This window comes from Lotus japonicus, chromosome 3, assembly GCF_012489685.1.
Source record: "Lotus japonicus ecotype B-129 chromosome 3, LjGifu_v1.2".
Taxonomy (NCBI): Eukaryota; Viridiplantae; Streptophyta; class Magnoliopsida; order Fabales; family Fabaceae; genus Lotus; species Lotus japonicus.
In genome coordinates, this window is record NC_080043.1 from 16817109 (window position 1) to 16889197 (window position 72089).

The 72089-nt window shown below is 37.0% G+C and overlaps 3 protein-coding genes across 4 annotated transcripts in view; all 3 read right to left on the bottom strand.

Annotated features, from left to right (window-relative positions):
* Positions 1 to 16199: 16199 nt before the first annotated feature.
* Positions 16200 to 18420, bottom strand: LOC130749239 (zinc transporter 1). The gene is made up of 3 exons (XM_057602561.1): positions 17628 to 18420; positions 17287 to 17436; positions 16200 to 16546 (listed from the first exon to the last, which is right to left on the bottom strand). The coding sequence occupies exons 1-3, from the start codon at positions 18249 to 18251 to the stop codon at positions 16241 to 16243; spliced, it is 1080 nt and encodes a 359-aa protein (XP_057458544.1). The 5' UTR covers positions 18252 to 18420; the 3' UTR covers positions 16200 to 16240.
* A 47987-nt stretch (positions 18421 to 66407) lies between these two features.
* On the bottom strand, positions 66408 to 67885 carry LOC130749242 (uncharacterized). The gene is made up of 2 exons (XM_057602564.1): positions 67323 to 67885; positions 66408 to 67090 (listed from the first exon to the last, which is right to left on the bottom strand). Exons 1-2 carry the CDS (start codon positions 67628 to 67630, stop codon positions 66604 to 66606), a joined length of 795 nt encoding a protein of 264 aa, XP_057458547.1. The 5' UTR covers positions 67631 to 67885; the 3' UTR covers positions 66408 to 66603.
* Positions 67886 to 68732: 847 nt separating this feature from the next.
* The window catches only part of LOC130749241 (cysteine synthase-like), a 4035-nt gene continuing 678 nt past the window's right edge, over positions 68733 to 72089 (bottom strand). The window contains exons 3-11 of one of the 2 annotated variants that reach the window (XM_057602563.1): positions 72035 to 72089; positions 71610 to 71873; positions 71389 to 71526; positions 71241 to 71292; positions 69903 to 69982; positions 69693 to 69752; positions 69440 to 69520; positions 68984 to 69111; positions 68733 to 68862 (exon numbers count right to left, since the gene is read on the bottom strand). The exon at positions 72035 to 72089 is cut by the window's right edge and continues 3 nt beyond it. In XM_057602563.1, the coding sequence (XP_057458546.1) occupies positions 69022 to 69111; positions 69440 to 69520; positions 69693 to 69752; positions 69903 to 69982; positions 71241 to 71292; positions 71389 to 71526; positions 71610 to 71873; positions 72035 to 72089 (820 nt within the window). In that variant the 3' untranslated portion in view covers positions 68733 to 68862; positions 68984 to 69021. Of the gene's footprint in view, positions 69112 to 69439; positions 69521 to 69692; positions 69753 to 69902; positions 69983 to 71240; positions 71293 to 71388; positions 71527 to 71609; positions 71874 to 72034 lie in introns of both variants that reach the window. The other variant, XM_057602562.1, reaches the window with a different exon arrangement.

The following is a 72089-nucleotide window of genomic DNA, read 5'->3' on the forward strand; positions in this document are numbered from 1 at the left end:
CACCAAGGCTTTCAGAGCTCCCACACTCCCCCCAGGGTCCGCTTGGTTCAGAGCAGCCTTCAACACTTCAAATTCCTCCATCTTCTCATCAATTTGGTGTTCAGCAAAGAACACTCGAGCAGTAAGCTCCCGGTGTTCTTCATATAAGGGTACAGCTTCATGCAGGAGGCCCAGAAACTCCAGGAGAGGGGTCTTTACAGAGGCAATAATATTCCTCTGCAGAAGCTGGTTAATGAGCCCGGTAAGCTCTTCAGCCAGAGAAAGAGAGGAATGCAATTCCCAAAACAGGTCTTGGTCAAAGGCCAAGCTCCGGATCTGGTTAAGAACCCGACGGCTAGCCATGGCTGAAAGGGTTTGTAAGAGCAGGAAAGGAATTCTGGAAAAGAAGCAAGGGAGAGTTTGAAAAAGTTACTGAAGAGAAGTAACAAAAAACGCTCTATTTATAGTATAACAACAAAGGAGTGCATTAATTAATGGCAATCAGTTGCCAACTCTTCATCTTATGGTTACAGGCCATGTAGATTACCACTACCATCGTGAATAGCTTTAGCCTTTAATGAACAAAGACTTACATTGAATCAAGAAAACGTGGTATAAGATTGCAATAAATGGGTTTATCCCCCAGAAACCAAGCAACGACTACGTAAGGGGGTGCAAAGGAGTTTGAACGGTGCAACAATAAGTGAATAGCCGTCAGAATAAATGCACAATGGAAACTGAAAAGACATGGCAAATTAAACGTCAAATTATATGGCCCACGTGCCAAAACCATTGTTGAAATATTACATGCAAATTGGCATCGAAAGCCATGGTTAAAATAGTGTCATTATTACATACTGATAAGAGAGAGTCCTAAAGCAGGGATTTAAAAGAGTTCAAACGATCAGCAAAGGTGGCAATCTTGGCATCGAGATCCTTCTTCACGGCCTGGTCAACCTCCAACTCCTTGATAACATCTTTTGTCGAGATGATCAGAGCTTTGGAGTCCTTAGTAAGCACATCCAACTGAGCCTTCACAACAGGGCCTTCCTCGACCAAATCAGCTCTCTTTTTCTCCAACTTGGTAATCTCTCGATGCAGCTCCTCAAGTTTAGTGGACTTCAGAGATTTCATCTGCAATTAAAACCTTCCTAGCAGTGAATTTCTTGAAGTCCTCTTTCATTGCTGCAACTTGAGCTTTACCAGAGGAGACTTTTGCTTCCTTAAGGCTGACAGCTTGACCAACGTCCTTGACTTGATGAAAGGTGGCTGAAGCATCCACTAAGAAAGATTGAAGGTTGGCCAAAGCAGCAGCCTGATGAGAATCAAGTTCTTGGCCAAGAAGGAAGACGAGCAATTCCTTAGCAGCATGGCTCGCTTGAGGGTCAGCTTGGATCTGGTCGAGAAACCCACCGGCGAAAACAATAGCCTTCAGCCGACCCATACTCTCCTCGATTTGCTGAAAGTTGGCCACCCCACTAGATTGAGCAGCCTCAGCAGTGGCACCAGCTTGATGGGGTGGAGAATCCCATTCCAAGGTGCCATCGAGAAAGCCATCCAAAGCTGCCAGCGGGTCCTCCTCAAATAAAGTATCGCGCTTTTCACTAGACACATGAGATGAAGAGCCACCCTTGGCTTGAGGCGAAGGTTGCACAGTGGCAGTCGATTTTGGAGGAGGCATAGGGTCATCATCCTTGCCTGGAAGAGGTTCTGCTTCGCGAATGGGAGAGGTTGCACCTTGAGTTTCCTACAAGAGAAACCTCTTTAATGCCCTTTTCGATAAAGTAAAATGCATATTAGAGGAGCCAACAGAACATGAAAAAATATAAAGATACCTGGCAAGCAGATTCCTTAGAAGGGCTTGAGTTGGTGGAGCTTCTGGAACGGCGGGGAGATTTATGACCATATTTGCTCCTAACCTTCCTCCTTCCCTCAGATGTTGAGGTCTTTTTAGCCGAGGATGCGGCCTTGGGAGGTTTCTCGACACCTTCAGCTTTGGATTTTGCAGGGTTGGGAGCTGGAGAATTCTCACGAGATGGAGGATTGGAAATGGAATGCTCATGAACATCAGCCTGAAAATAAGGACAAACACAATCAGATTAGGAAATCACAGGTTAAAATGTCGCAAGATACCCTCGAGAACGGGGAACATACCTGAATGGAGGCGTCGCCACCACCTTCTTTGCCGTCGACTTCTAGTTGAACATCAGATGCCAACTTAGAAGCCCCACCGGTGGTGGAAACACGAGCCCCCTTGGCCCTCTTCTGACTAGCCGAAATAGCAGGCTTAGGTTTCCTTTTTCGACTCTGTCGAAGAATACGTTAGCCCATAATCCAAAGAAATTGAAAAGAAAAGGGGAAAAGCATGAGGAAAGTACCTTGAGCTTGTCAGCAAGACTGACATTATCATCCTCATCATCATCATCATCATCCTCAATCACGACTGGCTTGTCCTTGGAAGAATGAGCCACTGGAGAAATAACTTGAGGAGCTGGTTGGGTAATGACTTCAGCTGTAAACAAAAAGAGAAATTAAGAAGTAAAACAGGAAAACCTAGGCCAAGTCGAAGTATTACCTTGACCAATACGCATGTTCAGCGATATGTGGTTGAAGATTTCGACGGGCACATGATACGGAAAGTTCCATAAGTGGTACTTAGTCCAAGTCACTCGCTTTCGAGGAGGTAGAGCTTGATTGGCCAACACATTTATATTTACATGGTCAACCCATTTAGGCAAGACCGGTGGAAAGGCCAATGCAAACCTACTCGTAGGCAAAGATGGGAACCTAAAGCCAGTTTTTCGAACAACAAAAGATAGACCCTCCTCACCAGGAGGAACAACTAACTTGGATTTCTTGGCTTTAAATTCCCATTTTTGCCTTAATACCTGAGCTGCTTTCGCAACCGTATCTCGAAGGCGAAGAGTTGGATAATATACCACACCAAAGAACTCTTGAAAGGATCGAATTTCTGTCAGGTGCATACCTTTGGTCTTCTTCGGATCCTGCTTCTGCAAAAGAAAAGCATCTGTCATGCATTGCAGACAATCTACGAGGGGCTTCGAAATTTGAGCCCAATACTCAGACCACCAGGCTTTGAAAGCATTAGTAGCATAATATGAAGGAGCGTAAGTGAAGGGGCTCAGGTTGAGAAGTTTCTTGTTATAAAAATGAACAGTCGTGTCGAAAGCAGAAGCCCTCTTAATAGCTCTGGGGTACAGGACTAGACTCTTGTCAAACAAAGTGTTGGGTAGAACTTGGCTAAGCCCAAACTGTCGAGAAACCAATTGAGGGTTGTAGCCACATAGAGTGTAGTCGCTGCTAGCAAAGCCCACAGTTAAAACCCTAGGAGATAAGAGGGTCCTCCAGAGCGTGACGTGATGTTCTTTGGGCAATGCAGAATCAGAAGCATTAGGGTAAGAATTCCTCAGCCAGAAAGGGCCACGAATAGCCTTGCTATAAGGAGAGAAACTGGAACGATAATGCTTCAGCTCGAGAAACATGGTAAAGTACTTTCTGAAATCAGCTTCAAAACTCGACGCATCATAAGCAGGGGTCAGGGTCTCGAGCCTGTGGGCATCAATCCTGATGTTAGAAACAGTTGGAGGATTATCTTGTACCGGCAGAAGAGATTCGAAGACCGCATTTAACCAAAGTTGAAATAGCCAAAGAGGTCCAGCCGCATTCAGAGAAATGGTCTTGGTATTCCGAATATCCTCGACAGCTTCATTCAACATTTGATAGAGGTTGCCAAGGACAAGCCTAGCCATAGCGAGTTGTCGACCCTCGTGGAGTAAATTGGCTAAGGGCAAAAGCTTAGCAGGTATACGCAAAGACTTAGTGCAAAAGACATAAGCAGACAGCCAATACAGCAAAAACGCGACATGTTCAGCATCAGACACCTCACCACTCTCGACATAATGGTCCTTAATGAATCGACTAAAAGAAATGTTGTCAGTAGGAATCGAGATGGGTTTAACAGTGGCAGGTGCAGAGTGATAATCATCACCAATGGGCCATAATCCGGTGATAGCAGCAACATCCAAGAGGGTGGGAGTAATCATGCCAAAGGGAACATGAAGGCAATTAGTGGACCTCTCCCAGAAATAAAGTGCACTCAACAGCATAGCAGGGTTATACGAGATTGGAGATCTCGACAGCTGAATCAAGTCGAGAATCCCGACATCCTTCCAGTGTTGCCTCTTATCTTCCTCAACCCTATCTAACCATTTCAGGTAAGCTTTGTCGTTAGCAGAGGGGTTAGGAGGAGCTGAACGGAAGGCTCGTTTTGGGTCAGCAAGAAATGGCATACGGTAAGAAGGTTGGAATGCCAAAATAAGCTCCTCTCCCCTAACACTAGGATGAAATGACTCATGTTCTTCAGGGAGACTATTGGGCCTATCATGCTTCACTACTTTCAAAGGACCCAAAATGGCGCGTAAAGTACCATTAACAAAGAAAGGAATGAGTACCTGGGATTTCCAGATAGCTCTCTTCTCTGCTTCGTTGGGAGGTTCCGGGATTGCCACGCGCTTGGATTCATCCAGCTTAAGCTCAGTGGCCAACGGAATGGTCTGCTCAGGATTGGAAGCCATTGAAGGAAACGGTAGATATTCTAGAGAAAACGGAAGAAGATGAAGTGAGAAGTCTTGGGGAAGGAGCTGAAGGTTTGAGAAAAGAGTAAAGCTTGAACGAGGACTACCAAGAGGGTATTTATAAACAGAAGGGCAAACGGAACCCAGGCCGCATTGAGCAGTAATTTATAAAAATTTGGGGTCCAAGCGATTATTTTATTAGTTAACTCATGTCACCTCTCAGCTTTTTGGCATAGGTGAAATCATGGCCCTAAAAAGGCTATAACTGTCAGCTAGTGGAGAAGTCATCAGACGTTATGGCTGCTGATTGGACTTGAAGATCGAATGGTCGAGAGCACAAAGTATTTGAATCGTTAGAAAGCAAGACACCCAACATTCTTGGGGGGCAACTGTTAAGCTAAAAATTACGAGTACTACGATTCTCGACATCATGGTGCAAAGGTATATTCTCGACAGAAAGGGTTACGGCGAGACCGGCGACTCAGCACATGGTGTCCCCCAAAGCCAAGTTAGTAAGAGCTATATCTCGACAAACTCAGCAGATGAAGGAATCTCGATCATCCTAACGGAAGAGGCAGTTACCGAGTAACAAGCAACTACAAGCACGTGCATATACCCACGATGCCACGAATAGCAACGGTTACCCACGACTCAGGACCACCCACGTGGCAATAGAGTCATGTGCGCGAAGACCACCGGCTGAACGTGGGTAAGGCGCCAAAATTCAAACCCACGAAGCCATCATGCATTGAAGAAAAAAAACCGCCAAGAACGTGGAGGCAGAAACAGCACTATAAATAGAAGAAGCAGCAGCAAAAAGAAGGGTTCCCAACTCTAGCTCTGAAAATTCACCAAAAAGCTCCAAATGTCCGCATCAATGAGACTCAAGGAGCAATACGTGATGATGAAGGAGTATGTTGCAGAACAAACACTTTAGTTTTCCTGTATTTAAGCTTGTTAATTCCCAGTCCCTTTATGCATTTTTCTGTCGAGATCCTCATTTCTTGTAGCTTTTGTGTTATTTTGATGTATATGATTTCTTTGTAATCGACCCGTGCTTAATGAAATTCAGTTCTGTTTAAACCAACTCGTCGTTGTCGAAAAAGCACTTACACACGCACAACACTTTGGCAAAACGTTTTCTCAAAAGGACCCTGAATCTAAACTTCCTTTAGTCGAACTAAGAGGATATTTGTTTACCAAAAATCCATGTAAACAAATACCCTGCCCAAAGGGTCTTCTTTGATTGTTCTCGGATGCTATTCGGATGTCCACAACTTCCTTCACGAGATTCAGCTAACACGTACTCAGAATCCTCTTTATTCAAGCACTTCGACAATGGAGAGGAAACTCCTTTTTCTATATAACCTTCGATTATTCACTGTATACAGAGCTGCTTAATTAATTAGTTTCTTAATACTTTTTCTTCCCGCTAATCTTCAGGGTTTCAGTGCACAATTTAATTGGGACCATCCATGAACCAACTTAACAATATTCATTACAAGCAAACTTTTACAATGGTAGAAAATTCAATCAACAAACTGCCGTTAAAATAATAATTGTCTTTGAAAATAAATGTATTTAAACAACAAATGTTGTAGAAAATACAACCTGCCGTTAAAAGAACATAATTTGAATTTGCTTTTATTGGCGGTTAGAAACCATAGTTAAAAATTAAAATATACATCAAAAGTGATATAAATTTTGTAGCGATTATAACACGACATTATATGTAGAATGACACATATTCTAACAGTTGGTCAAAGTCATTGCATATTGATCATACGATTCTCGTATAACAGCGACATTTTCCAATCCAACACAAGATTATTTTTTCTTGTAATGTTGTTCTTCGTCCTATTCCACTATGGATAGGATTTACATACAATGCTATCACCAACGATATTTTAAAAGTCAGTAGTCCATCGAAAAAATGTGATTACCAACAGTTTGGAGTAATTACCAATGACTTATGATTGTCAATAATAATAAAATTTCTTGTACCAATGAGCAAATTATGAGGTATACAACACATCCTCAAGTATTTAGCATGCACATGCTAATAGTATATGTGTATTGTGTGTTGTACACTTGCTTGAATTATATCCTGCCCGTGATGAAAATAAGCGGGAGGCCCACATGACGGGCTATTAGCTCAGTGGTAAAGCGCGCCCTTGACAATTGCATCATTGTGCCTGGATTGTGGGAGTGACAACAGTCGCATAAATGATATAATAGTTTTTTTGAACATAATATAATAGTTCAATCATCATGTAATGAATCATGAATTTAATGACAGTGCACCGTTAGTGTAAACATTTTTACACAGACATTCAATAATGAGTCGATCGCCAAATCAGAAAACAACCTTTAAATTTAATTAATATAAAAAGGAACATTACTGCGTTTAAATACGTGACATTCAATTATTGGACGACTGTATAAAAATATTATATACTGAAAGTGCACAACTATTAAGGAGATCATTGTTTCACATTAACATTAATAAACAAATATCAACTAACTTGTTCATCAATAACTTTGCTGAAAATAATTCTTTGAAAATATTCCAAACATATATATATTTCTCTTCCCACATCGATCACCATATATAATACAGTTCGACTTTTTATCAATAAAATACAATTGTTATAGGTTTAGGATCTCTTACCAATTTTAAAATTGTATTTTGTGAGAATTTTAGACCGAACACTTATTGTCAACTTGACTCATAAAGCAACCAACTAGGATTCAGTGAATTCCCTCAATAGGAATTTTTTTAAAAGAAAATTTGACCGAAGGTGTTAAATATCTAAACCTTTAACAATTACAATTTTAAGTTATTAATAGATTCCAACGATATAACCTTATTGGTTAAACAATCTACATTGTGTTATGATGGTACTATAGCACCAATGTAAGGAACATTCCTCAATCTCTAAACTACCCTAATAATTTGTTTTGACAGTTAAAATACCCTAATAATTAAATATGAAGATTTTGGAATTTATGAGAAAAGGAAAAAGTTAATGATAATTATGAATGTTCTAAAAAATGGAATATTCATCAAAATCGATCGGTGAATGTACTTGTAACTTGTTTACGATTGTAACTATATGATATATAGTATCATATGAGAGGAAGATGTTTTTAGGTGAGAACATGAGAATAAATTATGACCATTAAATTTAATTTTAAACGGTCTAGATTAAAACATGGCATGAAATTTGTATTTTTAAGTGATCATGTGAGCATTAAATTATTTTAATGTTCATTCATGATTAGATCTAACGTTAGTGATTATATTTATATACTCCCTTCGTTCCTGATCTTTTGTTGTTTAAGGTTATGCACATTGTTTAAGAGTGCAATCATTGATATATTTGTTGACATAAACACCCCTATTTAATGTTCTCTTATAGTGAAGAGAGAGAATAATAGTTATTGGTTAAGAAATTTGTTATGATTTTGATTGGTGAAAATAAGAGGTGGTAGGTGAGAGGTATAGTATTAAATGAGGGTATATATGAAATAAATTGAGAAAAAATGCATTGGATTTGTAAAACAACAAAAGTTTTGGAATTTAGGCCAAAAGTTAAAACAACAAAAGATTAGGAACGGAGGGAGTATATACTAGTACTATGACCCGTGCGATGCACGGGGGATAATATTTTTTTTCTTGCGAGTATTTTTTTAAAATCTGTGCTGTTTTTTATGTTCATTAAAAGTAAATTTATGATTTAAAAAGACAAAATTATTTTTAGATATAAGCAAAACATAAATTAGTAAGTTTATTTTCCCGCTTACCTAAAAAAAAGTAAGTTTATTTTCCCCCATGGATGTGTGCTTTTATTTTGTAAAAGTACAATTATTTTGTTTCTTATTTGTTTTTGTCCTTTTTTTATGAGCTTTGATTAAAAATTTACTCACAACTACATTGTATAAGAAGTCTTTGTCTATGTAAAATATCATCACGTAAATACTCTCAAGTTTTCTCCAAGCAAATTCTATCTTTGGAAGATATCAACCAAGTAGCAAAAAGTCTTCTAAAATTGTTTAAAATACCCCAATACAAAGCTTCTATTACTCCATCAATGTATTCTTTATCGTCTTCAAGTAAGCTCATCGCATAGCACACGTCCTTGTAGGTGTCTCATGTGTGTGCTCTTTGAATTCCCTAACTCATAAAAACCAAATAATAATAAAATAAATCATTTTTTTAAATATTTGAGGTAAATAGAAGAAGATATAGCATCATGACATGGGGCTTATAAAAAAAAATTGACATTGATAGGAGGACTGAAACTGTGAAATAAAATTTCAATGGAGAAGAGATAGTGGGAAGGTTATTTTTTGCATTGATATTATATTTAATATTAAAACCACCACCGTCAAGTTTTAAGGATTAATTTTAATTATTATTTAATTAATTATTCTATAAATAAAAGATTAAGAATCCATCTGCTTATCAGAAAAAGAAAAAAAAACGAATTCATCATCTAAAATATGGCCTATCAATTGCTTTTATGATGAAGCCAAATTGCACAACTTTTTTTTATCAATTCCGTTCTTTTTACTTTTAATTAATTTTAAATTACGGGTATACTTTGCACTTTTTTATTATCATATTTTTGAATTCTATTTGCTTAAAATTTTCAGTGCCATTTGCTTGCCCTTCATGGTGCTCTATGGATATGTTAGTGCCTTCACTACCCGTACATTCCCTTCAACCCAAAACTTAACATCATTGAAGTTTGGCATGCAAAACACTATTTCTATAAAGACATATTTTGAAGTTTCATTTCATGGAATGCAAGACAATATCTCAGCATTAAGAATAGCATTTCCATGAAAAAAGACTAAATAGGAAGCAAATGGGTTCCAAAAAAAGACTTCCATGTGCTAAAGAGTATTTAGTTTACTACAATATACTTAACAGGGCAAGAGCTAAATACCATTAAATTGAAAATCATAAATATAAGTAGAAAAGATAGAAACCCTCAGTTCTCATGTACCATCGATCATTTAGGCGTTGTAAGATCCAAATCTGAAAATTAGAGATGCTAGAACAAATAAAAAAAACATAACCCAAACCATCCAAAAGCAAAATCAACTAAATAATAATCAAATAGTTAAATGCATTAAGTGGTTATACATCAAAGAAAGAAGAGAATTGAAGTTCTATATAAGCTAAGAGAAGTAAAAATCCTAAACATACGAAAAATTATAACATATACCACTTTTTAATTTATATAAAATTAAAATTACATATACATTAAAACAATGATTAGAAAGACTGATATTTATGAATATACCATGAAATCCCGCAAGAAACCCTAAAATGACCCCTAAACCCTTCAAACACACAAACAAATAATACCTGTAGATATTTGAGAAGAAACTTGTAGACAAATGGAGTGACATAAGGGGCACCGGTTTCAACCTCTTCTGTCATCTTAGATCAAATTGCTAGAGCTTAGAGCTATCTCAAATCACCCGAACAAATGCATATTGAAAGTAGTGAATAAAAATAGACGAATTGGAGAATTACCCATATAATGCTCTATTTTTCTAAAGATTCCCTCTCACGGAGCAAGGATTGTCATTTCACCTTCAATAGCTTATTAGCAAATAGGTAAATCATTCTAATTACGTTCCAACTAAAATCTTAATCACTTGTATAATAGTGCAGGTTGTGGGATTCAAAATCACGAAATAGAATTCAAAGTTGGAAAAAAAAATTGAGCAATGCAAAAGAGATCAAATGATCTCAACATGCATCCTATGATAAACCAATCATGGTTTGATACCTTGAGGCCATATATGTTGCTAATTAACATGTCCAGACTGTAGAACTTGAAAAATTGGTATGAAAATGATGCGTTTAAATACTGATAGAATAAGAAAATTCAGAAGAAGAAAGGATGACACACAAAAATATTCATAATACAGACAATATCGATGACATTTAGAAGTTTTTATGAGAAAGGGGTAATGGAAATTTATAGAGGTAATGAAGCTAGAATGAAACAACTCACCTCTTGAAATTATTTTCAAAAAGTTGAGAATTTTTAGCAGGTGAAACGACAACTGTGAGACACCCATAATTATAGGATGTGTTACTCATTATTTTAATTTTTTTTATAAAGGAAGACTCAAAGTTTGAGCCTTTGAAAAAATCAAAGTAAATACCTTAACACATACTATGTGAAGTGCACTAAAACTAATTTATATAGTTGTAGAGTAAAAAGTTAGTGATGTGTTTTTTTTTTTAGTGTAATAATATTTAGTGTGCCCTATGGAATTCCATAACATATAATATTTAAGTAATAATAAATCCATTTAAATTAATTGCAAAGTGAATAGTAAATGGATATAGGATGACATTGGTGGGAGGGGAAAGGTTAGTGATTTTTTTAGTGAAATCATAATGTGCCTTATGGAATTTCATAACATATAATATTTAGTATTTAGCTAATAATAAATATATTTAAATTAATTGCAAGGTGAATAGTAAATATAATGGATATAGGATGACATTGGTGGGAGGGGAAAGGTTAGTGGTTTTTTTTTAGTGAAATCATATTTAATATTTAATTCATTCAATAAATGAAAACTAAGTATGTTTTCCTATGGATGGAATTCCATAATTAATAACATCTAAATAATAATAAGTCTATTTAAATAAATTGTAAGGATGGTTAAGATCAAAACTAATCAACGGTCATGATTGATTTCCTAGAAAATATTCTACGAAATTACATAAAAATCCATGGTAACACTACAAAAAAAGTTAATTTTAGTGGCATGCAGTTTGTGGCGGTCTTACTTAGACCGCCACTATTTCCAATTGTTTTTGAATAATTTAAATTTAAATTTATTAGGCTTTTGAATGAGAAATGTTTTCAACGCTGCTACCACGCGATTTTCATCTTCACCATTCGCGATTCTTCTCCTTCTCTGAATCTCCACCTGTGGTCCCTTCATCCATCGATGGCTTCCCTCTCAGTTCCATCGAGCGAGGCGGTGGCGGCGGCGGCAGTGGCGGCGGCGGCGGCGGCGATGGCGGTGCAAGGAGTTCGAAGAGGAAGTTAGGGTTTTCTCAAAATCAGATACCCTAGTTCAATCGTCGTTCGTATTTTGTTTCTTCACTCTCTGTTTCTTTGTTTGCTATGCTAATTAACATATTAGGGTTTTGTTGTTGTTTCTAGATTAACATGTTACCACGTTTCATATCACTGTTAAATTTCGGTTACTATTTAGTTGAATCAATCTGAAGAACACTTTCTTAATCGATAGTTTTCCTTGAATTGTGTAGGAATTGATTTGTTCCTTATTTTGCCTCTGCTACTGACTGAATTTATCAATTGTCACGGTCTATGAAATGTTTGAATTGTGAGTTGATGAAGCACTGAACTTGATGAAGCACTGAACTTGATGAAGCCATGATTTTTAAGCTATTTGGCAGGTTAATTCTTTTTGTATAACATGATTATTTTAGTTGAAGCATTTTTGTGGAATTCTGCAGTGACAATTTGATGGAAGATCAAAGCTCTGGATCCTTCTTGTAAGTTTAGTATATATCAATTGGTTTTGGTGGCAAACTTTCATGTGAGAAGATCCTTAATAATGCAAATATTTGTATATTATCTACTAGATTCTCCTTCAAGAGTTGAATGCCAACAAGGGAAGAAATTGTTATAATATAATAGGAAATTTGCAGTGGGGTGTTCTTTTAGAGAAAACTATAATTAAGCTTGTAGTGGATAGTTATCTCAAATTGGTTATTCTGGTGTTTTTGATAGATGATTTCTTGTCTTTCAGAGTTTTGGGCAGCATGGAAGGGAGTTGATTACCTCAGAACTTGCTTTAAGGATTTTATCTATTCTAAGTGAAGAACAATTTCTACCCAGCATGGATCAATCTTCATTAAACAGTATGCTTGACATGCTTGTCATAAAGATAAGTAGAAATTCCTGCCATAATTAAGTATGTGATAATCATGAAATCCATTGTGGAACTAAGCTATGATTTACAAGATGCTAATAAAATATACCAAGTATGGATGGTGGTGTTATGTGCAAGTAAGCATTGAACTCTAATTTCACTTCTGGACAAATTGAATGTTGTATTCTATCCTTTGGGACTTTTGAGTACTTGTTGTGACTTGTGAGTGCCAAGTCTGCAATGCTACCTGTAAGTTCTAACCAATATTGCTATGTGAGGATCATTCAACATTTTTTTCCATGTCCTATGTGCTTCTGCATCAGACAACAATAGTTGCTTTCACAGACTGGCATAATAGTGCTTGTTTGATTCTATCTTTCTATGTAATAACTAGTTATGAATTCTCATATCTTTCTCTGCCAGTTGAATCTACTTTATCCTTCTCTTATGTCTCTTTATTTTGTCCTGTGCAGCACTACCTGCACAATCTCTCTTTCAATTCTTTTATTTCATGGTGAGCTTAAATAACTACTATGCCTTACAATATACTTTCCATATGATGCATACTCTGGTTTGTGATAGTGTAACATCTTGGAAGTTTCCTGAATATGTGTGGAGGACAACTTAGTTATTTATTTTGACTTTTTGAGCATTTCAAGTTCAATTAAAATTTTTATTTTATTTTATATTTGTAATTAAAGATGAATTGAAAGTGATTGGCAATTGCTTCCTACTGGAACATAAAGTACTCTACAGTTTGATACTTTCAAGGTGCTTTTCCTGTGTAGGTGTCTCCTTGTCCTGACCTCATTCTAGAAAATCCTGGTAATTTGAACCTGTTTTTCTTCCTATTTCAGTTTTTAACTCAATGATTTTGCCTTTCATTTTAATCAATATTAACTGATCATAACTTTCTTATAAAGGTGAAAGCTTTGTGGCCAGCCATCAGCAATATTGAGTTTGTGATCCAGTTAGTATAATGAATCTTTATTAAAACAAGGATGATTGATAAAACTACAAGGGATGTGGAATGAGGTTCAAAGCCTTTCCTCTAGCCAAGATAACACTACTCTGATACCTATTATCATTTTATGATTTTATCTTTTTTTTTTTCTGTAGTCTCTGCCTCTGATTCAAGTTCTTATTCATAGGTGTGTGTTTGTGTCTATAATATCTATATATTGTGTTTTCATATTTGTGGCTTAGATCTGAATTAAACTCCCGGATATCCTCTTTTGGTACTATTTGGTTCAATGATATGCAGATTCTGTTTATACTCTTAGTTAACCTTTTTAACAGAACTGCTTTTTTTTCCTAGTTGTTCTAGTGATTTAAGACTTCTATTAGATGTTATATTGGACAGGAGCTACCCTGTTGACCATCAAGGGAACCAGTTAACTCAGTTTCAGCAGCTACCTAAATGAAGCAGAAGTGGCAGCAGCTGAATAACAGAAAGCAACTAATTTGTTTGATACCATTCTCAGGTAATGCAGGTTGCTTTTAGAAAATTGCAGTGCATTATACCCCATTGTAGAAAGATATTTTGAATGGTGTGTCAGCTAGTTTTATCTGAGATATTGATTGAGAAAAATTGTAATTACAATTATTTTGCATAGTTTGTATGAAAACTACTAGATTTTTGGTTGGTTGCTGGGGGTAGATTATGGTTGGAGAGAGTGTAAGGTGCTGCCTCGAAGATAAATGCACTGTTTATAACTAGTTATAGTCAAAGAGAATATAGGATGAAAAGGAAAGTACTTGAGAAAACCAGAAGAAAGACTAAAAAGAGGGGGTATAGTAAGATATATAGTAATTTCCTGTTGATGTATACCTCAAAGAAAGTGATTGAGGAAATGAGATATAGAAAGTAGGACCTATTTGCCTTAGCTGTGGTACAGGGTCTTTGTTATGGGTATGCAACTAGTACTTAGAAAATTTGGTCCTAGAGAAAGAGAATTGAAGGAAAGAAATAGAAGAGATAGTGTCTGAAATTAATAATGTTGTGATTTAGTAGAGAACTTAATTGTCATATCCCTGCATTCCTTTGATCGTAATATGATTTAGAGAGAATTTAATTGTTGAAGCAAACAAGAACAAGAATTTCAGCCCATAGTATGCGTTTTGTTAAAAGGCTTAATAGCTCTTTTGGTCCCTCACTTATCACAATTTTGGTCCCTCCAGAAAAAAATTAGCAAAACTAGTCCTTACATTTACACACTTTTGCCGTTTTAGTCCCAAAAAGGATCATTTTTGCAAAACATTAAGCAATGTGGAGGACTAAAAGTGCTAATTTTATTATTGGGGACAAAAAGTGCAAAATCGTGATAAGTGAGGGACCAAAGCCTTGTTAAAACAGTTTGTGGCGACTTTTGTGGCGGTCTTAAACCGCCAGGAATTGTTGTGGCATGAAAAACCAGCGGTCGGGTAGAAACCGCCACAAATACGGTTGTGGCATCCGAGAAGGTGGCGGGCACGTTGACCGCCACGTAAGCGTTTAGTGGCGGTCATAAACCGCCACAAACAGCAAAAAAGACCGCCACTAAAAAATACTTTTTTTGTAGTGTAAAATATTCATTCATGAGTCATAGTTATATTGCATGACTATTTTACCCTCCTTGTTGCCAAACTTTGCTTTTATATAATATATAGATATAGATAGATATAGATAGATATAGATAGATAGATATAGATATAGATAGATAGATAGATAGATAGATAGATAGATATATATGTGTGTGTATGTATTTTGAATAAAGTAATAATTATATATTTATAACATTATAAAATATAGTAAATTTTATGACATAAATCTTAATAAATTAAATTAAGTGAAATTAAAATTATTAGTTCATATTAATATTTTATTGATCTTATAAGATAAAATATAAAAAATAATACAAGTATGTGCGGTGGGTCTGACATTAAAAAATAATAGAAAAAATAAAAAAAAAACTTGACATTGTTTTCAAAAAAAAACTTGACATTAGATATTTCTCTAAATAAAATAAAATTTATTATATTTAAAAATAAAGTGTATAATATGAAAATATGAAATATGAGATGTTCACACCAGTGAAATATGGTTTTGTCCAATTTTCATCGATTCTAACCTAGTTCGATATGTTTTTACTAGTTTTCAACAATTCTGAAATCCTGTCATTTTTCCTCCAACTGTATCAATTGTTTGATTGATTTTTTATCGAACCAGTTAAACTAGACCTATTCTGACACAGTTGGTTAAAACTCATATAAGACCCACAAAATTATATTGATTTTCTACTATGACATACATGAGTTTTAACTAACTAATTAATGTGAGAAAATGTTAAAGAGTGCTAGAAAGAGTGTCATCCAGGTCCACGTAGAATAACTCAAATGGTAGGAGTTGAGGACATATGAGTTGGGTAGGGGAGGTCCAGTAATCAATTCCTGGCGGGTGCAATTTATCTTTCCGATGTACCAAAAAAGAAAAAGAGTGTCATCCGCACTCCTCTTAATTTTATTAAAAACGATTTTTGAATATTTAATGGACATATTACGATTCTGTACCCCATCATCAATTATTGTAGATATTTTTTTGGACGACCCCTATTAGGCGGATATTATGGTCATGTAGCATTAGCATAGTGTTACGAAAAGAATATAAAGACAACGAAATACTGATGGAGAAGAAGAAAATAAAGCAAAAGCTCCTAAATAGAATCTGAAACTCTAAAACTTTAGGCCCATTTGGCCAATACAGACATAGAAGCTGCACCTAGAAGAAGAGAGATATTTGCTCCTACATGAAGCTTCAAATTGTTCTGCAACTTGGGATTCATAAAATCTGCTGCTAGAAGGTCCACTAATGCCATGTAAATCAAAATTCCAGCTGAAGAAGAGTTGAAAACCCCTTCAACAATTAAAGCAGTTGGGCTATTCTCTTTGTACACACTTGAAACTCCCATTCCAATTGCTATACCAATTGGTGTTGTTAAGGAGAAAAAAGTTGCCATAATTGCAGTAGCCCTTGATTCGAACTTTGCCTGCTCACAATTTAGTAATATGAGCACATAAAGCACATTAACAAAGTTTTAATTTAATCTATTATCCAACTTTATAACTCATTTGTGTCATGTAGTGTGCCAAAACTTTAGATCAAAGTGACTGATTGGTCTTTCTCTTCACATGTGCTAAACTTTAGCTCATTTGCATTTGCAGTTAATATGAGGATGTTGTCATCATGGCAACATTTTGCAAACAACTAACCTACTTTCCAAACTCCTCAGAATACATCCACACGCAATTCTGTTTTTTCTTCTACTTGAAACTTTTCCCTTAATAGAAAATGAATTCAACTTCCTATTTTCACCATCAACCTAAAACCATATATGGTTTGATGACATAATAAGAGGATCACAAATGTTTAGACTTCAAAAAAAGAACACAAGAGGTAGCTCGGTTGACAACACAGAAGACTGAGTGCATGAGAAAAACTCTTGGTTTCCCCCGTAATCCCCTTGAGGGAACAAATAAAGAGGCTTAACTATAATTAATTCTCAAATCTGAAATAGTCGACATCTGAAAGGTGACCGGATACCAGATGGTTTACATAAGAAAAGACTTGAAAAATCTGAAAAAAAAAAAATTCCTTTTTTCACTATTTTTCTTAAAACCATATATGATTTGATGTCATATTATCGATGAAGACCACAAATTGTTTAGATTAAAAGAATCTGAAAATTGAATCTTGCCGAATAAGCATGAGATTTGCAGATTACAATACCTGAGATATGCAGCCTCCAAGTCCCATCCCCTCAAAAAATTGATGGAAAGACAAGGCCACTAGAAGAGGCTTTATGGTATCAATGCTTTGTGCAGTACCCAAAGATACGCCAATAATCACTGAATGGACCACTATTCCTAGCTCAAGCACCTGACACAGACACAAACCCAAACCGAACATTGATAAGGCACACAATTCAAATCTAAACAAACAGCACCAGTGTGTCTAATTGATTCTAAACTCAGAATCAATTATGAGAAGTTCATGTGACTAGCTTCTGAGTTTCAGAATTGATTCTCAGAAAATAGAAACCGATACAAACATGTGGTCATTGATCTTACTCGAGATATGATGCGTTGCCGAATTAATTCAGATGTTACAGCATCCCCAGAAGGGTTAGTGGATCCATGAGCATGACCATGTGTGGCATGTGTATGAACATGCATGTGACCAGCATGTTTATCTCCCAATTCTTCATCTGCAGGAACTGGCTTTGAAAGATTAAAATGTTGCCTTTGGTAATACCCAGTTGCAAAAGAATCCACCATCAAGGTTCCAATAGAGGATAACATGGCAACAAAACCAGCGAAAGGAAACTTCCCCCATGGATTGTCCTTAAGGCATGGTGATGTCAAGCTTTCAAATGCATCTGGTAGTATGTGGATGAACCCAGTTGCTAAAATCACCCCTGCTGCAAACGCTTTCACCATGAAAAAGATGTCATTTTTGGGATTCAGAGGTGGGATTTTGTTTCCCAACAATGGGAGAATCACACCAAGAGCACCAGCAACTAGCACAGAAGCAATTGACCCAATTTTGTAATGGAAAGCTTCACTGTTATTATTACTCTGTGTGGCTCCTACTGTTTCACATGTAATTTCATCACCTGAGGCCAGAGTTGAGAAGAGTATAGAAAGAAAACAGAACAGCTTTAAGGTAGTGAAAGAAGAAGCTTGAAAGTTCATGATTGTGTTGGAAATTTGAGGTGGCCAATAGAATGATGGAGAGAAAGGATGGTATAAAACTAGGAACCGTTGGTTGGGGCTGTGAGTATATGAGAAGAGGTTCTAGGATTGTTATTTAAAAGAGGGCAAAGTTCATGCATTGACTATGTTCAAAGACAAAAGCAGAGAAAATAAAAAGCCACTCTCAGTGGCTCAAAATGTGAGCATCTTTAACAGCTTATTGCACCAAATCGAATGTAGCAAAAGGATACAAACTCCTCTCAATTTGGAAAATGCTTGGTAAATATCATTTGGGGATATCAATTAGGAAAAATATCTGTAGAAAGACAAAAAAAAATATAAATGATATAATGTGATAAAAAAAGATTAATTAAGAAAAATCAGCTCGAGAGAAGTTTCTAATCTAATGATTGCATGTTTAAACTAAAACTAAATTAAATATGAATTTTACACGCAAGGATCTAACACCATAGTAACATATAGGTTTGTGTTGCTTTTTAGCGCTCACAATCTACATGTGTTTTTAAAAAAACATGAAAAATAATTGTGGCGGTTCTTGTTTGAAACCTTACATATTAGTTTTTATCGAGCCCACATTATGGGGTCAAACAACCGCTACAAACCCACATGTCCCGATGTCGCTAGAGTGTCAAATCTCACTTATGTTATCAATCTGGTGTTTGAATTTTGTTTATAATGATTCATAGATTTTAATATTGAAAAAATTAACTACATATGTAGAATATAAAGTTAATTGAATTAAATGGAATAATAAGTTATTCCTTTATATTCTTTTGTCAATTATCCTCTAATTGATAACAAGTTATCGGGTGGTTCAAGTAATTGAAGTGTATGATCTTTAGGGTCATTGTATTCTCTATTATCTATACTATAAGTAGGAATTTCTTTTTAATTTAAATTATCACAAATTTTATTTAGTTATTATACATAAGGGGTTTATTTGGTCCAACAATAGCGGGAACGGGAATGCCATCTTATAAATTGGGACATAGTGATGAAGGATAAAGGGTATGGAAGTTTGGGTGTGAAGAAGATGTGTGAGTTTAATACTGCGTTAATGGGGAATGCGGTTTGGAATATGTTGCATAACTCTCACAAACTCTGGGACAGGATGTTCGAGCATAAATACCTGCAAGGAGCGTTAGTGTTGAGTGCCTTGCCTCGACATAATACTTCTCTGGTCTAGCGTGGGATCCTCAAAGCGAGGGATCAACTTCATGATAACTTCAAGTTCAGGTTTAGGGACACAAGAAATTCAGTGTGGTATTCAGATTGGACCGGGTCAGGCCAGCTAGAGAATCGACTTCCTTTCGTCCACATTTCTTATACTCCTTTAATGTAAGTTGAATCGACATGGTGTGGCTGGCAGGACGGAGGAGTGGAAGTGGATTTGGAAGCTTCAGGTCCCAGAGAAAATTCGCATGTTTGTGTGGTTGGTGGTGAATGATTCTCTCCCTGTCAATGCAAAGAGGTTTCGTTGTCAGTTGGCTTCCTCTTCATCGTGAACCAGGTGTTCTCATGGTAGCGAAGAGGACGTCCATTGGTTGCGAGACTGCCCTCATTCCAGTGAGTCGTGGGGGAGGTTGGGTGCGTGGTCTTAGACCCATTTCAGGAATGGCGATTTAAAGGAGTGGGTGGTGCAAAAGTCTTGTGGCCAAAATGCATTGAAATTCATACCTGGCCTTTGGGGGTGCTTGGCGGTGGCGCAACAACATGGTTCTTGACGAGCACCCTTGTGAAGGGTAAAAAGACCATGGTTACACCACAAGGGGGTTGGATTGTGTCCATGTAATTCGATCGTGATTGACTAGATTCAACTGGACTACGCAGGTAGAGAACTTTGTTTAAGCTCTTAGACTAGATAGAGTTGTGCAGGTAAGTAAATAAAGAGTTAGGCAGCGGACAATGCACACAAGTCTTTTATCCTTGTTCACCCTATATCAGTAGGCTACATCCAGTCCTTGGCAACTGCCAAGATTTCTACTATTGAGTATAAGGACTTCTCCTTACAAGTATTATTGTACGAGCCTCTTTAGGCACATGGAGTATTCTTTATCCTATACCTCTCCAGGCATTGTTGAGTATTCTTTGAAACATTATCTCTACAGGCAACAAGTATTCTTTCTCCTACCTCTTCAGTCATATGGAGTATTTGTAAGACCTAGAATTTTAGAATTAAATAAATAATTAATTTCCAACTCACGCATAGGATTTTGTGTCAGCGTGAGAGGAACTTGACTCGTGTTTAATGTTTGGATTAACGTTATGAAGACGAAAGTTCGCAGTATGTTTAAGGATGACACTTTAGTCATTTTGATTGATAGCACGAGCCATATTCGCACCCGACTAAGGTCGAGACTGTCCGAAAAAGGCTATATCCGCTCCTAGAGCATTGTTTAAGAGAATTTTAGAATTAAAGAGAGAATAAGAACCTCTGAGTATTTTTCCCATGACTAGCTTTCCGATACGAAACCCTGGACTGTACGCTTGTTAGGTTTCGCTTCCCGGAAGTCCGCCGAAGCCAGACTTTAACGTCTCGGGAACTTTAACTAAGACCTTGAATGAAGGGTTGTTCTATTCGGAGCTTCTAACGAAGTTTCCATCCGCGTTGCCTCATTTCTTTCGACGTTTGTGATTTTTTTCCTGAAGGAAGTTTCCTCATCCGACGTCGACTGCAAAAAGTAGTTTTTCGGCATAAATCGACTCACACCGTCTTTGAGACGTTTTCCTCAATTAAATGAACCTTGATTTGAGTTTCAACATTCTGTCGCCGAATACTCAATTTTTATCAGCAGACGAAAGTACCAAAACGACCGGAACCGCAAAATATCGATTTTTCGGATTTTCCCCTCTACTATAAAAAGGGAAAAAAATGAGAAAATATCTCATTTTCTCCCAAAGTGGCCGAGAGTTAGAGAGAGAAAGAGAGGGGTGCAGAGCTTTTTCCGATTCTTGCCCGATCGTCCTGATTTCAGAAGCTACGCGTAGGCACAGAGGTAAGGATGCTTAATCTTACTTCTATTTCTGCTTTCTGTCGGCTTATTCTAGCTATTTTTGTGCTCAAAGTTTAGAGCTTTTTGTAAAAATGTCTGATTACCTCGATTTTTCTTTCCAACTATCTTCTACTGCAACCCAACATGCTATAATCACTGTTGGATCGTTCGGATTTTCACCGAGTCGCCGTAGATCTGAAAAACTGACTAAAAACCCATTTTATGCTGAGGTTCCTCTTTTTGAGTCAAAAACTCTCGACTGAGCTTAGCGTCAGTAGGATTAGTCGTCATAATCGTCGTTGGTATCGACCCCATCTAATTTGTTTTTCGAAATTCTGATTTTGAGTTTCCGAGCTAAAAATATTTACCAAAATACCCCTGCGACAGTTTTCGACCCGATAATTTTTCTGAGAGTTTCCCTGGCCTAGATATCGCCTAAGAATACCTAGGAATTGATTTAGATCGAAGAAAAAGTTCGGAAACCCTATTTTCTAAAGTGGCCGAAACCTGTTTGTTAGGGTACCGTGTCCAAAAATAATTTTTGGGTCTCTATGACCTGAGCCATTGCGTATCTCTTTCAATTGTCGAAATTTTGGCGTTGGTTTCGTGTCATTCCGAGTTCTGTAGCTCGAGTTATGCGCATTTTAGCGAAAATCTGTCTTATTGTCCATTCGTGCCTAAATGTCGAACTCTAGAGCTTCGAAAGCTTCTTTTCGGGTTTTGATAGTGTTATTAGTTGTTTTGTTTCTTAGCGACTAAGCAATGATACTTTGCTTAAGGTTTGAAACGAGTTGAGCTGAGGAAAGAGATTTTGGAGCAATTGGTGAGGTTTCACAACTGAGGATGACGTCCGGGGAACTTGCTAAGTTCGGGAGCTTTACTTTGGATTGGACTGGGATGTTGAGCTTGGATGGAGAAATTGGCTAAGGTAAGGGTAACTCAGTTTTAGCGCGTCTTTGAGTCTTGCATGCTTTTATCGCACTGCATGCGTTTGAGATGAAGCTGTTTAAACTTGATTGACAATTGATTGAAATGTTGGTATGCTTTCAATGTTGTATGCTTGCTTATGTTGACTGTTTCTGAGGCTTGTGCTAAATGTTTTATGAAGGCTTTGGCCGAGTGATTTTATTGAGACGTGTGTCTCCGTTTTCTGAGAGGCTTCGGCCGTTTACTGGTTTCTGTCATTGAACTGATCTGGTATGCATTGAATTGATTTATGTTTGTCGATAAAATGAATAACATGTGATTATCTTGATTTGATTATGGAATTTGGGATTGTTGTTTGAGTGACTACTGAGTTGGATGAAATGTTTTGGTTTGCTTGAAGTCGCGATGAGGTGGGTTTGTCCCACGGGATTGTCCCGTCTTTCGAGGCGTTATAAAGTGACATTTAGGGGAGTCCGTTCTCCGTCTGTCCCGTCTTTCATGGGCGTTATTAAGTGGCAGTGGAGTGGATATTTTCACATGATTGTCCCGTCTTTCATGGGCGTTATTAAGTGGGCATTCAGGGGAGTTCGTTCTCCGTCTGTCCCGTCTTTCATGGGCGATATTTGGTGATAGTTCAGGGGAGTCCGTTCCTCGCTCTATCCCGTCTTGCGAGACATTATTGATCGATCCATTTTGGTTGCAGCATATAGTTGCATTATAGGGCAATAATATTTGCGTCTGATGTTTTGATTGATATCTGATTTGATGTATATTGTTGAAGTTGTTGATATCTGATTTGATGTATATTTTTAAGGTTGTTGATATCTGATTTGAGGTTATTGTCATATGAGTTGATTCTATGTTGTTGAGGTTGTTTATATCTGGTTTAATTCTATGTTGCTGCTTCTATTGATATCTATCTTTGATTATATTGTTAGCTTATCTGTTTGTGGTATCTATGTTGCTAAGTTGTTGATATCTGAGTTAAATTCATATCGTTGATTTTGCTGTTATATGATTTGATTTCATGTTGTTGGATATATGTTGTCATTTATCTTGAAATAAGTTGCTAGTTTATGTGCCATGATATGCACTTAAATTTGAATAACATGCTTTTCTCTTTTCTACGTGGTAATTGCATGGAGTTAACCCTTTCTGTTGGTTATTTGTTGTTTGGGCGCTTAACGCTATTAGGCGATGGAGAATCTTCGAAGGAGCTTAACCTTTGTGCAAGTAGAGATGAGGACTTGAAGGATAGTGGAGTACTCGACGAGTAGAGTCTGGTTTAAGGCTAGAGCCTTGGGTTAGAGAGATTACCGTTATTGGGTTAAGTTTGCATAAAGATTTTAGGAATTTATATTTGAAGTTTCAGGTAGGTTCCGATGCATTGCTTTCCTGCGGTTCCCCGATGTGGAGATCGTAAGGAGTATGTCGGATTCATGGTGTCATTGCATAATAGTTTTGTTGAGTTGTTTCTATTGGTTAGGCTTTGTAGTTGGGAGTATGCATGACATGTTTTGGAAATACACTTCGAAAAGAAAAAAAAATAATACTCGTGTTTATACATTCGTTTGGAAAATATTGCATATTTACTTTGATAGGTTACTAAAGTGACACCCGAAATTCGGGGCGTTACAGTATTCTTTTTCCTACCTCTCCAAGCATGTGGAGTATTCTTTTTCCTGCCTATCTATGCATTGTTGAGTATTCTTTATCAAGTCTCTTCAGGCTCAACTAGTATTATTGTTCATGCCTCTTCAGGCATATACATAAGAATTGATTACAAAGGGGAGTTTTGTTCATACAAACTTATGAGATGTATAAAGATATACAGTAGAATCAATTTATCTCGAGTTGTATAGGATAGAGCGGAGAAACATTTGATTGCTTTCAATCCTTTTCTAGAATCGACTTGATAACTATGATGAATCGCGTTGGATGCTCTTGATCAAGGTCGATATTCCATATAACATAGGTTGGGATGTCTTTGTTGAATGAGCTCTGCCTTGCTATCTTCAGTAGTTGAGGTTGTTGGGTAGATTGGAGTATAGAGCTGGACCATCAATATCAGTGAGTTTCTTCTTACTAACGTTGTTGTAAGTGAACCATTCACAGGCACCACCAAAGTTGCTATAGAGATACAACAATGGATACAAGTATCCATGTTAAGCAAAGAGCCCCGATCAACATTATCATAAGCCCTTGCAAAATATAATTTCAACAAGAAACCCCCACTCTTCATTCTCGTCATTCAGTCCACCTCCTCATTTACAATAAGAATACAATCTGCACACCTTGAAGTAAAAGCAAACTGATTTTTGAGTCTTCTGCATCCTTGCCGCCAAATGTTTTGCAATCAATTTATACACACTACCTATCAAACTGATGGACGAAAGTCAGACACTTCTGTAACCGTGGCAAGAACCTGTGTTTAGGCCACACATTGGAAAACTGTGGCCTTTCCCTACTTTAGGCCACGATTTTTATCAAGGGCCCAATGTCCGTGGTTTTTTCACCAAAAACACACCAGTTTGGTAAATAAGATTTTTTAACCCTTTTTTGGTAAATAATTTTTTTTTCACATTATTCGTATATTTTTTCAAATTTTAATGCACTTATCTTAATGTGATGGACGATGAATTTTTTAACCCAAACTTTCTCATATGTCATTTAGACGATCCAACATAAAATATTATAAAGGAAACTTTAGATTTTTGTGGGGGCATCCCACCACCCCCCACCCCCATTTTGAAATAATAAATTTTCTCAACTAATTTAAATATTGCTCAATTAATTTCCTGTTCACCAAAAATATTGCTCAATTAAATATATAAAAGTACCATAATTTTTTTTTGAAAACGGTGATTTTAAATTTGATGTAATTTACTTATATTGTGAATTTCACAGTGTATATATAGCACATCAACCAGTTTATGGTCACTCTGAGTATAGTACCACTGCACTTATTAATATTAAATCAATTGAGATTTTTAAATTGATTCACTGTCAATTATCAATAAGATATTTTCAAAAAAAAAATATCAATAATATTAGTTTTTAAAAAAGTTAAAAATTAAAATTTTAAAAGTTTATTATTGCCAATTTGTTAAAAAAAGTAAAAAGTTGAAGTGGAAACTGAGGGATGGATGACATGTGATATGTTGCAATATAATAGGTGGAATGACTCGTAATAGCCCTGCAGTAGTTGTTCGGCTAGATAAGTGTTGGTGGGGTGAATTGGTTTCAGTAGGAATATAACACTAATTGGTTGGCTTAATAAGGAGTATTTCATTTTATAATAGGTTGAGCCAATCTTGTGCCCCCTATTATTAATTAATTTGGCTGATAAAAAAAGTTGGGATGGCTTATAGGCCGTTAGGTATTAGGAAACCATGCCCGAACTTTTGATTAACTAATGTTAAGTCTGTGCAGGGCTGGAAAAAGGGTTTTGTAATATAATTAAATTTAAACCAAACACAAACACAAATCAGATTATGATTTTTTTAAAGAGATTATAACTTTTTTAAATCTTTAAAAAGTAATCTCATTTTTTTAGATAGTAAAAATTCATCATTTTTTAAATTAAAACCAACTCATTCTTAAATGATAAGATTGCTTCGATCCTCATCACCATATATATGCCGCCTTCACACCACTCCCTCCTGCATTCGATCTCTTCTCCAGCAAATAAGATTGCGGTATGAGATTTTGTTATACCGTAAATGATAAGATTGCGACATGTAATTTTCCAATCACTCCCCCTTAACTAAGAATTAAGAACTTAGTTCTTAACCGTTGGAGCAGGGGCTGATATGAAGCTCTTAGTTCTTAAAAATAAGAACTCGTTTTTATATAAGGAGTTTTATTTTTTGAGTTTTTAGCATAAAATTTTTTTTTCTCTCATTCATCAACTATTATTTAATTTAAGTATTGAATTAGCATTTAAATTTAAATCAAAATTATACGAAAATAAAAAATATTAATGTAATTTTTTTTGGTAGGCAAAATTAATATATTGAAAGAAGTACTAGATGTACTTCAAACCAAAATTTACAAAGAAAGAAAAAGAAAAAAAGAAGAGAAAACTACCAGCCAGTAACTTTTAATAGCAAGGGAAAAAAGAAACTAAAGCTAACACCCAAAGTGAAAAACCAGGAACTTCCAATTACTTCACAGGACCTGTAGGCTCTTGACAAAAGCATTGAAAGCAGGCTGGTTGCTCACCTTCAAAGGTAATCACGATCCAACAGTACTACTCACCTTCACATTCTGAAAATGGACACAATTCCTCTCGGTTCTATTCCATAATAGAGTTACTCATTTTGCATAAGCTGATGAAAGAAAACATCGTCGGAATAAATAGCGGTATTGTGAGACCAAATGAATAGTGCTAAGAACTAAGAACTCATAGTTGGAGCAAAATCTGCAAAGAGTTGCTTAAGTACATTTGACAGTACATAAATAATGCTAAGAATTAAGGACCTAGTATTAAAGATGCTCTAATATATTCTATTCGTCTACTGTAAATACGAGTATGCGGAATGAAATTTGTATATTTATGTGCTTTTCGCATTTAGATTGCAGAATGTAAAAAAAAAATAGCTATCCTATTTAGATTATGGAAGCTAAATAAAATTCGAAGGGTATTTTTGGAGATACGTGATCCGGAGTAGTGTATATGTAGATGTGGGGTGGATATTCAATTTTGCTCTAATTGTTGAGAAGTTTACATTGACAAGAGATAAAATCAAAATGGTCATTATATTGTGGAAATACAATTTTCATTTCTTGAGCTAGCTTTAAAGTAGAGTTAGATCACCATAACTCAAATATGGTATCAGAATCTATTCTAGATCCGTCTAGTGGAAACTGCCTGTATATGGATAACTTGCACATGTTCATTATTGCATATTTCACACTTCAGATGTTCAGTTTGGGTGTGACAGAGTGGTTAAAAGTCTCATAACCTTTATATATGGAAATGCAATCATCACCTCTTAAACTAATTTTTGAGATAGAGTTATAAGGTCTCTCAAATTTTAAAACTAATTAAAAAGAATGTATTCAAAATTGCAAAGTGAATTGAGAATTTATGCATGCATGTGCGTCGTTGTAGGATTTGGGTTGCAGGAATTTACTTATTTGAATCATTAGCATCGCCCTTGGAAGGCAGGGCAAGAGCATTTTATAGCACCAAAGGGCATTTAAGTCATTTGGGATGAATCCAGTGAGATGGTGTCAGAAAAGTAAAGAAAATGTGGTCATGCAAAGGAAGGATGTGCATTCAAAGTGGGAAAAGACGTCGTACCTAAAAAACAAAGAACACAAGTTGTGTGGACACTATGTTGTCATGCCAACCCTTAACTAATGCAAATCAACCTAGGATTTGCTCGTACAACAGTCTTCTTTAGGTTAAAATGTCGATATTATGTCTCTACTCTATCAACATCTCACACTTCATGCCCATTGTATAAAGCGTCTTCCCTTGAATATACTAACCAGTTATCGCAGAAAGTTAAAGCACGCTTCTTTTTTGATAGTATTATCATGCAATCTTTTCCAATTGTTTTCAACAAAATATTATGTAATATTACCAATCTACCATCTTTCCTTTGCAACTTCTTTAGCTGAGTACGTACGATTTCAACAAAAAGAAATCGTCCAAAACTTTCCTTGGCAAATTTCTGACGAAGTCTTCGGTGGGTCAGTTAAATACTGACTCACGGTGCTACACTTAAAATTTTACACTGTGATGACAATAATACCCTTAATTTATTTTTGCTTTAGACAATAATATCCTCATCTTCTCCTTCTCCCCTCCCCCTTTGCTGCTTCCCATTCCGGCGAGCCCACCACCACCCAGAGCCTCCACCTCTTCTTTCATCGTCGGATCTGACACCGCCAATAGTATTCGGCAGCCACCGGCGGTCACTCTCACTCCCACTCTCTCATTATAACAAATTTGAACGCGAATCAACTAAATCCCATATCTGAATACATTACCTTCCACCTTTCAACCTTCCATCGTCATCGTTGTGGAAGCAGATCTCGTCCTCCATCACCACCAAGGGCAGGCTTGTGTGCCGCCACAGATCAGGCCTCCGCCGGAAACCCATCAACATCGCGCCATATATCTCGTCACCAAGGGCAGGCTTCAAGCCTTTTTTCCCTGCTACTCAAACCAGCAGCTGCTGGATTGTTGGGGTTTGGCAGGAGAGTAACGAGGAGAAGGCCAGCAACCGCTCACCCAGCCTTGTCGCCGCCTCTGCACAGCCGCCCAAGAGCAATCGGTATCTCTTTGCACAGATCCTGCCACCAACCATTCAGACCTACAACCTTGCAATCGGCTCCTTCTTCGTGCTCCAAGGTTCAAGATCTGTGCAGCGTTCCTCACCTTGGGTTTTTGCTCTCCTCCTGCCGGAATGGTGGTGAGGGGAGAGGAGGGGAACAGTGGAGGAGGGAGAAGAGAAAGAGATATTTCTGTAATTTTCACATGTTAAATCCGAACCGTTGAATTTTAAAATAATATATCTATGGTTTAAATTTCATTTTCAACTCATGTACCACGGTGTTTCAGTTTTTAACTGAACCACCGAAGCCAACACCCAAATTTCTAGCCAATTCATAACAAAAAGGGTACGTTTAGCCTGCCAAAATATTGGTAGCATGATATAATTGTGGATGATTGACTGGCAAATATTTGGACAGTGAATGGTAGCAAATTGTTCTGGGAATGAACATTGAAGGAAAGGATAGTACCTAGAGAGTGGAAGAATGTGCTAAAATGAGAATGAGAGAGAGTGCTGAATTTCGTGTGTTCTTTCATCCAATGAGCCAAAGTCCTTTACAATTGGTATCTACCTCCTATTTATAGGGCTTGGGTACTACCTATTGGGCCAATTGGGCCTCTGAAGTTGAGGCCCAATTTAAGGCCAGGCTCTCGCCATTGGGCGGGCCGAACCCTGGGCGTCGCCCCTCTAGGGGCTCGCCCAGTCCACTAGTCCACAAGACACCGAGCTCGAAGTATGAGAGCTAAGTGTGTCTTTTAAATGCTTTTACATGCATCCTATGGTGCACTGGAGTCTAAGCTGCCAACATGGCTTGAGAAAAAAAGAAGAAAACTACGTCGCCAACATGGCGTAAGCAAAAGGAAACACGCATCTTTCGTCGCCTAGTCCACTGGTCTTGGCGAGCATCCCAGCCCGTCAAGTCCACAAGTCCAAAGGCGGCGGGAACAATCGCTTTGTGACAGGCGTTAGTCATGTACTGATTGTCTAAGTGTTGGCTGGCGATGCTCTTGGCGGGCGGCTAAACTCCATTGGTGACACCATTTGTTAGGCGACGGCATTTAGTCTTCATGGTGGCGAGGCCTTTCGCGCTTTCCCTTGTTTCAAAAACCTTTCAAATCTCTAACTGCTCCATGTGATACGTCAGTTACGTCAGTTTCCCCCTTTCTCCACAACCGTCACCTCACTCCTCATAACTGTCCAATCATGCGCAGTAACTCCCCATCACACGCGTCCCATTTCCCAAAAGTCATAATGACTTCCAACCTTCCACACGCGTCCGACACGCGTCACCCTTCCAACTTCCCCCCTTTGCCTATAAAAACCCTTCTTCCCTACAATCATCCCTTTCCGAGACCTCTCTTTACTTCTCTAATCGCTTACCAAGCTCCCTCTTCCAACTTCCGCTCTGGTGCAGTCGCCTTTCACCCTTTCCGCTACCCACTCTTCACATCCTTTCCCGGTGAGTCTTCGTTCCCTTATCTCTGCATCTTATCTCTACTCGTCTTTTCCTTTTCCTCATTTCACTGTCAAAGATGGCTTCAAACCCTAACTCCCCTAATCACACCTCTTCTTCTTCTGGGAGCGACCCTGACTCCACCGCAGCCGGCGACCTCCGTTTAGAGGTCCCGGAGATCCCTCCTTACCGACTGAAAACTTTCGCGACTCTGCCCCTTCCAGTCCAGAGTGCACCCACCCACGAAGCTATAGACCAACCCTCCGTTTTCCAGGATAGTGATCCCATCGTGGAATTCGTGAGCAACCTTGGTGGTTTGTCTGACGATGACGAAATGAACGCCAAACTCAGGATCTGGCCCTGCAGTGCTGAGGACCGCCCCTGGCTTCATAAGATCAATGGCGACGTAAAGAGATCCCACTTTTTCTTTGCGTATGAATATATGTTTGGCGAGCTTGGAGTCAGGCTTCCCTTCTCGCCCTTCGTTCAAGCCGTCCTCCGCGATATCAACGCGGCTCCTTGTCAACTCCACCCCAACGCCTGGGCCTTCATCCGGTGCTTTGAAATCTTGTGCGCCGCTGTTGGCACCGCCCCATCTCCCACCAGCTTCTTCTACCTCTACGATGTTGACTCCAAGTCCATCAAAAATAGAGGATGGATCTCTTTAAAGGCCCGAGCCGGCCGTAAGTGCTTGAACCCTCATAAAAGTAATGCAAAGTCCTCCTTTGCCCGGAGATACTTCCGCGTGGCGGTTCACCCCGCCTATCCAGAGGCCTTCACCCTTAGGGACGGGACTGCCCTTTTTCCCGTTTACAGGACGGAGAAGCCCAATGGGATTACCGATCCTTCAGAAGAATCTTTGTCTGCCAACGACAAAGCCTTTTTGAATCTCCTCGCCCCGCTTCCTATCCTTGACTGCTCAACAGTCCTTGAGGGCGCTCGCCTCTCAAGGACACCCAAATACTTAGGTCACTTATAGTTTACTTTTATCATCGCCATTTTCTTTCTTACTCCCTATGTTGCTACTGACCCTCTTTTTTTATTTATTGTTGCAAAAGATATGAATTTCACCAACGCCGAGCTCCTGAAAGCCCGCGAGAGGAGAATGGCCCGTTTCTCTCCAAAGTTCAATACTGAGGGCGATGGGAAAAAACGGGGCGGAGCCGAGAACCAAACCGAGGGCGCCCAAATCCCCAAGAGGAGGAAATTAGTCAAAGTCTCCTCTGCTGTCGCCGGCTCCTCCAACCCCAGCGCTCAACCCACCACTGCCGCTGTGTCTAAAGGCAAGAATGTTGCCAAAGCCTCCGCAAAAGCTTCCGCCGCCACGGCCACCGAGTCTGCCACTGCCACAACCGTTGCCGCCGCCAAGTCCACGACTGTAGGCGCCACAATCGCATCTGCTAACCAGCCACCAACTGCCGGCACAACCACCAACATTTCTCAACCCTCCGCTGTTGAGAAGCTTGCCGCCATCAACGCCACAACCGCTGCCGCGACTTCCGATGCTCCCGCCGGGGAGAAAGAAAGAGAAAAAGAAAAAGAAACCCCCAAGTCTCCCCCTCGCCAAGTCACACCTCCTAGCCCGCCGCCAACGAATGATGGGCGGTCCATGTCTCCCTCACCTCATCAATAGGAAAGACCCCCTCCTGGTGCCGCCACTACCTTTGAAGCAGCTCGGATCGAGCAAGCTCCCGGCACCGAGGGCGGCTCCTCTAGCTACTACAATATGCTTCCCAACGCCATTGAACCTTCAGAGTTCTTACTTACCGGCCTCAACCGTGACGCCATAGAAAAAGAAGTTTTGAGCCGGGGTATTAATGAGACCAAGGAGGAGACCCTTGCTTGTCTTCTACGCGCTGGGTGCATCTTCGCCCACGCGTTTGACAGTTTCAACGCCGCCGCTGCTGAAACTGAACGGTTGAGGGCTGAACGCCGCCGCTTGGAAGAAGCGCTTTGATAAACTGTTGGACCAAGCGGGCAAAGAAAAAGTCCAGGCCGACAAGTTGATTGGTACGACGGGAATTAAAATCGGCGAACTGGAGGATCATCTGAAGCTGATGAAGGAAGAAGCGGATGGCCTCGACGCAAGTCTCCAAGCTTGCAAAAAGGAAAAAGACCAAGCTGAGAAGGACTTGGCCGCCAGAGGCGAGGCGCTGGCTGCTAAGGAGTCAGAGCTCGAAATGTTGCGCGCTGAACTGGAGTCAGTGAAAAAGGCGTTGGCGGAGCAGGAGGAAAAGTCTGCTGAGTCTTTGGCTTCGGCGAAGGCGGATCTGGAGGCAGTGATGCGGTCTACTTCTGAAGAGATCAAGAAGGCGGACGAGGCGCGTGTGGCAGCCCTCGCCGCGAAAGATGCCGAAATTACTTCCCATCTTGCGAAGATCAAAGAACTAGAGGGCGAACTGGCGGTGGAGAGAGCCAAAGTCGTTGAGGCGAGGGAGCAAGCCGCTGACATTGCCTACGACAATCGTGAGCGTGGCTTTTACCTCGCCAAGGACCAGGCTCAACACTTGTTCCCTGACTTTGATTTTAGCGCCATGGGAATAATGAAAGAAATCACTGCTGAAGGACTGGTTGGTCCTGATGATCCTCCTTTGATTGACCAAAACCTCTGGACCGCAACTGAAGAAGAAGAAGAAGAAACAGGAGAAGAAGAAAGAAATAATGAATAATGTAATTTTAATTTTTACTTAGCTTTTACCGCCATTGCATTCACATCGCCTTTGTATGCTTTGTAAATCTCATTGAATGATTGTTAGGTTTAGGCGATTATCGAATGATTGCTCTCGCCGTAAATCCTTTTGTCGTCACTTCGCAAATCGCCGCATTCTTATTGTTAAAAAATTTAAGAATGAATTTCATAGTTAAACGCCCTGACGCCCCGGAGTAATAAATACTCAACATCCTGAGTGACCAAGCACTCGCCTTCCACCTTATTCATTCGCCGACCTTATATCTTGCGCTATTTTTCACGCGTCATATGATTGAATTATGCCTAACAATTTCGTGCATTAATTTTAACTAGGGCTTGTTGCTTGGCATTCCTCCGTCAAGACTTTAAACATTTTCCACAAAGGGATAAATGGCCTCTATTCTTGAGGGCTTCGCCCGGGGCTTTGCCCGCTCGGGGCTTACAATGCTTGGGTCCCAATGGTCATTTGGGGGTCCCAAGACTTTTGCCTAGTTAATGGCGCTCGTCGTATTCTGGCGAGACTTACCCAGCACATCGTTTACGGGACCGGCGATCACATCAGACTTTCCGGGGGGAGATTCCCAGGCGTCAAAGGCCATTTGTGGAATCGCCGCCTCCTTCAGGGTTCCAGCAAGCCCCTTTGGGGATCAAGCTTGTCCCACCTAGTGATCGCTGTAATTCTTTATATTGATCGGCAATTCCGATCGTCAGGGAATCCCTGGAATCTTTAAACATGATTTTCATGAACTTTCGTTTTATTGATGGAGCGCCTCGTTAAAAAACTCCTTTCGGAGAAAAAGAGCACGCTTTTGTTATGGCAATACATTGGAGAGTTTGGAGATATTTTTTTAGAAAAATTGGAGATATCTGACTTTGGCGAATTCACTTTGTTCATCAGAAGTTCTTCCTTGGAGCTCCTCGCCTTTCCAGCTTTCTCGCTCACGATCAACTGTAATAATAGCGCAGGCTCAAACCGTTGAATGACCTGGGTAGTCGCCTTCTGATGACCCGGGTGTTTAAGCTATTTTTCTAGTTTATTTCCATGCATTTTGATATATTATTTAGGATATTTTGGTTATTTTAGGTCATTCCATGATTATTCCATGCATTTTACTATTTTTATGTGGTTTTTAGTATTTTATATATTTTTATGATTTTTATTTAGATTTATTAGGATTTAAGTTATTTTATTTTTAGTTGATATGTTTTATTTTGAATTATTATCTTTTTAATATTTTATTTTGATTTTATTAGGATTTTCGGAATAAAAAGAAAAGGGAAAATCAGGTAAAAGGAAGCTGATTCGGTACAGCTGGTCCACGGAGTTACCATGCACCCGCAGGAGATTGGACGGATGCAGCTTTGTTCCATGCCATGTGGCGCGACCATATTAGAGGTGCACCATAAGACAATGACTTACGGAGCACTGGATTACCCTCTTATAAGTTTGGTCCAATTGTAACATGACACGTGGTAGTAGCAAGTTTTTTTTATTTTTGAAAGGTATCACGTGATTGGTACGGAAACAGACGGAAATAGAGCAACAGAAGCAATATATATATTGGAAAAAACGTAGAGAGGAGAACGTGATTGATATATTGAGAGCAGCTTTTGAGTCTTCTTCTTGGAGTGAACCCTAGCACCACTTTGAGCTTTTGAAGAACTTTTTTTTTATAATTTATTTGATCATGGAAGCCATGCTTGGCTAAACATTCGTAAGTACTTGGGGTGTCTGGTTTGATTCTCTTGACCTTATGTTTTGATTTAGTTTTTGACTCATGAATCCTAGTTTTATTTATGAATTTCTCATCTTTTATATTTGAATCTTTATGCATGAAGATTAACTTTGCTATTTTGTATGCGATTGAGAAATCGGTAGAAAATAGGGATCCGGTGAGGAATTGATTAGGAACGCCTACGCCTTAGAGATAAGGGTAACTTCTAATTGTGTTGGCTAGTAACTAAGTGTTTTAATTCTCTAATTAAATTCGTCTAGGAACTAAGAGATTAGTGTTAGCAGTTTAATTGGAAGTTCTGCGTAGTTAAGAGATTATCACGTAGAAACTTAGGCAAGCACCATAAATAAGTTAGATAATTCATGAGTTAATTAGCCTATTAAGAACATAAGTGAGATTGAAGAAATCCTACCCCAGGTACTTCTCCTTTTGATTGTTTTCAATACTACGTACTTGCTTTTCACTTTACTTCGCGATTAATTAAGTTCTTTTACATCAATTATTCATCCCCCAAAACCTTTTTACTTAGTCTTTTTAGTTATTTAATAGGTTAAATTGATTTAGACAACCGCAATCCTTGAGTTCGATATTTTATTACTACTTAACGAATAAGTACACTTGCCTAGGAGTTATCAAGTTTTTGGCGCCGTTGCCGGGGAACGAACCCGGGTCACCCGCGTGACAGGCGGGAATACTTACCTCTCTAAGATATGACTATCTAGTAGGAACTATTAGGATTTCTTGAGTGACAGTCAGAGATTCTATCCACTAGGACATGAACTTCTTGGGTTAGGAACAGAGCTTGGGAATGTCTTATCGAGAACTGTACCAAGAACTTTATGCATTGCTCCACTAAGTGATAGGCCCCTGTACCAAGAACTTTGACAATGCGGTAGGGCCCTTCCCAGTTCGGAGTCAGCTTGTTTCCTGAGGTTCCTGATCGCCACTTGAGGACCAGATCGCCAACCTGCATATCCCGGACACGAACCCTGCTATTGTACTTGGCGGCCACGCGCTGCTTCATCGTCGTCTCTCGAATGTGCGCCTCGTCACGTGTTTCAAACAAAAGATCCAACTCCATCGCCATATTGGCTTGATTCTCCCCTTCAAAATCCGGCTGAGTCCGCCATGTGAAGTTGTCAATTTCCACCGGCAACATAGCATCTACCCCATAGGTCATTCTAAAGGGAGTTTCTCTTGTAGTAGATTGCTCAGTGGTGTTGTACGACCAGAGTACCACAGGGAGTTCATTGAGCCAGGCTCCCTTAGCTTCCTCAAGCCGTCGCCTCAATCCGCGCAGAATCACCCTGTTTGCAGATTCCACTTGACCGTTCGTTTGCGGATGCTCCACAGAAGCGAACCTCATCTGTATGCCCATTTCCTTGCAAAATTCCCTTGTTTGGTTGCTTGAAAACTGGGTCCCGTTGTCGGACACGATCGCCCTTGGAATCCCGAACCTGCAAACAATACGCTTCCAGTAAAAGTTGACTATTTTTGCAGAGGTTATTTTGGCCAGGGGCTCAGCTTCAATCCATTTAGTAAAGTAGTCCACCGCTACTAATATAAACTTCATCTGCGACCTGGCAGTCGGAAATGGTCCTACCAAATCCACACCCCACATGGCGAAAGGCCATGGGGCGCTCATCGTTACCAACTCCTTTGGCGGTGCCTTGGATAAATCCGCAAACACTTGACATTTTTTACACCGCTTCACAAAGTCCATACAATCCTTCCTGAGGGTGGGCCAGTAGAAACCCGCCCTTAACACCTTGCAGGCCAAAGACCTCCCCCCGATGTGGCTTGCGCATACTCCTTCATGTACCTCAGACATTATCGCCTCATATTTCTCTGGCGGCACACATTTTAACAGCTGCGTCGAAAAACCACGGCGATACAAATGTCCGTCAACGAGAGTATAGTGGCTCGCCTCGCGCCGTTGCTCCTTTGTGCATTGCTCCACTTCCGCCGGGTCCCCCGCCAAGATAGATAATATGGGTCCCATCCACGTCGCCCCCTCTGTTCACACATGCCATGAGCTCGCCTTCGATGCTGGGGCACGCTAGCGTTTCTTGAATCACACTTTTGTTGTTGCCGGGCTTCCGTTTGCTCGCCAACTTGGCCAACGCGTCCGCCCCCTGATTTTGTGCTCGAGGAACATACTCTACCACAACTTCTTGAAAAAATGTCATCAAATATCGCACTCGCTCAAGGTATTTGATCAGATTGGGGTCCTTGACTTGGAAAGTTCCCTTTACTTGACTCTCTACCAACTGCGAGTCCGTTCTTATCAACAACCTTCCAATCTTTACTTCACGCGCCAACTTTAATCCGGCGATGAGAGCTTCATATTCTGCCTGATTGTTTGTTGCCTTGAACTCGAATTTCAGCGATTGCTCCAATACTAGATCTCCTGGTCCTTCCAACGTTACTCCCGCGCCACTGCCATTGCTATTGGAGGATCCATCTACAAAGAGAGTCCACTGGGTATCCACTCTTTCAACCAGGTCTGGGGTCAACTCTACCACAAAATCAGCCAGTGACCGTGCGCCAACTGTGCCTCGCTTATCATATTGCAACCCATATTCAGATAATTCAACCGACCAGGCGACCAATCTACCTGACAAATCCGGCTTTTGTAACACTTGTCTCAGGGGAAAATCTGTCCGCACCTTTACTGGAAAGCTCTGAAAATAAGGTCTCAACCGCCGGGCGGTGACAAGGACCTCCAGTGCCGCCTTCTCAATTTTCTGGTATCTGATCTCTGCGCCCTGGAGTGTGTGGCTAACAAAATAAACAATGCGCTGCTCGCCATCTATTTCCTGCAGTATCACAGAACTCAAAGCACTATCACTCACAGCAAAATACAAGTGCAGCGAGTGTCCCTGCATTGGCTTTGACAAGATTGGCGGTGATGACAGGAGTTCCTTGAGGCGAACAAAAGCTTCTTCACACTCCGCTGTCCACTCAAATGCAACATTTTTTCGAAGACACTTGAAAAAAGGGAAGGATCTATCACCAGACTTAGGAAGAAATCGAGATAAAGGTTTTATTCGCCCTGTTAAACGTTGGACCTCCTTCACATTAGAGGGGCTTTTCATCTGCTGAATCGCCTTGCATTTGTCTGGGTTTATCTCTATTCCTCTAGACGTGATCATGAAGCCTAAAAACTTGCCGCCCTAAACACCAAAAGAGCATTTCTCCGGGTTGAGGCGCATATTGTGCTTCCTTATCTCGCCAAATGCTTCTTCCAGATCTTGATGATGGTCCAAGCCACGCGCTGATTTAAGGATCATGTCATCAACATAAACTTCCATGTTTCTCCCAACCTGCCCAGCAAAAACCCTATCCATCAATCTTTGATAGGTCGCCCCAGCATTCTTTAATCCAAACGGCATGGTGCGATAGCAATAGTTGACCCTGGCGGTCATGAAAGCCGTTTTGTCCTCGTCTGCCGGGTGCATGCGGATTTGATGATAACCAGAGTAAGCATCCATCAAGCTAAGCAGTTCGTTGCCCGAGGCACCATCAACGAGACCATCAATGCTGGGAAGGGGATAAGAATCCTTTGGACATGCCTTGTTTAAGTCTGTGTAATCCGCGCACATTCGCCATTTTCCGTTCGCCTTCTTCACCATCACGACGTTCGCCAACCACGTCGGATATTTCACCTCCCTGATGAATTCTGCCGCCAGCAACTTGTCTACTTCCTGTTGAACCGCTTTTCCCTTATCTCCACCTAAGCGCCGCCTGAGTTGTGAAACTGGCTTGACACTTGGATTTAATGCTAATCGATGGCAGATGAAGTTTGTGTTAAGTTCAAACGTGTTACAACGTGTTTCAATCTTATTTTGATCCTAACAATTTTTATAAATACTTCTCTATACTAAAATCTAATTCCAGATGTTAATGACATTTTTCAGGAAATATATATTATAAGGTCACATGCTTCAACGAATATGTCTAAGCCTTATAAGGAAAAAGAAGTTTACGCAAGATATGACCGCATCGTCCAGTAAACGAGGAAGACACTTATTCTGGATCGTTTCATGCCACGTCATACTTCAGAATTTCAGAAGAAGCCTTTGAGCGGGAAAGTCAAAATTATATCTCAACCATTTGTCCCATGCTTTAGTCAGAAGGAAACTAATCCGGTCACGTGCAAACTGATTTACCTTTGAAGAGAGAAGTCTCGGTGACCAATGAAAAAGAAAAAAGGACAACACGTCAACATCACATTTCCAAAATGTCTCTCTTCTGCAAAGTAGCCCAAAGCTATCGCCACCTACTAGCTGACAAAGTACACCTTTTTGGCTAAAGGATAGCTTTGAACAGCAGCATGCATTTAATGAAGCTACCAACCGGAGATTTGAATCAACGGTTAGATGACACTCACAACGGCTACAAACAACGGCCAGATTTTGTGTCTCAACGGCTACACAACTAGCAAGATCATATATAAAGGACATATCTGAAGATTGAAAAAAAAAAAAGAGAAGAGAAAAATTTATTGCAAGCAAAGAAAGAACTCAGAGCAGTTACTCCAAACATTCTTCAAAGCATTAAAAGCTCACAGCAGATTTCCTAAGAGTCAAATCCGATCTCATACCTTTGCTAAATCAAGAGAGAATACCAAACCTTAAAAGAGTCAAACCTCTTCATTTAGTTCTCTCTTAGATTCTGAACTCTTGTGCGTTCCAACGTCCTTTCAGAACCCAAAACACTTGAGAGTTCCAGTGCCATGAATTGTCTACACTAACTCTTTTGAGAAGAGATTTCTTGTAGAGCCAAACAATCTTGTTGATTGTAGGAGGAGTCCTGTACAATACTTGGAGAAGTCCGTGATAATACTGGGAGGAGTCCTGTACAATACTTGGAGAAGTCCGTGATAATACTTGGAGAAGTCCTGTCTAATACTTGTATTGGAGAAGTCCTTGATACTTGCTAGTGAAAATCTTGGTGGTGGCCAAGTACTGGACGTAGCCCAATCGTTTAGGGTGAACCAGTATAAATTCCTGTGTGCTGATCGTTCTGCTTTATTTACTTACTTCCGCTGCACTAAACGGTTTTTGGAAAGTCACCAGAACAGTTTTCTTAAGAACTTATATTCTTCTCATAAACTAAAGTTTTAACAAGTAATTTTTAAGAACACAATTCAAACCCCCCCTTTCTTGTGTTACTTATTTACATATCAGTTTGGATCAATTCCGGGCATATCCTTGCAGCTCCAAGCAAACAAATCTAAGTTCTCGCCTAGCAACTTTGTTAGGCGCGTCTCCTGCTCGTCCGTCAATCTGGTCCCAATCTTCAAAGTACGATCGCCAAACTTCAGCGCCTTTGTTTCCTCAATTGGCGTGGGCCTGTTCACTAGCCCCTCGCCACGCGGGTCAAGATTTTCATCCGAAGTTTCAATTTCATAACATCTGTGTCCAACCAACGCACTCTTCTTGCCATACAAGTTGAGGCAATTATTATAACATTCCCTCGCCATCTTCTGGTCATCCTTCAGCTTACCAACCTTGCCATTGTTTAGTGGATACTTGACCGCCAAGTGGGCTGTTGAAATTACAGCACAGAGGCGATTCAATGTATTTCGCCCAATGATGACATTATAAGATGCCACCACCTGGAGGACCAGATACCTTACCTTCAAAACCCTTGCACACTCATCTTCCCCGAATATTGTATCCAGATCAATGAATCCTCGCACCATTACTTGCTCTCCTGCAAAACCCACCAAGGTTCCCGCATATGGAGTCAGATCATTGTCAGTCAGTCCCAACTTGTCAAATGCGTCGCCATAGATGATATCAGCTGAGCTTCCCTGGTCCAGGAGTACCCTTCTAACGTTGAAACTATTCAACCTTAATTGCACTACTATTGGGTCATCCTTATGAGGTTTTATCCCCTCAAAGTCTGCCATCGAGATTGTTATGTCAGGGTGCACGAACCCGAAAGCAACTTCATGAACTGAATTAACTGCACGAATATGACGTTTCCGCGCCGCGTGGGTGTCGCCTCCACCGCCAAATCCTCCAGCGATGGTGTTTATGGTCCCTACGGGCGGTCCTGAGTGTTGGGCGAACGTGTCATCAGCCCCTTTTGTGGCGATAGCCGCTGATTCTTGCTTCTTCTCGTCCTTTTTGTCTGTTCGCTCCTCCTCTCGCTTATCCGTTTTGTTGCGATCGCCATTGTTGCGCCACTGGCCTTGGCAATTTCCTCGATATTGTCCAGCACCGGAACGATTGTCCTGACGTCCATCGCCTTGACGCTCGTCTCCACGCCTGAAGTATCCCGCCCGAATCAACTTATCAATCTCCCGCTGCAAAGTCCAGCAGTCGTCCGTGTCATGCCTGATGGACCGATGGTATTCACACCACTTCTTGGGATTGGCGTCCCGTGGTTGATACTTTGGGGCCTCTGGCTCATCCACTAGATGTGCGTCCCTCGCCTCGCGGAGCATATCCGTTAAATCTGTGTTCATCACCATGTCAGCCTCCTCCCGCTGGCGATGAGACTTAGATTGCCAAGGCCGGCGTTGTTCATAATCATCGCGCCGTGGATACAACTGTGCCTTGGTCGGTTTCAATACCGCCTTTCCTTTATCCTCTCTTTGCTGCTTGCCATCCCCCTTGACTTCGCCACTCTTATCTTTGTTCACACGCTTGGGTGACGTGTCGCCTTTTTCCAGTTTCGCGCGCTTTCTTTTGAAAGCATCGTCCTCCTCGTCAAGAATATAAGTGCTAGCGCGAGCGCGCATCTCTTCCATCGAACGTGCAGGCTTGCGTGTCAACTTGCTGTTCAACCTTCCCGGTAACAAACCATTCTTGAATGCTAGAGCACAAGCTCGAGGCTCCTCATCCTCTACCTTGACCGATGCAGTGCTATACCTTGCCATGTACTCCTTCAGTGACTCTCCTTCTTGTTGGCGAATGTTGTATAGATCATTGATCGTCACCGGCTGATTCTTGTTCGCCGAGAATTGCACTATAAACTTGGATGAGAAGTCTCTGAAATTCGAAATCGATCCGCGCGGCAAAGTTGTGAACCATGCCATCGCCGTCGATTTGAAAGTCGATGGAAACATCCTGCATTTCACCGCATCTGATGCCGCAATTATCACCATCTTCGTGTTGAAATACAGAAGATGATCCTTCGGATCAGAATCCCCGCTGTAAGAATCCAGAACCAGCGTTTTCATATTATCTGGAATCGCCACATTCTCAACGTCCTCCGAGAACGGACGGAACTCAGCTACGGAATCCGTCTCTCTGCCTCCATCATCTCGTTGCTCGCGGCGGTAGAAATCCAACTGAGCTTGTAAATGCTCATTCCGCTGCTGGATGTCGCCAATGCTGCGCATCATATGGCGCCATTCCTCCTGCGTCACTGCTGGTTGTCGCTCCGGAGTAGGTGAATTCTCCGGTGAGCGCTCCGGAGATCCGATCTGCGAAGGAAGAGAAGGCGATGGAGGAGGTGGTGGTGATGGAGGAGGAGAAGGCGGCAAAGAAGTGCGTGTAGCCTGTACTCCCGTTGTTCGCATCGGGGAATCCAAGACGACTCCCTGAGGCCGCCGAGGCGGCGAGGTTCGCCGTCGCACCGGCGAATGATGCTGCTTCCTGCGTCGAGTCTCCATCTAAACCAGGAATGACACAAACTTGATCGGAAAACCAGCACCGATCGCAGAATCAAACCAAGAAAATTTTAGAATCGCCAAATCATAACTAGAGATCGTCTCTTGCACAATCAGTCCACGTGAATGGGAATAGAAAGTTTATTGTCCCCACAGACGGCGCCAAATGTTCTGGGAATGAACATTGAAGGAAAGGATAGTACCTAGAGAGTGGAAGAATGTGCTAAAATGAGAATGAGAGAGAGTGCTGAATTTCGTGTGTTCTTTCATCCAATGAGCCAAAGTCCTTTACAATTGGTATCTACCTCCTATTTATAGGGCTTGGGTACTACCTATTGGGCCAATTGGGCCTCTGAAGTTGAGGCCCAATTTAAGGCCAGGCTCTCGCCATTGGGCGGGCCGAACCCTGGGCGTCGCCCCTCTAGGGGCTCGCCCAGTCCACAAATATAAGAAGTTTCCTACCAGAGGGGGTTAAATTGCAGCAATATATTTCATTAATTATTTTATGTTTTTCAAACTACCTAACTAGAAAAACTTGCAGTTATACCCTAGCTAATTGGAAGCCAAATTGTGTTTATCACTAGTGGTAATTTTACTAATGGGTGTGCCATAGGCTTCTGTTGCTTATATGAAAAATGAATTAGGACACGTTAGGATGAAGGATTTTATCTCTATTTTTTTCTCCCTTTGCCTTTCATTCTAGAGGTTCGAGCAGGCGACATGGCTGCAAGGTGAATGAAATGTAATGAATGAATTGACTATAGAGAAGGGGATGATTTGCAACCACATTTTGGAATGGAGTGTGAATGGGTATTTTATAGGCATTTATTTTTCACAAAATATTTTGCATTGATATAATTTTAGAGTGACAGGTTGTAAATTTCCTCCTCTGAGAGGCTCATATGGTAGAAAATTAATGGTGAATGATGACATTCTAGGGTCGACAGTTGTTTAGAGTAGCTCTATCCTTACTCTGCAGTGTTTGGATAAAATTTAGGAAATTGTTGTAAATGACAATTATCTTTTTTATTTTCAGAAACTGATTATTAGCTTGAAGGGTAATTTTATGAGATGAAAAGAACTCTATGTAGCAAGCATTTTGTGTATTACCTAAATACTATTTTTTAAATATAGAAACTTAAATATAATATTCAAACTATTTATTGATGATTGATGAAGATTTAATTTTTCTGAAGATGAAATAATTAAATATGTTTAACAATTATCTCAAAAGCAAAGGAATATTTCGTTATTTAAAATATGTTTAATTTGTTTTTTAATTTAGGTTTGTATTTTGGAAAGTTCAAATAAATGGTTCCCCTCAAAACTTATCTTATCTTAAAGTTTTTAGCCAAATCTTATCTTTGCGAATTCCAATGTAAAACTAAAGACACTTATCTTATCCTCACATCAAATATTTCACCAGAATTTAATATTACTCTTAATTACACTAATTAATACCTTTTTAAAAAAACATTTATTCTATAATCCCCTTATGAATTGACTTAATTAATATTCCTATCATATTAATAACAACTCATATAATAATTTTATTATAGAATAAAAATTTAATAATCCAAAAAAAAAATAATAGAATACTTATGTGATAATATTAATTAATTCAATTCATCGGTGGATTATAGAACAAAAGTTTTCCTGTCAAAAAAAATAGAATAAAGGTTTTTAAAACAGGTATTAAATAGTGTTATTAAGAGTAATATTTAAATCTTGTGAAATATTGTATGTGAGGATATATTCCTAAAAGAAGTTAAATTCATATCACCCTTTTTATAATATCAATGCCTCTAAAATTTATCAAAATATTTTATTAGAAGCCTAGAATACTATCACATTAGTATTCTTTTATTATTGCTGGATTGATTAACTTTTGTAAAATATTATTAGATATTAATTTCATATGATTGAAATTCAAAGGAAAAATGTTTGGTGGATAAAATACTATTCTTAAATTTAGAGAAATATAGGAATAAACGAAAAAAGATATAAGATATATGTAGAACGATGTGATAAGTTGAAAGAGAAAATAATGAAAATAAAGTAAAACAAACATTAGAGTGTGAAATAATTGAGAGGAAAATTAAAACATATTCACCCAAAAATATATAACGAGACTTCTAAATTTTTATGTCGGATAGAAAACGATATGATTGAAATATATCATGTTTTATGTACAATACAAGTTATTTCATTATTTTGGCTAATCTTCATAAAATATCTTCACTATTAATCTTGATTGTGTATCTTTTAAGTATAATCTAAAACAATATATCATTAATATCATCTAAGAAGGATCTTGAAAACAACCATCTCAAATAAGGTAAGCATACATCATTATATATCCTAGAGGCAGCTAGCCAAAATAAAACACATAGAAAGAGACTATTGAAGTATACAAATTAAAACTATTTCTGTTACCCAAGATAATCTTACAATCTAAGGTTGTAATAATATTATAGAGTTATTTAAGGAAAAATACAGTAAATAGCTTTTAAAACTTGTGAGGAAAATATAACAGATGTCACCTCTGTCGAACAATAAAAGATTTAAAAACATGCAAAACTTGGAGGCGTAGTGTATTTTCACATTCTAGCCAAAACAAAATTTGAGGGCCTGGTGGTAATATGTGAGCGAAAACACTGATGCCTAAAAAGCTGACTTTTTGATCGAGTAAACACTAAAATGAAGGTCATCATTCATTCTCTCAAAAGGTTTCAACTCCTTGGAACAAAACCGTGTTAAAATTTCATAAGTAACTTTTCCAGATTTTAGTTCTCCTAAACCTCTATTACCGAATAATTTGAAATCCTCTCAACCATTTTATACAAAAAATTGGTTCAGATGAAGGAATTAAGAGAATTTTCGGAGAGATCCTACATAACGAAAACACGTTTTACTTCAATAAGATGCCCTTTATTTTAATATAACATGATGTGGAACTACAACACAAATAGTTCCCAGCTACAACACTAAAAAGTCCAAATCCGAATAATTCATAACCATATAACATACATGAAACTTCGTAAGCTCATGTGATTTAAGAATCTAAAAACAACACATAACTAAAAAACGCACGGGGCATCATCATGAGGAAGGGTGATCGAAGAAGAATCCAGTGGATCCTCCATACCCTCCATGTTATTGAAGCAAAACCAGTGATGAGCATGTGACATGGGTCCCTGAAAAAGTTATTGTTGAAGCACTTGAGGACCAGGGCCTTTGAGGGACCACCTACATCATCAAAAAACTAATGAGGTTGTGGGTTGGTAGCAACAACATCAGCACCGCAGCTAGTGACATGATTCTTTAGCTCATACAACGTCGCCCTAAATTTCTCAAGTTGCGACATGTTCATCTCCTCAACCTGAGTAGCCCCCAAGAACTGAGCATGGGTTTCCTTATGCCTGCGGGCCAACTCCTCGCCATGCTTTTTGCTAAAGTCCAACTGGTTGTTGACATAGGAGAGTCAGCTGTGGAGCTCACGCACGGTGACATTCTGTTGAGCCAAGATGTACACCATGGTTTCAGAGGTTGGGTGCGGGGCCTGGAAAAGATACCTTTGGAGGCCAGCCTCCACGCTAGGGTGGCCGAAAGAATAAACTTTCCCACTAGGAGAGAAGACGATGATAACAAGATCTACACCGCAAATGGTGCACAACTCGCTGGCTTTCTTGAAGAGCCCTTTACAACGCTTTGAGAACGTTACTTGACGTTTGACCTTTTCGATAATTTTTTTTATCTCTATTTTTTTTTCTCCCTTTGCCTTTCATTTTAGAGGTTCGAGCAGGCGACATGGCTGCAAGGTGAATGAAATGTAATGAATGAATTGACTATAGAGAAGGGGATGATTTGCAACCACATTTTGGAATGGAGTGTGAATGGGTATTTTATAGGCATTTATTTTTCACAAAATTTTTTGCATTGATATAATTTTAGAGTGACAGGTTGTAAATTTCCTCCTCTGAGAGGCTCATATGGTAGAAAATTAATGGTGAATGATGACATTCTAGGGTCGACAGTTGTTTAGAGTAGCTCTATCCTTACTCTGCAGTGTTTGGATAAAATTTAGGAAATTGTTGTAAATGACAATTATCTTTTTTATTTTCAGAAACTGATTATTAGCTTGAAGGGTAATTTTATGAGATGAAAAGAACTCTAGGTAGCAAGCATTTTGTGTATTACCTAAATACTATTTTTTAAATATAGAAACATAAATATAATATTCAAACTATTTATTGATGATTGATGAAGATTTAATTTTTCTGAAGATGAAATAATTAAATATATTTAACAATTATCTCAAAAGCAAAGGAATATTTCGATATTTAAAATATGTTTAATTTGTTTTTAAATTTAGGTTTGTATTTTGGAAAGTTCAAATAAATGGTTCCCCTCAAAACTTATCTTATCTTAAAGTTTTTAGCCAAATCTTATCTTTGCGAATTCCAATGTAAAACTAAAGACACTTATCTTATCCTCACATCAAATATTTCACCAGAATTTAATATTACTCGTAATTACACTAATTAATACCTTTTTAAAAAAACATTTATTCTATAATCCACTTATGAATTGACTTAATTAATATTCCTATCATATTAATAACAACTCATATAATAATTTTATTATAGAATAAAAATTTAATAATCCAAAAAAAATAATAGAATACTTATGTGATAATATTAATTAATTCAATTCATCGGTGGATTATAGAATAAAAGTTTTCCTATCAAAACAAATAGAATAAAGGTTTTTAAAACAGGTATTAAATAGTGTTATTAAGAGTAATATTTAAATCTTGTGAAATATTGTATGTGAGGATATATTCCTAAAAGAAATTAAATTCATATCACCCATTTTATAATATCAATGCCTCTAAAATTTATCAAAATATTTTATTAGAAACCTAGAATACTATCACATTAGTATTCTTTTATTATTGCTGGATTGATTAAATTTTGTAAAATATTATTAGATATTAATTTCATATGATTAAAAATGAAAGGAAAAATGTTTGGTGGATAAAATACTATTCTTAAATTTAGAGAAATATAGGAATAAACGAAAAAAGATATAAGATATATGTAGAACGATGTGATAAGTTGAAAGAGAAAATAATGAAAATAAAATAAAACAAACATTAGAGTGTGAAATAATTGAGAGGAAAATTAAAACATATTCACCCAAAAATATATAACGAGACTTGTGAATTTTTATGTTGGATAGAAAACGATATGATTGAAATATATCATGTTTTATGTACAATACAAGTTATTTCATTATTTTGGCTAATCTTCATAAAATATCTTCACTATTAATCTTGATTGTGTATCTTTTAAGTATAATCTAAAACAATATATCATTAATATCATCTAAGAAGGATCTTGAAAACAACCATCTCAAATAAGGTAAGCATACATCATTATATATCCTAGAGGCAGCTAGCCAAAATAAAACACATAGAAAGAGACTATTGAAGCATACAAATTAAAACTATTTCTGTTACCCAAGATAATCTTACAATCTAAGGTTGTAATAATATTATAGAGCTATTTAAGGAAAAATACTGTAAATAGCTTTTAAAACTTGTGAGGAAAATATTACAGATGTCACCTCTATCGAACAATAAAAGATTTAAAAACATGCAAAACCTGGAGGCGTAGTGTATTTTCACATTCTAGCCAAAACAAAATTTGAGGGCCTGGTGGTAATATGTGAGCGAAAAAACTGATGCCTAAAAAGCTGACTTTTTGATCGAGTAAACACTAAAATGAAGGTCATCATTCATTCTCTCAAAAGGTTTCAACTCTTTGGAACAAAACCGTGTTAAAATTTCATAAGTAACTTTTCCAGATTTTAGTTCTCCTAAACCTCTATTACCGAATAATTTGAAATCCTCTTAACCATTTTATACAAAAAATTGGTTCAGATGAAGGAATTAAGAGAATTTCGGAGAGATCCTACATAACGAAAACACGTTTTACTTCAATAAGATGCCCTTTATTTTAATATAACATGATGTGGAACTACAACACAAATAGTTCCCAGCTACAACACTAAAAAGTCCAAATCCGAATAATTCATAACCATATAACATACATGAAACTTCGTAAGCTCATGTGATTTAAGAAACTAAAAACAACACATAACTAAAAAACGCACGGGGCATCGTCATGAGGAAGGGTGATCGAAGAAGAATCCAGTGGATCCTCCATACCCTCCATGTTATTGAAGCAAAACCAGTGATGAGCATGTGACATGGGTCCCTGAAAAAGTTATTGTTGAAGCACTTGAGGACCAGGGCCTTTGAGGGACCACCTACATCATCAAAAAACTAATGAGGTTGTGGGTTGGTAGCAACAACATCAGCACCGCAGCTAGTGACATGATTCTTTAGCTCATACAACGTCGCCCTAAATTTCTCAAGTTGCGACATGTTCATCTCCTCAACCTGAGTAGCCCCCAAGAACTGAGCATGGGTTTCCTTGTGCCTGCGGGCCAACTCCTCGCCATGCTTTTTGCTAGAGTCCAACTGGTTGTTGACATAGGAGAGTCGTCTGTGGAGCTCACGCACGGTGACATTCTGTTGAGCCAAGATGTACACCATGGTTTCAGAGGTTGGGTGCGGGGCCAGGAAAAGATACCTTTGGAGGCCAGCCTCCACGCTAGGGTGGCCGAAAGAATAGACGTTCCCGCTAGGAGAGAAGACGATGATAACAAGATCTACACCGCAAATGGTGCACAACTCGCTGGCTTTCTTGAAGAGCCCTTTACAACGCTTTGAGAACGTTACTTGACGTTTGACCTTTTCGATAATTTTTTTTATCTCTATTTTTTTTCTCCCTTTGCCTTTCATTCTAGAGGTTCGAGCAGGCGACATGGCTGCAAGGTGAATGAAATGTAATGAATGAATTGACTATAGAGAAGGGGATGATTTGCAACCACATTTTGGAATGGAGTGTGAATGGGTATTTTATAGGCATTTATTTTTCACAAAATTTGTTGCATTGATATAATTTTAGAGTGACAGGTTGTAAATTTCCTCCTCTGAGAGGCTCATATGGTAGAAAATTAATGGTGAATGATGACATTCTAGGGTCGACAAGTGTTTAGAGTAGCTCTATCCTTACTCTGCAGTGTTTGGATAAAATTTAGGAAATTGTTGTAAATGACATTTATCTTTTTTATTTTCAGAAACTGATTATTAGCTTGAAGGGTAATTTTATGAGATGAAAAGAACTCTAGGTAGCAAGCATTTTGTGTCTTACCTAAATACTATTTTTTAAATATAGAAACATAAATATAATATTCAAACTATTTATTGATAATTGATGAAGATTTAATTTTTCTGAAGATGAAATAATTAAATATATTTAACAATTATCTCAAAAGCAAAGGTATATTTCGTTATTTAAAATATGTTTAATTTGTTTTTTAATTTAGGTTTGTATTTTGGAAAGTTCAAATAAATGGTTCCCCTCAAAACTTATCTTATCTTAAAGTTTTTAGCCAAATCTTATCTTTGCGAATTCCAATGTAAAACTAAAGACACTTATCTTATCCTCACATCAAATATTTCACCAGAATTTAATATTACTCTTAATTACACTAATTAATACCTTTTTAAAAAAACATTTATTCTATAATCCACTTATGAATTGCCTTAATTAATATTCCTATCATATTAGTAACAACTCATATAATAATTTTATTATAGAATAAAAATTTAATAATCCAAAAAAAAATAATAGAATACTTATGTGATAATATTAATTAATTCAATTCATCGGTGGATTATAGAATAAAAGTTTTCCTGTCAAAACAAATAGAATAAAGGTTTTTAAAACAGGTATTAAATAGTGTTATTAAGAGTAATATTTAAATCTTGTGAAATATTGTATGTGAGGATATATTCCTAAAAGAAATTAAATTCATATCACCCATTTTATAATAGGAAAATGCTGTGGGGCACGACCTTGGGGCTCGTGCACCACGCACGAAGCATTTTCTGGCGGTTAGAAACCGCCAGAAACCGTAGCTTTTCTTTTTATTTTGACAGTTGTAATTTTGTGGCGGTTTTGAACCGCCAGAAATAGTAGGTTTGCTTTTTTTTTGGCAGTTGTAATTTTGTGGCGGTTTAAAACCGCCACAAAATTACTCTCGTGCATTCTTCGTACGTGCACTCTCGTACTATATAGCATTGCTCTTTATAATATCAATGCCTCTAAAATTTATCAAAATATTTTATTAGAAACCTAGAATACTATCACATTAGTATTCTTTTATTATTGCTGGATTGATTAACTTTTGTAAAATATTATTAGATATTAATTTCATATGATTAAAAATGAAAGGAAAAATGTTTGGTGGATAAAATACTATTCTTAAATTTAGAGAAATATAGGAATAAACGAAAAAAGATATAAGATATATGTAGAACGATGTGATAAGTTGAAAGAGAAAATAATGAAAATAAAATAAAACAAACATTAGAGTGTGAAATAATTGAGAGGAAAATTAAAACATATTCACCCAAAAATATATAACGAGACTTCTGAATTTTTATGTCGGATAGAAAACGATATGATTGAAATATATCATGTCTTATGTACAATACAAGTTATTTCATTATTTTGGCTAATCTTCATAAAATATCTTCACTATTAATCTTGATTGTGTATCTTTTAAGTAAAATCTAAAACAATATATCATTAATATCATCTAAGAAAGATCTTGAAAACAACCATCTCAAATAAGGTAAGCATACATCATTATATATCATAGAGGCAGCTACCCAAAATAAAACACATAGAAAGAGACTATTGAAGCATACAAATTAAAACTATTTCTGTTACCCAAGATAATCTTACAATCTAAGGTTGTAATAATATTATAGAGCTATTTAAGGAAAAATACAGTAAATAGCTTTTAAAACTTGTGAGGAAAATATAACAGATGTCACCTCTATCGAACAATAAAAGATTTAAAAACATGCAAAACCTGGAGGCGTAGTGTATTTTCACATTCTAGCCAAAACAAAATTTGAGGGCCTGGTGGTAATATGTTAGCGAAAACACTGATGCCTAAAAAGCTGACTTTTTGATCGAGTAAACACTAAAATGAAGGTCATCATTCATTCGCTCAAAAGGTTTCAACTCTTTGGAACAAAACCGTGTTAAAATTTCATAAGTAACTTTTCCAGATTTTAGTTCTCCTAAACCTCTATTACAGAATAATTTGAAATCCTCTCAACCATTTTATACAAAAAATTGATTCAGATGAAGGAATTAAGCGAATTTTTTTAGAGATCCTACATAACGAAAACACGTTTTACTTCAATAAGATACCCTTTATTTTAATATAACATGATGTGGAACTACAACACAAATAGTTCCCAGCTACAACACTAAAAAGTCCAAATCCGAATAATTCATAACCATATAACATACATGAAACTTCGTAAGCTCATGTGATTTAAGAAACTAAAAACAACACATAACTAAAAAACGCGCGGGGCATCGTCATGAGGAAGGGTGATGGAAGAAGAATCCAGTGGATCCTCCATATCCTCCTTGTTATTGAAGCAAAACCAGTGATGAGCATGTGGAATGGGTCCCTAAAAAAGTTATTGTTGAAGCACTTGAGGACCAGGGCCTTTGAGGGACCACCTACATCATCAAAAAACTAATGAGGTTGTGGGTTGGTAGCAACAACATCAGCACCGCAGCTAGTGACATGATTCTTTAGCTCATACAACGTCGCCCTAAATTTCTCAAGTTGCGACATGTTCATCTCCTCAACCTGAGTAGCCCCCAAGAATTGAGCATGGGTTTCCTTATGCCTGCGGGCCAACTCCTCGCCATGCTTTTTGCTAGAGTCCAACTGGTTGTTGACATAGGAGAGTCGTCTGTGGAGCTCACGCACGGTGACATTCTGTTGAGCCAAGATGTACACCATGGTTTCAGAGGTTGGGTGCGGGGCCTGGAAAAGATACCTTTGGTGGCCAGCCTCCACGCTAGGGTGGCCGAAAGAATAGACTTTCCCACTAGGAGAGAAGACGATGATAACAAGATCTACACCGCAAATGGTGCACAACTCGCTGGCTTTCTTGAAGAGCCCTTTACAACGCTTTGAGAACGTTACTTGACGTTTGACCTTTTCGATAATTTTTTTTATCTCTATTTTTTTTCTCCCTTGTCCTTTCATTCAAGAGGTTCGAGCAGGCGACATGGCTGCAAGGTGAATGAAATGTAATGAATGAATTGACTATAGAGAAGGGGATGATTTGCAACCACATTTTGGAATGGAGTGTGAATGGGTATTTTATAGGCATTTATTTTTCACAAACTTTGTTGCTTTGATATAATTTTAGAGTGACAGGTTGTAAATTTCCTCCTCTGAGAGGCTCATATGATAGAAAATTAATGGTGAATGATGACATTCTAGGGTCGACAGTTGTTTAGAGTAGCTCTATCCTTACTCTGCAGTGTTTGGATAAAATTTAGGAAATTGTTGTAAATGACAATTATCTTTTTTATTTTCAGAAACTGATTATTAGCTTGAAGGGTAATTTTATGAGATGAAAAGAACTCTAGGTAGCAAGCATTTTGTGTACTACCTAAATACTATTTTTTAAATATAGAAACATAAATATAATATTCAAACTATTTATTGATGATTGATGAAGATTTAATTTTTCTGAAGATGAAATAATTAAATATATTTAACAATTATCTCAAAAGCAAAGGAATATTTCGATATTTAAAATATGTTTAATTTGTTTTTTAATTTAGTTTTGTATTTTGGAAAGTTCAAATAAATGGTTCCCCTCAAAACTTATCTTATCTTAAACTTTTTAGCCAAATCTTATCTTTGCGAATCTATATATATATGTAAAGCTCACTTGAGCTTTTGCATTAAACTCATTAGCAAAGAGTATTAAATGCATTAAACCATATAATTCTCAAATTAAAAACTAAAAAAAACTATTGTCAATATTAAAAATTAATTTTGTTAAAAAAAACTGAAATTTTCTTTAGTTTTGCATTTGACAAATATTGAAAATTAAAATTAGTTAATAATAAAATAATATTTTTAATTAATAATGTAGATAAATAGTTTTAAAATTAAAAAGCGCCGCTAAAATGAATTTAAAGTTAACTATGACATATATGTGCATTATTGAAAAAATATCTAATAATAATTTTGATCTATGATATATTAGTAAAAATTACTTATCCATGAGAGTGTTGTTCTCATGAATCATTTGCTATTAATAATATTCATCTTTTGTTGTAAAAAAAAATTACTTAAGGAAGCATAATAAAGAAAAATAATAATGGTCAAAGTTGAATAAATGTTCGTTGTGAGAGGCATATTCATTTAATGTGATCGTAGAACCTCGAGAGATTATAAGTCTTATAGCTATCGGCTTTGAGAAAACATTCGGAAACCAAATAAGTTAAATAAATTTAAATTCGCTTGATAATATTTTAAGCTATTTATTTATCACTTATCATAATTCTAAAATTTAAAATTAATTTATTCTTCTTGACCTTGACAAGTCACAACAAATATGTAAAGCTCACTTGAGCTTTTGCATTAAACTCATTAGCAAAGAGTATTAAATGCATTAAACCATATAATTCTCAAATTAAAAACTAAAAAAAATTATTGTCAATATTAAAAATTAATTTTGTTAAAAAAAACTGAAATTTTCTTTAGTTTTGCATTTGACAAATATTGAAAATTAAAATTAGTTAATAATAAAATAATATTTTTAATAAATAATGTAGATAAATAGTTTTAAAATTAAAAAGCGCCGCTAAAATGAATTTAAAGTTAACTATAACATATATGTGCATTATTGAAAAAATATCTAATAATAATTTTGATCTATGATATATTAGTAAAAATTACTTATCCATGAGAGGGTTGTTCTCATGAATCATTTGCTATTAATAATATTCATCTTTTGTTGTAAAAAAAAATTACTTAAGGAAGCATAATAGAGAAAAATAATAATGGTCAAAGTTGAATAAATGTTCGTTGTGAGAGGCATATCCATTTAATGGGATCGTAGAACCTCGAGAGATTATAAGTCTCATAGCTATCGGCTTTGAGAAAACATTCGGAAACCAAATAAGTTAAATAAATTTAAATTCGCTTGATAATATTTTAAGCTATTTATGTTATCACTTATCATAATTCTAAAATTTAAAATTAATTTATTCTTCTTGACCTTGACAAGTCACAACAAATGACTTTCTTGGTAAAAAGTTGGATTGGGCGAGCCCCCCACACCCTAGAGGAACTTGCCCAGGGACGAACAAGACCTAAAAGAGAGGAACTCGCTAGGGGCGAGAGAAAGGACTTAGGAGATTAGGGACCCCCTTAGGGCAAGCGCCAGGGGCGGTTGATGTATGTAAGGGAGTTGGGCCGAGTGAGGTACGACCCAACAAGCCCCATTAGTGGCAAAGTTAGGGTTTCATGTAACCTCTATAAAAGGGGACTTTATGATCATTGCAAAGGATCATTCTACATTTATTCTAAAGGATTAGGCTATTACTAGACTCATGCTTTACTAGGGTTTGAGGCTTATACCATTCTTGAGTGTTCATTTCCATAACAAAAGTACTCCCTCCGTTCCTATATATAAGTAATAACTAATTCTCTTAGATTAAGAAAAGTAGTTATTAGTAATAAATTTTCCGTGTTATTAAAGAAAATTTTCCGTCTAGGTGCTAAGGTGGTTGCTTTTTTCTCTTTTGGGTGGTTGTTCGGGTTTTCTTGGGTGGTTTGGTGTTTCTTTTTTTGCTTTCCCGCCTTGTTGGGTTGTATCCTTCTTTTTATCATTGAATAAATTTTCTTTGCTCTCAAAAAAAAAAAGTAATAAATTTGTAAAAAAAATGATTTACTTTCCTAGATTACCCTTATTTATTTTCCTATGATTTTCTCTCTCCAAGTTAATACTTCTAAAGTTTATCATCTCTTACATATTAAATATGAGGGTGAACTTGGAAAAAATTATTTAATGCTTCCAAGATATTAGAAAGTGACTTATATTTTGTAACAAATTTTTTTCAAAAAATGTGACTTATAATAGGGAACGGAGGGAGTATAAAAAATGATATTAAAATTTATTTCATGACACTAGCACTTAACATTTTTTTACGTAATTTAAATATTTCAAATTAACTTAATAATTTTTCATAAATTTTTTTATTTCTAAAAATCATTTCTATGCTAATAATTAAATATCAATAATAAAATTTGAGTAATATTAATTATTTATACAAAAAATCTAATAATATTTATTGAAATGTCTTAACACAGTTTATTTGCAATTATAACTAAAAAATATTTTTTTATTTATTTAAACTATAATCATTTATATATAATGTTAAAAAATATTGTAAGTAAACCCGTGCAACGCACGGGTATAATATCTAGTTCCAATGTAAACCTAAAGACACTTATCTTATCCTCACATCAAATATTTCACCAGATTTTAATATTACTCTTAATTACACTAATTAATACCTTTTTAAAAAAAACATTTATTCTATAATCCACTTATGAATTGACTTAATTAATATTCCTATCATATTAATAACAACTCATATAATAATTTTATTATAGAATAAAAATTTAATAATCCAAAAAAAATAATAGAATACTTATGTGATAATATTAATTAATTCAATTCATCGGTGGATTATAGAATAAAAGTTTTCCTGTCAAAAAAAATAGAATAAAGGTTTTTAAAACAGGTATTAAATAGTGTTATTAAGAGTAATATTTAAATCTTGTGAAATATTGTATGTGAGGATATATTCCTAAAAGAAGTTAAATTCATATCACCCATTATATGATATCAATGCCTCTAAAATTTATCAAAATATTTTATTAGAAGCCTAGAATACAATCACATTAGTATTCTTTTATTATTGCTGGATTGATTAACTTTTGTAAAATATTATTAGATATTAATTTCATATGATTAAAATTGAAAGGAAAAATGTTTGGTGGATAAAATACTATTCTTAAATTTAGAGAAATATAGGAATAAACGAAAAAAGATATAAGATATATGTAGAACGATGTGATAAGTTGAAAGAGAAAATAATGAAAATAAAATAAAACAAACATTAGAGTGTGAAATAATTGAGAGGAAAATTAAAACATATTCACCCAAAAATATATAACGAGACTTCTGAATTTTTATGTCGGATAGAAAACGATATGATTGAAATATATCATGTTTTATGTACAATACAAGTTATTTAATTATTTTGGCTAATCTTCATAAAATATCTTCACTATTAATCTTGATTGTGTATCTTTTAAGTATAATCTAAAACAATATCTCATTAATATCATCTAAGAAGGATCTTGAAAACAACCATCTCAAATAAGGTAAGCATACATCATTATATATCGTAGAGGCAGCTAGCCAAAATAAAACACATACAAAGAGACTATTGAAGCATACAAATTAAAACTATTTCTGTTACCCAAGATAATCTTACAATCTAAGGTTGTAATAATATTATAGAGCTATTTAAGGAAAAATACAGTAAATAGCCTTTAAAACTTGTGAGGAAAATATAACAGATGTCACCTCTATCGAACAATAAAATATTTAAAAACATGCAAAACCTGGAGGCGTTGTGTATTTTCACATTCTAGCCAAAACAAAATTTGAGGGCCTGGTGGTAATATGTGAGCGAAAACACTGAGCCTAAAAAGCTGACTTTTTGATCGAGTAAACACTAAAATGAAGGTAATCATTCATTCTCTCAAAAGGTTTCAACTCTTTAGAACAAAACCGTGTTAAAATTTCATAAGTAACTTTTCCAGATTTTAGTTCTCCTAAACCTCTATTACCGAATAATTTGAAATCCTCTCAACCATTTTATCCAAAAAATTGGTTCAGATGAAGGAATTAAGAGAATTTTCGGAGAGATCCTACATAACGAAAACACGTTTTACTTCAATAAGATGCCCTTTATTTTAATATAACATGATGTGGAACTACAACACAAATAGTTCGCAGCTACAACACTAAAAAGTCCAAATCCGAATAATTCATAACCATATAACATACATGAAACTTCGTAAGCTCATGTGATTTAAGAAACTAAAAACAACACATAACTAAAAAACGCACGGGGCATCGTCATGAGGAAGGGTGATCGAAGAAGAATCCAGTGGATCCTTCATACCCTCCATGTTATTGAAGCAAAACCAATGATGAGCATGTGACATGGGTCCCTGAAAAAGTTATTGTTGAAGCACTTGAGGACCAGGGCCTTTGAGGGACCACCTACATCATCAAAAAACTAATGAGGTTGTGGGTTGGTAGCAACAACATCAGCACCGCAGCTAGTGACATGATTCTTTAGCTCATACAACGTCGCCCTAAATTTCTCAAGTTGCGACATGTTCATCTCCTCAACCTGAGTAGCCCCCAAGAACTGAGCATGGGTTTCCTTGTGCCTGCGGGCCAACTCCTCGCCATGCTTTTTGCTAGAGTCCAACTGGTTGTTGACATAGGAGAGTTGTCTGTGGAGCTCACGCACGGTGACATTCTGTTGAGCCAAGATGTACACCATGGTTTCAGAGGTTGGGTGCGGGACCTGGAAAAGATACCTTTGGAGGCCAGCCTCCACGCTAGGGTGGCCGAAAGAATAGACTTTCCCACTAGGAGAGAAGACGATGATAACAAGATCTACACCGCAAATGGTGCACAACTCGCTGGCTTTCTTGAAGAGCCCTTTACAACGCTTTGAGAACGTTACTTGACGTTTGACCTTTTCGATAATTTTTTTTATCTCTATTTTTTTTCTCCCTTTGCCTTTCATTCTAGAGGTTCGAGCAGGCGACATGGCTGCAAGGTGAATGAAATGTAATGAATGAATTGACTATAGAGAAGGGGATGATTTGCAACCACATTTTGGAATGGAGTGTGAATGGGTATTTTATAGGCATTTATTTTGCACAAAATTTGTTGCATTGATATAATTTTAGAGTGACAGGTTGTAAATTTCCTCCTCTGAGAGGCTCATATGGTAGAAAATTAATGGTGAATGATGACATTCTAGGGTCGACATTTGTTTTGAGTAGCTCTATCCTTACTCTGCAGTGTTTGGATAAAATTTAGGAAATTGTTGTAAATGACAATTATCTTTTTTATTTTCAGAAACTGATTATTAGCTTGAAGGGTAATTTTATGAGATGAAAAGAACTCTAGGTAGCAAGCATTTTGTGTATTACCTAAATACTATTTTTTAAATATAAAAACATAAATATAATATTCGAACTATTTATTGATGATTGATGAAGATTCAATTTTTCTGAATATGAAATAATTAAATATATTTAACAATTATCTCAAAAGCAAAGGAATATTTCGATATTTAAAATATGTTTAATTTGTTTTTTAATTTAGGTTTGTATTTTAGAAAGTTCAAATAAATGGTTCCCCTCAAAACTTATCTTATCTTAAAGTTTTTAGCCAAATCTTATCTTTGCGAATTCCAATGTAAAACTAAAGACACTTATCTTATCCTCACATCAAATATTTCACCAGATTTTAATATTACTCTTAATTACACTAATTAATACCTTTTTAAAAAAACCTTTATTCTATAATCCACTTATGAATTGACTTAATTAATATTCCTATCATATTAATAACAACTCATATAATAATTTTATTATAGAATAAAAATTTAATAATCCAAAAAAAAATAATAGAATACTTATGTGATAATATTAATTAATTCAATTCATCGGTGGATTATAGAATAAAAGTTTTCCTGTCAAAAAAAATAGAATAAAGGTTTTTAAAACAGGTATTAAATAGTGTTATTAAGAGTAATATTTAAATCTTGTGAAATATTGTATGTGAGGATATATTCCTAAAAGAAGTTAAATTCATATCACCCAGTTTATAATATCAATGCCTCTAAAATTTATCAAAATATTTTATTAGAAGCCTAGAATACTATCACATTAGTATTCTTTTATTATTGCTGGATTGATTAACTTTTGTAAAATATTATTAGATATTAGTTTCATATGATTAAAATTGAAAGGAAAAATGTTTGGTGGATAAAATACTATTCTTAAATTTAGAGAAATATAGGAATAAACGAAAAAAGATATAAGATATATGTAGAACGATGTGATAAGTTGAAAGAGAAAATAATGAAAATAAAATAAAACAAACATTAGAGTGTGAAATAATTGAGAGGAAAATTAAAACATATTCACCCAAAAATATATAACGAGACTTCTGAATTTTTATGTCGGATAGAAAACGATATGATTGAAATATATCATGTTTTATGTACAATACAAGTTATTTCATTATTTTGGCTAATCTTCATAAAATATCTTCACTATTAATCTTGATTGTGTATCTTTTAAGTATAATCTAAAATAATATATCATTAATATCATCTAAGAAGGATCTTGAAAACAGCCATCTCAAATAAGGTAAGCATACATCATTATATATCGTAGAGGTAGCTAGCCAAAATAAAACACATAGAAAGAGACTATTGAAGCATACAAATTAAAACTATTTCTGTTACCCAAGATAATCTTACAATCTAAGGTTGTAATAATATTATAGAGCTATTTAAGGAAAAATACAGTAAATAGCCTTTAAAACTTGTGAGGAAAATATAACAGATTTCACCTCTATCGAACAATAAAAGATCTAAAAACATGCAAAACCTGGAGGCGTAGTGTATTTTCACATTCTAGCCAAAACAAAATTTGAGGGCCTGGTGGTAATTTGTGAGCGAAAACACTGATGCCTAAAAAGCTGACTTTTTGATCGAGTAAACACTAAAATGAAGGTCATCATTCATTCTCTCAAAAGGTTTCAACTCTTTGGAACAAAACCGTGTTAAAATTTCATAAGTAACTTTTCCAGATTTTAGTTCTCCTAAACCTCTATTACCGAATAATTTGAAATCCTCTCAACCATTTTATACAAAAAATTGATTTAGATGAAGGAATTAAGCGAATTTTCGGAGAGATCCTACATAACGAAAACACGTTTTACTTCAATAACATGCCCTTTATTTTAATATAACATGATGTGGAACTACAACACAAATAGTTCCCAGCTACAACACTAAAAAGTCCAAATCCGAATAATTCATAACCATATAACATACATGAAACTTCGTAAGCTCATGTGATTTAAGAAACTAAAAACAACACATAACTAAAAAATGCATGGGGCATCGTCATGAGGAAGGGTGATCTCAGAAGAATCCAGTGGATCCTCCATACCCTCCATGTTATTGAAGGGAGAGGGATAGTCACCGGATAGCCAAGCTCATCTGATCCAGGTAATATGCACCATAACATAGTCAGTCTGTTATAAAAGCAGAACCTTGTATTGGGTTCGAGGTACCAGCCAGTGTGGGATGGGAAATCAGCGTGAATGACGAGCACCGGAGGGAGGCTCATCGTCTAACCTGTGATCTGCTTTATGATATAAAAATAATGCCAGGGTGAGTCAAACACGACATTGTACATGTTACATGTCAAATAAGTAAACGGTAAAGTTCAAGACAACATACTCTTAAATACAAGTATGTTAACAAACACACACACAATAGCAAGCATATCATTGGGGTTCCATCGCCTTATACCTTCGTCCTACGAATTGACTTCTCTCACTACTTCTTTTGAAATGGTGAGTTCATCGCCAACCTATTTATTTTATTTATCATGTTATGAGTATGTTTTATAGGGCCCGAAGCGTTGGCTTCTTTAATCTTCTGAAAGTCGTCTCGGGAACATGGACACTCCTTACAGTCCACTCTTTACCGGACATGATCGCTTAGTAGCTCTCAGACAAAAATACACAACTTCGCGACTCGTGATGCTTTGTATCAGGCCGGCCTCCCGGACCCTGCCGGTAGATGATGGAGAGGTAGAGTCATTGTGTAAGTCCCGAGTCTATTCATCTATGAACAAGACCACCATTGGCGTCTCTGTATTCCCACTCTCATTAGTGGTAGTGACAACATTTTCCTACTCCTTGTCGCTCCAAGGGTTTGTTTACAAACATCATCCATCGCACCCTTGTTCTCCTCAATAATTTCTAGCGAACTAGAAACAAACATTTGTACCTTACTCTTCAAGTAAGTACACCTCAATGTGGTTAGAGGTGAGATCCATGAGGATCAAGTAGTTGGGTTTTAAGGCAGGAAATTCTCATTCATTTCGGTAATGGTTATGTACTCTTATATTTAATTTGATAAAAAAGGTGTTACATATCATCTATTAATTTCATTTTATAATTAATATTATCTATCTCCCTAAAGTGATTCCTAACATGTGACGAGTAGGTCTAGTTCTCAAAATCAAGTATCAATAACACATTAAGCCGGTGAATTATTTCCCTATATCCTCCTACCTCAGATGTTAATCTTTTTATTGTCAAGAAACAATTCTTTTATCCGAGTCATTAGGCTAAATTCCTAAGTATCGTCATATCTCATGGCATACTTTATCTCTTTTCTAACAATGCAGCAACACAACATGCACAAAAAATTCACAACATGAATCGCAAGCAAACATTCAGCATCACGTCATCAAGTATATAATTCAATAGCATTAGTAAACAGTCAAGTAAATAACAATATGTTTACTCTCGCTTTAACGATTACTTATCCGTCATGTACCAAGACAAGGTCTTGTCTAACTCCCCTTACCTTGATTTCTTAGTGGCTGAGAGTCTTGAGGCTCCAAGCCTGCATAGGCCATATAAGTCATAATAAGCTCTCTAATCACTTAATTAGAGTTAATTAGGACTTAACTACGCTTAGTCATTTTCCTAAGTTTATTTTCAATCCTTAAGGTCTTTGTCACTATTACTAAAAGCCTTACTCTGATTATCCTAAGGTCCTTAATAATTTCAGATTAGTCTCCTAATACTTAACTAAGGTCAGATTATGCAAATTAAGCTTAATTCTACTTAATCAAAATTTCATTAAGCATAAGCTTACTTGTAAATTAAGAAATTCTATCCTAAGCCTCTAACATACTTCCAGTAGCCTATTCCTATAGTTTTCCACGTTCTAAGTTCAACTAAACCATTTTTAGAAGCATCTGAGCACTGTAGCTACCTCAATTAGCCAATTTTAGAATCGGCCGAGAGGTGAAATTGGGGTTTTTCACCTCAGAGCTTTATCATCGATTCTACCTATCCTAAAAGGTCCTATGATGTTCCAGAAGCATAGACTAATCAATTTGGCACTCCAATTCGAGGCCAGAAGCTCAACCCGATAGCGTGTTTGAGCTTCAAAATTTGAATATTGGTTCCATCGATTCCTAGCGATTTATGGCTCTAAACTGATCGAAAGCTTCCTAAAAATGCTCTAACATGCTTAAGGGTACGTTTTGGAGCGAAAACGATGCAAAAATGAGAGAGTTGCAGGAACTCACTCGCCTGAGAAGATGATGTTCGCCGGAGAAGATGACTGGAGATGTCCAAATCGTCACGGCCGAGTTGTTCTGAGCACTGGAACTTGGTCTACAGGTTATGGTGATGAGTTTGGTGTCAATGGGTGCTTCTATGGAGGTCTGGAGTGTGAGAAAAGTTGAGTTACAGGTTGAAGAACTCGTCGGATTCTGGAAAATGCTCGACGGAGTTGCAGGTTCTTCTCGATTTTGAGCTTTCCTTGCTCAAAGCTTCACAAAAATGACCCAGATCGAATCCTTACTCTCTCAGGAACTCAATGAATCAAAAATTACACTCTAGCACTCAGTAAATTGGGAGAATGGAAGAGGAGAAGTTCTTGATGCTCTCCTCAGGTTTCCTCTCTTTCTGGGCTCTCTGGTCACTCTTGGCTTGCTCTGAGACTTGGAATGGAAAGCTGAGGACTTAAGGGCTTCAGAATGGTCCATTATATAAGCTGAAAGCTAGTAATTTTTGAAAACAATGTTTAAGCTCTAATCCTAGTTGCACCACCTATGGAATTGCATGCAATCTGATTATCACAAGTGTTCCGTGCTAGAACATAGAGAGGAAAGGTAGTACCCAAAGTGTGAGGAAAGTGATGTGAATGCTTAGAGAGAGAAATTCTAACCGCTTAGAGAGAGAAAATATAACTGAATTTCAATGCTATTATTCCTCAAATGAGCTAAGAGTCTCTTACAATTGGTATTCCCCTCCTATTTATAGAGGTGGAGTTGGGCTTTCGCGCCTTTAACCTATCTAAATGGGCTAGTTGGGCCTCGGGGAAAGAGGCTCAAAGTCCTGATGCGTCCTGCGCCTAAGGCTGGGTCTCCTGGGCGAGGGACCCTAGGGTCTCGCCCAGTCCAACAAGGTTCCAGAAGCTGCTGCAGGTTTGATCACGTCCAGGCTTCATTCAGGAGGGGTTTACGGGAACTAGAAGTCATCATGGGGCTTACTATTGATGAATTGTAGTGTGTCAGCATGGGTGAATAGTAACCTAAGGCACTGGTTGGCCAATTTTTTTATTTTGTCTTCAAGTCGGGACAAATTGGCTACTATGCTTCATCATTTCTGCAGCTAAGGGTTTTAAAGTAGTGTATTTCCCCTCTGAATGCTAAATACTAACACATCTTATGTACTAGGGTTTGGTTCATTGGTCTGACTATCGATCAATCTGAGGCAGTGTATCTCTGCCGTCAAGAGATTCGATCAGAGTAGCTTCCTATCCTCATCTACTCGAGTTGCTCATCTAAATGGGAGTCATGACAACCATGTCCTTGGCACTTTTGGTTGTCGGTTCGATTTAATCGACATACCGACTTTCCATCGTCGCATCGTAGATCGTGTACATATATATACACACAAGCACACACATACACGTATATAATATATATATATATATATATATATATATATATATATATATATATACATACATACATATATCTATCTATTTATACTTACTCATGTTCAGTCAGAGTTCTAATCCTAGTTTATTCCTAGTTCTAAGGTTAAGTTATCGACTAATGGTCATCACCTGATTGGTTAGAGTGTGAGATGTTATATCTTTGAGCCTGCAATGAACAAAGTCAAGTTTATCAAGTCTGCAATGAGCCTTCTTTTTCTATTCTTCAATTTGATGAGAAGGTCAAGAAGAGGAATAGTGTACTGTAACCGAATTTTGAGGGTTTGTGTGCATCTGAAGAGTGGATTTGCTTTGGGTTCGCAATCTTTGTGTGGTTTGCTGCCCGAGGATTTGAGCCGGTGGTGTGCCTTTTGAGATCGACGGCGGCTGATCTTGGATGTTGGGTTTAGGTGGCAAGGTTTTCTTTTTTGCTTTTTCCTTCTGGTTGAGGTACCGTTCTGATTTGCGTCCCCTCCAATGGTGAGATGGGCTCTGTTTTTGTTGGGTTATGTGGCTTGTTCTTCTCTGCATCTCGGTCCCCGACAGTTGCCCCTTCTCGTTTTGGTCGATTGGTGTTTGATTCAAGTTACGATCCTTGTCTATGTTGCTTAGGGTTTATCTTGCCATTGGTGCAGGTGTTTTTTTTAGGTGCGTTGTTTCAAAAAATTCACAAGTCGTGCACCAAAGCAACAATTTGTTTCCAAGGTCTTTTGCCCAACAAATTGTCAGGTAACAATTTAGCTCGTCCTAAATTGTTCTTTTTAGGTTTTTCTTTGTACCATTGGAGGGGATTATGCTCACTTTGTTGAGTGTCGTTTGTATTTTCAATCATTCATCTAATAATAATTTTGCTTTCTAAAAAAATCTGCAAAACGTGGAGGCGTTATGCATTTTAACATTCCAGCCAAAACAAAATTTGAGGGCTTGGTGGTAATATGTGAGCCAAAAAAAAATGAGGCCTGAAAAGCTGACTTCTTTTCGAGTGAAACTAGAATAAACACATAAAAAAAATACATTTTCGATCATATGGAAATACCTTCCCTTTCATTTTCGCTGCCTACAACACACATAAAATTACATTTTCCATGCATAATCACTTCCCCTCATAATCCTTCTCTTAAAATACCTACAAACAAAGCATATAATTTTATTACTCTTAGCACTATGTATTTAATTATCTAATAAAAATAAAGACTCAAAAAATGAAACTTTGTTATAAAGGCCTATTAGATCAGTTGGTTAGAGCGTGGTGCTAATAAACGCCAAAGGTCGATTGAGACCTGCATCGCCATTAATTTTTTATTTCAGACACCATTACTCTATGTTCATGCTGTTGTGTTAGTTTTTTAATTCATTTATTAACATTGGGATTACTATTAATTTTGTAGTCAAACCTGCGGATTGCAAAGTGTGAAACCATCTTGTGTTTCTTTGACAATTTATTGGCTACAGCCTCTTGTTATGACCATACTCAATGGATTCTCATAATGCTGAGTTCATATCAGGTTAGAACAAATCAGAGTCAATGTTACAACGAGCCAAAGATAGAATTTGGAACCTTTTCCCCCTTTTTATATATATTTTTTTCTTTTTGACTTGTTAGTTCAAGCCTCTTTAAAGACCACACTCAATCTAATAAGAAAAATGCTCAAGGACTACAAAATCCAATAAATTCAGGTCAGGTAGAACTAATTTGAATCAACTGCTGCATTAACATCTCAAGATCAGGAAAAACTGAGATCATCCAAATAGAGAACAAATTCATCAGAGCTCACCTGGACGGAAAATTCGCACGCACCAGAAATATTGTGATATATATTCTATAATAAGAATTGCAAAAATGTGGATACTTTCTCAGACTTCGTCGTTGCCATGAAAATTAATGTTAAATTTACTGTCAAACTGTCAGGAGATGAATGAGTTCTTGTTTATACCAAGCAAAACGTATAAATTAACTAGAGCATGGCATATATTATACAATTTTACAAGGAGAATAAGACCGAGTCTATGCATTTAACCAATAATAGAAAAATATATGAAATGGGGAAAGATTTCCACTACCTTATTGCCATTTTTAGTTCATCTTTGTCAAATAACCACTTATCCCAAAAGCTTAATTTGTTGGGTAAGAGCCACATGAATGGTTTTATATTATATTCTAACACGCCCCCTCACGCAAGAGTCATTTGAGCTTGAAGTGTGGATAAATGCACATGCCCACCTACCATGTGCTTAATCAAATTCCACTTTTTTAATTAGAAAGTGATGGGGGGAATGATCGAACTCTAGACCTCTCGGCCATAAAGGCTCTGATACCATGTTAAATAACCAATTAACCTAAAAGCTTAAGCTGTTGGGTAAAAGCCACATGAATGGTTTTATATTATATTCTAGCAATCTTTTCTTGAAGAACACATTACTAAAGTCGAAAGGAAATCATCACCTAAGTCATACATAAGCTGAAAGAAAACACGCTTATCCATAAATTAATTTGATCAGCTTATAAAAGTAAGTTCAAAATAGTTTATATACATGTCATAAGTTGTTTACATAAATTAAACTCTCGTAAACATTGATAAACACTTAAGTTATGGTATAAGATAAGCTTAAATAACCTCTTCGAAGGTGGAGATTAACCTATTAAATTTTATTGTATGCATAACCTATGAAACAGCTCAACAAGTGATAGCTCATAGCTATGAACATGTAGGTAGAACATCTTGTGGTAGAAAACTCCCTTCTTGATCCAATGTTTCCCTAACTGCCCGGTATAAAGATATCCATGAAGAAGTGTTAACATCCAAATGACCCCACAAAAATGTAGGATTTGGAGTTGCAAGGCATGATGCAGTAACCAAATCCAAAACTGAAACTTGTTTGATATTCCGTGGAAAATTGAATGCCAAGTTATGAACTTTGTGTTCATAAATTTTGCCATTTCTGTCCAATTTATACCTTGAAGTACCCTGAAATTCTCCTTTAGCCTCCCAAGGGACACGCGGCACACCCCTGAGGTTCCATCTAATCAATATAACATTCTCTGAAGGTTGCCACACCCTGTATACCTCAAATGCTATCTCATGGAACAAGAGTTTGCCATGAAACCTTAATGCCCAGGAGATCAATTTGTACTTTTCAATCCCAGTGAATGTGTTCAAGGGGTCCAGAAATGTTATATCATCCCTGAAATGATTAAAGTCGAATAAAATTCTCCATAAGATAACTTAAACGAAAAAAGAAAAATAGAAATTGAAGAAATGGCCAAATTGATTGAGAGCTTATGAAAACTGCGAAATAACACGTTTAGGACCATCTTTTGTTTAAGTAAGAAGTTGTTACTTTAACAAAAAAGTATCTCAAAATGTGTTATTTTCTCGTAGTTTTTAACAGTACACGAAACGGGGTGAGAAGTTACCTGTAAATGTTGTAATTGAGGTCTTTGATGAAGATAAGAGGTAGGTCCTCACGGAGGGTCCTCACGGCGAGGCCAAGGTTGACATAGAATTCATCCTTTGGCTGCTGGTGTTGCTGCTTATCTTGAACACCTGGTGGAGTTTGGAGGGTGGGTAGGGAAGAAGAGAAGGTGGAAGATATAGGAAACTGATAAGTGGTTTTTAAATTTAATGGTGAAAAAGTTTGAGGAAGGGGTTTGTCTTCGGATTTGGATTGGCATTGGGCTAGGAGAGAAGGTTGGATTCGGATGGTGGGTAGAAGAAAAGCCATAGTCTTTAATGCACAATGGTTTTCAAAGATATTATTACCCTTCCATTGAGAGAGATCAGACAGAGAGTTCAGAATTGTGAGCTACTTATTCTGATTTATGGTTGTGACATTTTGTTGAGACTTTGAGTGGCTTTGAACGTGGTCATAAAATTGAGTTGAATAGAAACATAATACTAGCCATTTTCCTTATGGGCTTTTGTATTTAATAATACTTTTCCCTTCCAATGGAGGAATAAAAGTTTTGTGGAAAAGAAGAAAATAGAAGTAGAAAAATAAAAATTAAGTCCTTACAAAAAAAATGATTCATAAACTACAAGTACACATACCTTGCAATTAATATCCTTCTATCTCTAACTTTCTTTTTTGTCACATTACATCACATATCACATCTATTATTTATCTCTCACATCTTTCTATCTCTACCTAGATAAAATTATATTTAAAAAGTCTCCCTTGAATGAGTTTGGGGTGCCAAAAATTTAGAGTGAAATTTTTATGGATGAAATTTAATATATGAGAATCTATCTAAATTCCATCACTTTCTTTAAGAGAAATTACACATTAGTTTATTAATCTAACTCAAGCTACTCCTTCAAAAAAAAGTCTTCTAACACAAGTATCCAGTTGGGAATATTCGCATTTTGATAGGGCTAATTCTTCGAGTGAGAGTTTTTGTTTATACACAAGACTCAAGTTTGATACCTTACTTAGGAAAAATCAAGTATGTACAACAAATAAAAATCTTCAAGGTTTATTTTAGCTGAGTACTTGAGAAATTTTTATGTTTTCTAAGATGCTTTTAAAATGTTATGTTCATCAATAAAGTTAATTTCCCTTCACACATGATTGCCATGTGGCAAATTAAGTTTCAAATTTGTTACAATTGCTATGTATGATTATTCAGTTTGGTGGACATGACAGCTTGAGAGATCTCATCCATCCAAAATATGTTGAAAGAAAAACAAAAAATATTTTGAATGATTGAAATCTCTTTTGAGTGCTCTTGTTAATGAGCAGGATTTACTCCCGTGTAAGGGTAGTAAGAAGCATTCGATCCAAGACACGAAAAATCCAAATGGATATGAAAATGACAAGTTAAACAGCAGCCTAGCAGATGAATGAATACAAAGAGGGTCCTCCTCCAAAGGAATTCTCAAATGGATATTCTTCAAGATTCCAACATCTTTCCCATAGCCAATACAAAGAAAGAGCACATTCCTTTTCAGGATACCCTGCACTTCAGTTTGGCATGATTTGTCTCTAATAGGCTAGAACAAGTGTAATAGCATTCAATTTATATTTAATGGTAGCAAAGCATGAATGAGAGAAAAGAATAATTTCAACAGGCATTACTTTTTTAGTATAATTTCACCAGTGGCAGTGACAGTTCCCTAATCAAATGTCATCTGTTCAGCCTCATGCCTAATGGATTCAAACAAGGGTGACGATAGGTAACGCTCTCCAGAACTAGGGAACACCACCTGCAGCAACCAAAATCATTAATGAGACTTCATCAAACACATATAATAAGAATCTACATTTTAATCCATCTATACATCAATGGCATTACTATGGACACTCTTATAGTCAGATCAATGCACATGAAATTTCAAGTATTCTTCAGTGTATGACATTATAAAAACTTAGTTTGTGCCTTGTTTTTTTCCAACTACTTGTAATTACAAAAAAAATCATATTACTATGCAATAAATTATCAGACTTGAAAACTTTTTGGTTCTGCCCTGTAATCATTGTTACTAATGACGATTTTGCATTATGATTTCTATTTATTGTAGATAGGTAACCTACAACAAAGAGTTTCCCAGTATTTTCTGGTCTCTTTGCCAATTTTATTGCAGCAGCTGCCGCTGCTCCGGACGAAATCCCTACCTGTAACAAGGGAAAATATCACTGTAATTCTGTCAACATAAAGAGGGATAATAACTTGAGTAACATTGAAGTCCTAGAGTGATAGACATAATGGCCAGAAGAAGAAAAAAAAAAGTAAGTAATACAAGGAAATTTTAATTGCAAAAGCAATGGAATATAACCGTATCCATACCAGCAAACCTTCTTTCAGGGCTAACTGCTTAGCAGTCTCTATAGCTTCCTCACTTGATACCTGAAAAAGAATAACAAAGATAGAAAACGAAGAGTCACATCTTTCCACAGCAACATTTGTGTGATTCAGTTGATAGTACCTTAAAATTATAAATAGGAGCAAAGAAAGTGCAGTGCTATAAGTTCCTGATATATCTATGTAGAATGTAACCTGAATAATTTCATCAAGCAGATTCACATCCAGCACAGCAGGAATTATGCCAGCACCAATTCCCTGAATCATATGCTTTCCTTTTACAGATGCATGCAGTATGTCCAGTTAGTATATGGTCATTCAGATGTAGTCCGGAAGTAAATTACTGAGTGACATGTTGGATTAGAAAAAGAAGAAACAAATGCCAAATGAAAGTTACATATGTAGTTCAAGAAGTTGAAAGGGGAAAACAATAAATAAATGCCAATAAAACACAACCATAATTGAAAAATTGTAATATTAGCTATGTTAGATGCAATCATACATATATCAAATCCTTATCTATGACCAAGGTAGTCGAAATTAGGATTATGCCTTTATTCAGGGAGGGGCTTGCTAATCGTAAATCGTATAATCATAAGATTAATAGTAAGATTTAGCAAAATTCCTATATATATGCATATAAATAGCATAAACAACAAAAATAAAACATTTTAAATAACTAGAAACACTTGATTAAAGTTGTACTCATAACTCATGAATCATAAAACATAACTCATAATTCAAGAATATCATACTAAAATAGCCTTGATATCAGCCCCAGTCCCAGTCTCTTGTCGCTGCGCTGGTGGAGGAGCCTCATCGACGGCGTCGAAGCAGAATGGGGCTCAGTAGCTAAAAAGATTAGGGGTTTTACGAAATAGAGTCGCGTAGCTTAATCACATAATCGTATTTAAGATGCAATATTAATTGCGATTGGCCCATAAAAGGATTATGCAACAGATTTTAATCGCCCAGGTGTGTTATAATCGCATAACGTAGGAATAAGGGATTGAAATTGGGATTTTGACTACCATGTCTATGATTGATACCAAAAGAATTATAGTAACCACTAACCAGTTCCTGATCCAATTATATAGATGCATAATGTGAGTGACAGTAGGTATTAGCTTGTTATCCTCCTTTTTCATATGAGCTCAATAAAAATGGGTAACAGCCAATATCACCAACTGCTTAGTTGTCTGTTCTAATATATTAACAAAGATACATTTGGTGTACTATCTGAATAACATTTGAAATGCAAACAAATCATTAGCAAGAGAAAAGAGTAAATCTTATGAAGTTACCATCAGGAAGATTTTGATAATGTGAAGAGATAAAAGAGTTGTTTGGAGAGGTTATACATGAAAAGAAAATAGGACAACAACAACAACAAAAGCCTTATCTCACTAAGTGAGTCAGCTATTTGGACCACTTGACACAATTGAGCTCAACCAAGAACTAGATTAAGAGAAACTAGGACAAGAAGAAGAACTAAGATAGGTGCATGCATCATTTACAAAGACAGTAACTTACCTGGCTGTCCACCACTCAAGACTGCACTTTCCACTGGTTCCACTCCATATACCTTGATGAAAAAACAACATTAGTATCAAAGGTAATTTACAAGCATGTAAATTATCCGTCCTCCACAGATACTCCCCAAAGGCATAGAAAAAGGAACCTTCATATCCGGGTTTCTCTCTTTGAGGAATTTCCCTGCACCTGTTATTGTACCCCCAGTTCCTATACCTGCTACAAGGGCATCAACTTTCCCTCCAAAATCTCTCCATATCTCAGGGCCAGTGGTATCATAGTGAATCTACAATCACGCGACAGCTATGTCATCAGAAATTCACCTCATTATTAGTCATTACATAACAACATATCAATATGAACAATTACCTTTGGGTTTGCAGGATTTTCAAATTGGTGAGGCATAAAAGCATCAGGTGTCTCCCTCATCAGTTCCTCGGCCTTTTGAAGACTACCCTTAAAGCCCTTATCAGGATCTGTGAGATGCAGCTCAGCTCCTAAAGCGCGGAGCACGATTCTTCTCTCAAGGCTCATCGATGCCGGCATTGCTAAGATTAGCCTGTAACCTTTAAGGGCTGCGATGAACGCCAACCCAATTCCAGTGTTTCCACTAGTAGTCTCAACAAGGACAGTCTTTCACCAGTGAAAAGAAAAATCTCATTTCAGAAACTCAACTATCTAGCTTCATGTGACTAAACATGATTAGTTTGTAAGGACCAACAAACACTAAATTGACAAATTGTATGATGCACATTTAACAAGCAGTTTCGCAGTACAAGAGTTCTGTTACCAACCTTCCCTGGTTTAATCAAACCCTTGTCCTCAGCATCATTGATCATACTTAACGCT

What these genes read in the sequence shown, in the direction of transcription:
- LOC130749239 (XM_057602561.1), bottom strand. Translation starts at nt 18,251, where the DNA reads ATGAACTTTCAAGCTTCTTCTTTCACTACCTTAAAGCTGTTCTGTTTT. An exon ending in GGCAACGCATCATATCTCGA is followed by an intron (nt 17,437 to 17,627) that starts GTAAGATCAATG and finishes TGTCTGTGTCAG; the next exon opens with GTGCTTGAGCTAGGAATAGT. An exon ending in TTGGAGGCTGCATATCTCAG is followed by an intron (nt 16,547 to 17,286) that starts GTATTGTAATCT and finishes AATTGTGAGCAG; the next exon opens with GCAAAGTTCGAATCAAGGGC.
- LOC130749242 (XM_057602564.1), bottom strand. Translation starts at nt 67,630, where the DNA reads ATGGCTTTTCTTCTACCCACCATCCGAATCCAACCTTCTCTCCTAGCC. An exon ending in CTCAATTACAACATTTACAG is followed by an intron (nt 67,091 to 67,322) that starts GTAACTTCTCAC and finishes TAATCATTTCAG; the next exon opens with GGATGATATAACATTTCTGG.